General features: G+C 34.6%; 4 protein-coding genes across 5 annotated transcripts; 3 read left to right on the top strand and 1 right to left on the bottom strand.

The window, feature by feature from the left end:
- The first annotated feature begins 32,466 nt into the window (after window positions 1-32,466).
- On the top strand, window positions 32,467-36,770 carry LOC132306965 (G-type lectin S-receptor-like serine/threonine-protein kinase SD1-1). 2 transcript variants are annotated; one of them, XM_059804589.1, is made up of 7 exons: window positions 32,467-32,861; window positions 33,872-34,100; window positions 34,792-34,952; window positions 35,151-35,361; window positions 35,485-35,722; window positions 35,798-35,948; window positions 36,060-36,770. In XM_059804589.1, exons 2-7 carry the CDS (start codon window positions 33,998-34,000, stop codon window positions 36,366-36,368), a joined length of 1,173 nt encoding a protein of 390 aa, XP_059660572.1. In that variant the 5' UTR covers window positions 32,467-32,861; window positions 33,872-33,997; the 3' UTR covers window positions 36,369-36,770. The 2 variants fall into 2 exon arrangements, with proteins under 2 accessions (XP_059660572.1, XP_059660580.1); XM_059804597.1 differs by having other exon boundaries at window positions 32,477-32,861; window positions 34,795-34,952.
- A 1,901-nt stretch (window positions 36,771-38,671) lies between these two features.
- On the top strand, window positions 38,672-44,121 carry LOC132277779 (receptor-like serine/threonine-protein kinase SD1-8). Its single transcript, XM_059779629.1, has 10 exons — window positions 38,672-39,944; window positions 40,051-40,059; window positions 40,153-40,303; window positions 40,455-40,521; window positions 41,074-41,155; window positions 42,642-42,799; window positions 42,917-43,127; window positions 43,250-43,487; window positions 43,554-43,704; window positions 43,816-44,121. The coding sequence occupies exons 1-10, from the start codon at window positions 38,672-38,674 to the stop codon at window positions 44,119-44,121; spliced, it is 2,646 nt and encodes an 881-aa protein (XP_059635612.1).
- Window positions 44,122-52,390: 8,269 nt separating this feature from the next.
- On the top strand, window positions 52,391-56,449 carry LOC132306978 (G-type lectin S-receptor-like serine/threonine-protein kinase At4g27290). Its single transcript, XM_059804610.1, has 7 exons — window positions 52,391-53,724; window positions 54,085-54,204; window positions 54,899-55,071; window positions 55,153-55,363; window positions 55,451-55,688; window positions 55,773-55,923; window positions 56,017-56,449. Exons 1-7 carry the CDS (start codon window positions 52,488-52,490, stop codon window positions 56,329-56,331), a joined length of 2,445 nt encoding a protein of 814 aa, XP_059660593.1. The 5' UTR covers window positions 52,391-52,487; the 3' UTR covers window positions 56,332-56,449.
- A 2,785-nt stretch (window positions 56,450-59,234) lies between these two features.
- Window positions 59,235-59,883, bottom strand: LOC132277789 (receptor-like serine/threonine-protein kinase SD1-8). The gene is made up of 3 exons (XM_059779639.1): window positions 59,795-59,883; window positions 59,627-59,711; window positions 59,235-59,480 (listed from the first exon to the last, which is right to left on the bottom strand). Exons 1-3 carry the CDS (start codon window positions 59,881-59,883, stop codon window positions 59,235-59,237), a joined length of 420 nt encoding a protein of 139 aa, XP_059635622.1.
- Between the last annotated feature and the right edge of the window lie 6,657 nt (window positions 59,884-66,540).

Genomic DNA, 66,540 nt, shown 5'->3' on the forward strand with positions numbered 1-66,540 from the left:
AAAAAAGAAAAGAAAACATAGGCAGGCCCACGCTTGTTAACAGGGTCATCAAAAATAGTGACCCATTCCACGATTGGCCCAATTTTAGCGACCCACAATGGAGCAATTGGGTCACCAAAATGAGCCCAAATCGCCTGGGACGGTCTACGTTGGAGCTGCTCTAAAATGTTGATGTGAATATGAGAAATATTGATGTGGCCGTTGAAAAATGTTGATGTGGCAAATTCGGAGAGCCTAATTCTAGAGAGCCCATTGGAGATCTGATAACAATCAGATTGTGCAAGTATACTAAACATGTAGTTATGTTTCCCACTCAGGTCTAGCTCGAGAGTCTAAATGTAATTGGATGTGTGTTATTTCTGACTTTTTATCATTATTCAAATATTTAGTCAATGATGTGCCATTGACCATTTGAATTTATTTACCAACAATATTTCTATCCTGCCGAGGATGAACTCCATTCTTGCACACGTGGCCACCTATTATTATGACACTAGTTCAAAATTAATAAATGGCTTTAAAATGGGCATTACGGGTTAAACTTGTTTCTCCTTATCAGTTTATTCTCATTCTTTCTATTATATCAAGAAAAAAGTCATTTATGCCCTTAAAATTATACTATTAAAAAATAGAAGTATCTTGAACACTGTCACCCCGACTCTCCCTCCATCTCTCTCCAACCACATTACTTCCCTTCAAACCCTAAATCCAAAGGCCGTCAAAGCCTCAACAGTCGATTTACCGATCCTGTCTTTGAATCGTGTCTTCACGCCTTGCTGCTTGTCTTCAACATTGACTAGAATCTCTGATTTGCTTCGATTATTCTAAAGTGCTAGTTTTACACAATGGCCATGATGGTGATTGTGTATATGTATATGTGTATATATATATATATATATATATATATATATATATATATATATATATATATATACATGAATTGAACAATATTACAATTTTTTTAAAAATAATAATAATAATCCAAAACAAATAAATTGTGAGGTGTAATGATCAGTAAATCGACTGTTGAGGTTTTGACGGCCTTTGGATTTAGGGTTTGAAGGGAAGTAGTGTAATGATCCTGTCATTTCCTTCCTTTCTTTTTCCCATTTTTACGGATTTTCTTTTTCCGTTGATTTTCCTTTTCTAAGTTCGGGTTTTGTTTCCTTCGGGTCGTCTTGAGTGCTCGGGAATAGTTCCCTACACTTTTTCTTTTGGAAGATTGGTATTGTCCTTCTTAGGATCATGCCATCTTCTCTTCTTTTTTTCGTTCTTTTTCCGTTTATCGTTTCTTTTCGTGTAACCTCACAATTTGTGCTTAGATTTGATCCCAACTTTGCATGCATCCATTTCTTTTAATTTCCATGAAATGCATAGTTTTACTTTTTTGAAAAGCATGTTACTTGTTTACTTTTCGCCGTAAAGGTATGGATGTATAGTTTCTTCGGAAACATTTTTATTTTACGTAGTGTTTTATGTAATTAAATTTTCTTTAGATATTTCTTTTAGGGATCTATTTGCAATATTATTTTGAAGATATTTTGGGGAGGGACCTTTTTGTAATTTTTTAAAAGTGTGACAAGTGTTGCACTCCCATTGGTCCACTTGTCATCATTTCATTGTTGACACTTGGAAGCTTTTGGATGATGACATGTGGAGGGTGAGGATTCACCTACTTGGTGGCTTATGATTGTTCCACTTGTTGGCCTAGAATGAAAGCAATTGTACGGCTTAGATTGAGCCTTGAGAGGAGGCTTAAGATGGTGACAAGTGTAGGCTTTTGATGTAATCTTGTGAGGTGGCTTAGTTAGTTGACAAGTGGAGGGTCCAGATTTAGTCTTGCATATGTGTGTGAGAGAGGTAGTGTTGGTGTGTGTGTGTTGGTCCAACTTAGGGTTTAAGTTAGTGGAGGAATTAGAGAAAGTTTCATTTTTCTCTAAACTTCCACCTTGCAGCGAAACAGAACCCTCTTTGCCATTTTCAGATTTTGAACCTATTGCCTTGGGATTTTGATCTTGGGCCTTGAAGATCATATCTTTCTCTCTTCTTGATCTAGAACACCTTTTTGAAGTTTTTCATTTTAACCTTGTTTGCATGGAATTTTAGAGGGGTGAATCTCGAGTAGGCAGTTTGGGGAATCCTGGAACCTGTTTTGCCATTTCTGAAATTTGACCCCTTTACTTGAGGAATTTGGTCTCCAACATTGAAGATCATAGCTTCCTCTCTTCTTGATCTAGAAGACCATTTTTCAGTTTTGCATTTTGAGTTTGTTTGCCTTGGATTCTAGAGATTCAATTCTCTAATGAGGTAGAGGGTGTTTTCTTATTTATAATCTTAGTGTTTTGTGTGTCTTTGAGGTTTATATAAAGTGTATGTATGTTTTTCTTTAATTTTTAAGATTACACATAGTTGTAAACTTGCATGAAATCAACTTAAGACATGTTATTAAATTAGGCTTAGACTTGATCTTTAACATATATTAAACTTGCTTTGTTTAGATATGTTTTGAAATATAGAGATTTTTATTTTATAAGATTATTAATTTTATATATTGTTTCCATTGATTTAATTATGTATTAATGTTGTATTTATACTTAAACCATGGAATTGGAACTTGTAGTATATTAACACACTTGTGTTTCATGCCTTGATAGCATAGTGTAGCTTGTAGGAATACACACTTTGTATTTGACATATTGTATGCCATTGTAGTTGAGGACTTAGAGCATGTATTGTGTGTAATCTAATTTGATTGTGCATGGTAAGTGGCTAAGTGCATTTAGTATATATGTATATGCATTGTTGCATAATTTGATGCTTTTGGATTCTTGGGGCATCGTTGTTATGACATGGCTAGAATAAACCTCTAGTATTGGAGATAAGAGTTATCCGTACTTTATAGTGCGCACTTAGGGAGGTTACCTACGAGCGAGTAATCCAAAAGTAACCAATTTCGTTGGTTCTAATCCGGCGTGATGTTCATGTATATCCACCTTGTTTGATTTCATATTTTTAATTCTAAGTTGATAATACTAAATAGTTGTAACTTGTTCCTTATTGATTTCGTATTTTAATTTCAAGTTGATAACATAATGAAGTTGTAACTTCTTGTTGTATATTCGTTTATCTAGTTTTGTTAAATTATGTTAATATTGTGGTTTATACTAGAAATGTTCTAAGGTAGCTTAAGAAGATTCCATAGTCTCACTTTGGACATAGACGTTAGATGGCATGAACCACATGGATCGATTTATACTAAACTTGCAAAACTATTAAAACTTAGGTTATACGCATGTTCATTTCCTACGAGTAACTTATTTACTCACCCTCGTTGTTTGGGATATTTTTTAGGTAAGGAAACTTTATTTGGGATGCACAATATTCCTAGATTGGCATAGTAGTTGGTTACCCCTTTTGTGTAATTTCACATCTATGCAAGTTTTAGCATGCTTTACTCTCTTGTGAAATTGTAATATAACGCTTGGTTTGACATGTCACTCTTAATTTTAGATATGTAATGTGTGCATAAGCACACTCTTTTGGACACTTTTTATATGTATGACTTAAGGCCAAGGGCCAAACAATTTTAGTTTACATGTACACTCACTTGGTTCTGTGTTTTACTTGAGAACATTTTGCAAACTTGAGGTTTGATGTATGATATTTTGCCAATGACATGTATTAAGGCCGTAGACCATTGTAGCACGCTTAAAAACACATAGTACGTTTGCATACATGTTCAAAATTGCACACAACACCATTCTTGATGTAATGAAACACTTAGAGTAGCATTCATTTTTATGTTTTTACAAAATTTGATCTTAAGGGTAATTTGGGTACTTCATTTGAAAAATAAGATCTTCTCTTGATATGGCCACTTAGAAAATATGATTTTGGGGAGGTTACTTCACAACTCTTTTTTCAAAAAATGTCATTTAAGCCCTCAAAATCCCATTTATACCTCAAAAATCTGGTGTAAGCCTCTTTTTCTTCACTTAGGCTTCTGCTTTTCAGGTGTAATACCCCTAATTTCAAAAGAATGGTCTCGATATTATTTTAATTATTTTAATTGCATTTTATTTATTTATTTGATTTCTTGGTTAATTGTATACTTATTTAATTGATTTAATTATTTATGTGTTAATTGACTTATTTGTTTAAATTAAATTATGTGCAATACTATTTGAATTGGTTGGTTTAATTAATGTGTTGTTTATTTGGAATTTCAAAAGGATAGTCTCGGTATTATTTTAATTGCATTTTATTTATTTATTTGATTTCTTAGCTGATTGTTTACTTGTTTAATTGATTTAATTATTTATGTGTTAATTGACCTATTTGTTTAAATTATGTGCTTAATGTTATTTGAATTAGTTGGTTTAATTAATGTATTGTTTATTTGGAATTAATTAAAGATTAAGTAATTAAATGTTTCTTTTGTTTAATTTTATTTTATTTTTTTAAATGGTTAGTAGTAGTGGGCCAACCAATTTGGGTTCCATGGACTACTTGGATAAGGGGTTTAATGGGTACGGATAATTATCCATGGATAGTTATATAGGTATATATAATAAATATATATATATATATATATATATATATAAGGAAAGTCCTTTAGTAATAATCTGATATATATTATATATTATATATAAAAAGAAATATACATAAATTATACGTAACATATATTTTAGTTACTTTTTTAGTATTTAAATTTTATTATTATTTTTTTATTTTATTAGTTTGACTTGGATTGGGAAAATGAGTAAGATTATTATTTAGCCTATAAATATATAATTATAGGGTTGAAAAAGGGGGTTAGAAATATATCACTTAATATATTTTAGAGAAAGAAAAAAAAGGAAGAAGGAGGCTAGGGTTTTTATCAAATCCCTAAAAGCAAGTTTTAATTCTTTTCTTCTCCTTTGATTCGTACCCTATGCATGCTAGATTAATTCTAGGTTCTTTAAATAAATTAATTGGATCTAATTATGTGAATTGATTTGGGAATTTTAAGCCATGTGTTTTAATAATGAATTTTTATATTTAATAAATCAGTTTGTGCATGTGAAGTCAGAATTGTTCTTTTTTTTTTTTTTTTTTTTTTTTTTTTTTTTTTTTTTCTAAAGGAAGCACGCTGAATGAGGCAAAATAGTATTTGGCGTGAATTAGTTTTTTTTCATTATGAATCCTGTGATCAGAATTTTGGTTTTGTGTTCTAAAGTAAGGCAATGATTGAAGTAATGATTGATATCATGATTTTTTTTTTTTTTTCTAAAGTAAGTAATGATTGCTATAAAGTAAGTAATGATTGATATAATGATTGACATTGATGATTAAATTAAATTAATATTTGTTTTTTTTTATTTTATTGATGGATTTGTATTAAATATTTATTTAATTTAAATAGATTCATTAATAATTGTGTTACATGATTTAAAGTACTCATGCTAAGTATGAAATTTAATTTAAAAGGTTAAATTAATTAAATAGGGTTGGGTTAAATTATTTAAATCGATTATTTGGGTTTAAATAAATTTAATCAGATTGTGGAGGAGTGCAATTAATTGAGAAGCATGTTAATTTCTTATGAGGTAAATCAAATGCTTGATATTTAGAATTGTTATTTTTGCTCAATTAATTGTAAAGGAGGTATGGACGATTTATATCATGTTTAGGTGGATTATTAGATATAAATGTTGCTTGCATCTTTTTATCGATATGGAAACCTTTATGTGGTTATATTGTGAATTAATACACTATTATTGGATGTGGGCATATAAGAGAATGGATTAACTAATCAAGTTAAGTCCTACTTATTTTTCTGTCAGGTTAACGGAACAGTTGGATGACATATTATTAAAATAATATTTGGATAGTTTATTTTGATGGTTGGACAAGACGAATTTTACATATATAATTATACGCCATGATATGAGCTTGAGTCTCAAGATCATTGGTTATGGTGCATATATTGCCAGGGATGCGTAACTAGATATAGTGTAGTTGTGTACCCTGGTAGGTCTAGGTACTCATGCCCATTATATGTGCATTTTGTATATTGTCTACTACTTAGGTTGAGACAATTCTATAGTCTAGTGAGGTTCCTTTAGTGTGTATATATTTATATATGGACTATTTAGTTATAGTTAAATTAATTAGGATGTGTACGTATATCGGGTCTCTATTTGGATTGTAGTAGATTAGAACTTGTTTACGGGCCTGACCCACCATTATTTTTCAGGTGTTCGTTAGTTCTAATCTTAGAGATTGTTCGTGCCAAGCAGAGATAGTCATTCACTCTTCCGACTCTGCGTAGGACTTTTGTTCATGTTTTACTTATTAGTTTTATTTCAATTCAGTTATTTCAGTTAAGATATTATTAGGGGTCCACAGTATGGATTCCCGAGTTGTAGTTTAATTAATTACTGGTATCAGAATATTGGAGGATTTTAGTATGAGATTTTTAATTATTATTTATTTGAGAATTTTTAAATAAGGATTTATTATTTAGTTCCCTTCAGCTTATTATTTATTTATTTCTTTACTATTGTTTTTGTACTCAAATGCTTGTTTAAATATTAATTGCTTGATATCCCTTATATTCTGTACTCGAACTTGATTACCCATGGCTCTAGAATCGAGGGGTATCACATTTAATATTTAAACAAGCATTTGAATACAAAAAGAATAGTAAAGAAATAAATAAATAAAAAGCTGAAGGGAACTAAATAATAAATCCTAATTTAAAAATCCTTAAATAAATAATAATTAAAATCCTATGCTAAAATCCTCCAATCCTTAGCATACCAATTGTACAGGAATTTCTGAATGTTTTTCAAGAGATTTCAGGGTTGCCACCTAGTCAAGAGATAGACTTTATGATTGACTTAGCTTCAGACACTACGCCTTTTGCTAGAGCACCATACAAGATAGCATCAGTGGAGATGCTTGAGCTGAGAGATCAGATTCAACAATTGCTCAGTTAGGGTTTTATTCATAGGAGTACTTTACCTTGGGGAGCACCAGTACTGTTTGTGAAGAAGAAGGATGGTTCACTTCGCCTACGTACAGACTACAGGGAGTTGAATAAGGTTACTATTCGTAACAAGTACCTTTTGCCTAGGATTGATGATCTTTTCGATCAATTGAAGGGAGCTACATATTTCTCTAAAATTGATCTACGATTTAGATATCATCAACTTCGGGTTAGGGAATAAGATGTTCCTAAGACAACGTTTCTCATTAGATATGGTTCTTATGAGTTTCGTGTCATGCCTTTTGGATTGACTAACTGTAATACCCATAATTTCAAAAGGATAGTACTAGTATTTAATTTTATTGTTTAAATTATTTTTTTTATTGTTTATTGGCGTGTTTTTTTGCATTAATTGACAACTTATTTTATTTTAGTGAATTATTTTATTTAATGGTGTTTACATGAATTAATTAATTGTTAAATTGTATTTTATTTTTCTGTAATTACGTTAATTGGATTATTGGTATTTTCTTTATTTGGCGTAATTGTGTGAGTAAGTTAAATGCGTTAATTGAAATTTAGGGTTTTGTTTTATTTTTCTTCACGTTATAGCCGAATTAGTTCTCTGTCTCATATTACACTTAGGCTTAGGTTTAAGGGTGGCCTATAAATATATGTATTAAGTTCTGCCTAAGGTTTTAGAACCCCATTCACGACAGTGGAGGCAGAGAGTAAATAGAGGAGGGTTTACAGTAGTCGGGTTTCGCCAGAGAATTTAGGAAGACGACGGTGCAAGGTTTCAGATTGAGACCTAAAGGCAAGTTCTAATCCTAACTCTCTTCCTTTGGCTCGTGTTCTTTACATGTCTAACACAACTTCAGGAATAAATAAAGATTAAAATTAATCTGGTTTGCATGTCTTAGATGTTTTAAGCTGAACGTATTCACAAATTGTGTACTGCTCGTTTTAAATTCTTTTTGTGTAACTCATAATTTAATTCATGTAAATTGATGTATCAAGAATTTAATTAGTCTGGAACACATTGGGAAACACTAGAAGTAATTTGGATTACAGGGTTCAGTGCTTTAAACTGTAGGTGTTCAGGAGTGGCTAATCGCTCGGCTTAAATTCTTTTTGCATAATTCATGTTTTAACTAATGTCGGTGATTGAATAAAGAATTTAATTGTTTCTAGAACATGCTGGGATCTAATTTAAACATCTAAGGCCCTAGGAATAGAGGACAGACGTCTGGGAAGTCGCCGAACTTGAAGACGAAGAGGGAACATGAGGAGAACAGGCTCTCGTTGGAAGGGAGCAGGCTCCCCTAATCAAAGAGCAGGCTCCAGGGAGCCGGCTCTAGGGCCTTTGGAGTAGGCTCCCTTAAGGAGGGAGCCAGCTCCATCCATTAGGGAGACGGCTCCCTCTTTAAGGGAGCATGCTCACTCAATTTTTTATTTTTTATTTTTCAGCTTTTTGGAGACTGTTTTGGCTACGGTGCTTGGATTTTGGGATTTTTAGATTCTGGTATAAGCTGTATTGGGGTGTTTGGAGATGTTCTAAGCTAGATTAAAATCTCTGAGAGAGGATTTATGCAAAATAAAACAACTTTGTTTTTAATGCGATAGTAGACAACGTTTAAATAAATCAGTTTACTGTTTCTGGATGAAAGGATTTCAAATTGCTTAAATTTTGGGATAGTAGTTCTTAGTAATAAAATTCTCAGCTAATTTTGTCCCAGTGTTATAAAAATACGCGTGTGGATTTATATATTCCAGTATACTTATTTGGAACTAAGTTGGTTTACGGTTTTCTGAGTGGAAAGGACTGCAAGTTGTTTAATTTCAGTATTGAAATTCTCAGTTATGATTTTCAGTTAATCACGTTCCAGTATTATAAAAATAAACCTGTGAACGTTTATATTCTGATTAGGCTTAATTAGAATTAATTGGTTTACATATATAACCTGTAATATCAATTATTGGACATTGCGGAGTAGTATCGATTAAGCCTGTTAATTTACAACATTTTGTCATGCTTAATATGGAATAATTGATCTTTATACTTAATGTTTTATTATCGATTGTGAAATATAAGAATTAGTTGATAGTTACATTTACTATTTATTCTATCAACTGTTGGATGGATTGGATTGTATGCACCGGTATGGGACGGTGGCATACTAGGAATGGTTTAGCTCAAATTACTAAGTCCTACCTATTTTGGAATAAGGGTATGGGTTATAAAAATAAAGTCCTCCTTATATGTAAGTCTGTACAGCTGAACAAGCTAAACAACTAATTGGATTTCTTATGGATGGATAGGATCGGACTTTAAATATATTTTTATGGTACCGCAATATGAGCTTGAGCCTCAGAGTCGACGGTTAGGGAGCGTATATGCAGTAGGATGCGTACCTGGATATGTTAGGTTGAGGTATACCCTATTAGGCTTAGGTACTCATGCTTATTCAAGTGCGTTTTTGCATGTTGCCTTCTATTCAGGTTGAGACCCCCTGCATAGTCCAGTGAGAGTCCTGTAGTGTGGATATATAAATATACACACGGATTATATAGCTATTGTTGAGTTGGTTAGAATGTACATGCGTATCGAGTCTCTGTTTGGATTGTAGTAGGATATAACTTGTTCGTGGGCCTAACCCACTTCTATTTTCACGTATTCGCCAGTTCCAGTCTTAGGCCTGATTGTGCAGAGCAGAGACTATCACTCACTCTTACGACGATGTAGGACTTCTCTCCGTGGTCTAACTTTGGATATTCTTTCAGTTATTTACATTTCAGTTTGGATTTTTATTAGGGGTCCATTTAGAGGGATTCCAGAGTTGTTAAACTATTGGAGGTTTTGGATTTTAAGTATTTAATTTTAAAAGATTATATTTTAGAGATCTTTCAGCTTTTAATTATTTATTTCTTAATTCATTTTGTAATCTGTGTTCACTTAAAATATTAATTGTTTGATATTTCCCTCGGGTTTGGGCTTGGGCTTGGGCCTGATCAACCCATGTCTCGGATTCGAGGGGTATCACACTAACGCACCAGCAGTCTTCATGGATTTAATGAACAAAGTATTTAGGGCTTACTTAGATTAATTTGTCATTTTATTCATTGATGATATTTTGATTTATTTTAAGTCGGAGGACGATCATCCTAGATATTTTTGCACAACGTTGTAGACGCTTCGTGAACACCAGTTATATGTAAAATTCGAGAAGTGTGAATTTGGCAGCGAGAAGTGAAGTTTCTGGGTCATGTAGTGTCAGAGAAGGGGATGGCGTAGATCCAGTCAAGGTCTCAGCAGTGGTAGAATGGGGGCAACCTACTTCACCTACGGAGTTTCCTCGGATTAGCAAGATACTATCGTAGGTTCATTTAGGGATTCTCGAAGATAGCAGGACCACTAACTAATTTAACTAAGAAAGTTGTAAGGTTTGTATGGGATAAACACTGTCAAAAAACTTTTGATGAGCTAAAGAGCAGGTTGACTTCTGCACCGGTTCTATCTACGCCACAGAGTGGGATAGCGTATCTTATTTATACAGATGGTTCTTTGCAAAGTCTTGAGTATGTTTTGATGAAGGAGGAACGACCAATTTCGTATGGATCTCGTAAGCTTAAGCCTCATGAGCTTAATTATCCAACACATGATTTGGAGTTGACAGTTGTGGTCTTTGCCTTACGTATTTGGAGGCATTATCTGTTGGGAGAGTCCTTCAGATTATTTAGTAATCAGAAGAGTCTGTAGTATTTGCTCACTCAGTCGAAGCTGAATATGAGATAGCGCCGATGGTTAGAGTTTGTGAAAATTATCATTTCTCTATACAATACCATCCAGGGAAAGCGAATGTGGTGGCAGATGCGCTCAGTTGTCGACCCTATGCTAGCCTTTTTGCATTATTCGCCACTGAGTGGGATGCTTTGAAGACAGTTGATGAGTTACCCGATACTTTTATAGCTTGTATGGTAGTTACACCTTCCATCATTTACAAGGTATGGAAGACACAACTCATAGATCAGCAGTGCATTGATAAGGTTGCAGAGATAGCTTCTGGCGAGGTTCCATTTTATCATGTGGGGATTGATAGAGGCTTGAGGTACAAAGGGCGTTTAGTAGTACTTTCTGCTGATGATTTGAGGAATGATGTGATGACTGAGATTCACCATTCTGAGTTTTCCATTCATCATGGAGGAGACAAGATGTATCAAGATATGAAATGGCAGTTTTGGTAGGCAAGTATAAAGCAGGACATTGCTATCTATGTCTCTAAGTGTAGTACTTGCCAGATGGTCAAAATTGATCACCAGAGACTGCCAGGTTCTCTACAGCCACTACCTATACTAGAGTGGAAGTAGGAGAGCATTTATATAGATTTTGTGGAGGGATTGCCTAATTCGTTCAAGAATCACAATTCCATTTAGGTCATCGTTGATAGGTTGATCAAATCAGCTCATTTCTTGCCTATTCGCACTGATTACACTTCGGAACAGTTGGCGAGACTTTACATTATAGAGATTATGAAGTTGCATGGCATTCCGTTATCTATTATATCGGATAGGGATTCGAGCTTTGTATCAGGATTTTGGAAGAGTTTTCAACAAGCTTTGGGTACAAAGTTGCATCTTAGCACTGCTTATCATCCTCAGTCTGATGGATAAACTGAGAGGGTTAATCAGATAATAGAGGATATGCTTCGTTCTTGTGTCCTTGACTTTAAGGGCTACTGGGAGGAGTATTTGCCACTTATGGAGTTCGCATATAACAATAGCTTTCAGAATACTATTGGTATGGAACCGTTTGAAGCATTATATGACCGACCATGTCGATCTCCTATTTGTTGGATGGAGGTTGGATAAAGCAAATTTTTGGGTCTCGAGTTCATTAAGGACACTATTGAAAAGATCGTTCTTATTAGGGATCGTATGCGTACTGCCCAGAGTAGGCAGAAGAGTTATGCAAATCGTCGTACTCGTGCATTGGAGTTTCAGGTTGGCGATCAGGTTCTACTCAAAGTGTCTCTTATGAAGGGAGTAATGCGCTTTGGGAAGAAAGGGAAATTGTCCCCTCGTTTTGTTAGTCCTTTCATGATTACGGATCAAATTGGAGCTATAGCTTATCGGTTAACACTTCCGGACCACTTGCATCAAGTCCACAATGTTTTTCATGTTTCCATGTTGCAAAAATTTTTGCGAGATGAGGATCGTTATCAGCATATAGATGTGGGTGAGATTAAGTTGCAACCGGATGCAACATATGTGGAGCCACCATGTCGCATTATAGACCGTAGGGAATATACTCTTCGCAATACGGTCATATCGTTAGTTCGTGTCCAGTGGAGTCACCATAATGAGGCTGAGTCCACTTGGGAACACGAGGATGTCATTCGCTCATAATTTCCAAAAATAATGGATGATGGTAAGGGCGAATTCTGAGGACGGAATTTCTTTTGTTAAGGGGGAAGAATGTAATACCCCTAATTTCAAAAGAATAGTCTCGGTATTATTTTAATTGTATTTTATTTATTTATTTAATTTCTTGGCTAATTGTTTATTTGTTTAATTGATTTAATTATTTATGTGTTAATTGACTTATTTGTTTAAATTAAATTATGTGATTAATGTTATTTGAATTGGTTGGTTTAATTAATGTGTTGTTTATTTGAAATTTAAAAAGGATAGTTTTGGTATTATTTTAATTATTTTAATTACATTTTATTTATTTATTTGATTTCTTGGCTAATTGTTTACTTGTTTAATTGATTTAATTATTTATGTGTTAATTGACTTATTTGTTTAAATTAAATTATGTGTTTAATGTTATTTAAATTGGTTGGTTTAATTAATGTGTTGTTTATTTAGAATTAATTAAAGATTAAGTAATTAAATAATTCTTTTATTTTATTATTATTTTTTAAATGGTTAGCAGTAGTGGGTTAACCAATTTGGGTTCCATGGACTACTTGGATAACGGGTTTAATGGGTACAGATAATTACAAATGGATAGTTGTAGATGTATATATAATAAATAAATAAATATATATATAAAGAAAGTCCTTTAGTAATAATCTGATGTATATTTATATATTATATATAAAAAGAAATATATATAGATTATATGTAACATATATTTTAGTTACCTTTTTAGTATTTAAATTTTATTATTATTTTTATTTTATTAGTTTGACTTGGATTGGTAAAAGGAGTAGGGTTATTATTTAGCCTATAAATATATTATTATACAGTTGGAAAAAGTGGTTAGAAATATATCACGTAGTATATTTTAGAGAGAGAGAAAGAAGGAAGAAAGAGGTTAGGATTTTTATCAAATCCATAAAGGCAAGTTTTAATTCTTCTCTTCTCCTTTGATTCGTACCTTATGCATGTTAGATTAATTCTAGGCTTTTAAAATAAATTAATTAGATCTACTTACATGAGTTGATTTGGGAATTTTAAGCCATGTGTTTTAATAATGAATTGTAATGAATTTTTATATTTAATAAATCAGTTTGTGCATATAAAGTCAGAATTGATTTTTTTTTTTCTAAAGAAAACACGCTGAACGAGGTGAAATAGTATTTGGCGTGAATTAGTTTTTTTTTCATTGTGAATCCTGTGATCAGGATTTTGGTTTTGTATTCTAAAGTAAGGCAATGATTAAAGCAATGAATGATATCATGGTTTTTATTTTTTTCTTCTAAAATAAATAATGATTGTTATAAAGTAAGTAATGATTGATATAATGAATGCTATAAAGTAAGTAATAATTGATATTGATGATTAACTTAAATTAATATTTGTTTTTTTATTTTATTGATGGATTTGTATTAAATATTTATTTAATTTAAATAGATTCATTAAGAATTGTGTTACATGATTTAAAGTACTCATGCTAAGTGTGAAATTTAATTTAAAAGGTTAAATTAATTAAATAGGGTTGGGTTAAATTATTTAAATCAATTATTTGGGTTTAAATGAATTTAATCAGATTGTGGAGGAGTGCAATTAATTGAGAAGCATGTTAATTTCTTATAAGGTAAATTAAATGCTTGATATTTAGAATTGTTATTTTTGCTCAATTAAATGTAAAGGAGGTATGGATGATTTATATCATGTTTATGTGGATTATTAGATGTAGATGTTGTTTGCATCCTTTTATGGATATGGAAACTTTTATGTGGTTATATTCTGAATTGATGCACCATTATGGGATGGGGGCATATAAGGGAATGAATTAACTAATAAAGTTAAGTCTTACTTATTTTTCTGTCAGGTCAACGGAATAGTTGAATGACATATTATTAAAATAATATTTGGATAGTTTATTTTGATGGTTGGACAGGACGAATTTTACATATATAATTATACGCCATGATATGGGCTTGAGTCTCAGGATCAGTGGTTATGGTTCGTATATTGCCAGGGATCTGTATATAGACTATTTAGTCATTGTTGAATTAATTAAGATGTGTAGGTGTATCGGGTCTCTTTTTGGGATATAATAGATTAGAACTTGTTTGTGAGTCTGATCCACTATTATTTTTCAGGTGTTCGTCAGTTCCAGTTTTAGAGAATGTTTGTGCCGAGCAGAGACAGTCATTCACTTTTCCGACTCTACGTAGGACTCTTCTTCATGTTTTACTTATTAGTTTTATTTCAGTTCAGTTATTTCAATTAGGATATTATTAGGGGTCTATAGTATGGATTCCTGAGTTGTAGTTTAATTAATTACTAGTATCAGAAGATTGATAGATTTTAGTGTGGGATTTTTAATTATTATTTATTTGAGGATTTTTAAATAAGGATTTATTATTTAGTTACCTTTAGCTTATTATTTATTTATTTCTTTACTATTCTTTTTGTATTCAAATGCTTGTTTAAATATTAATTGTTTGATATTCCTTATATTCTGTACTCGGACTTGATCACCCGTGACTCTAGAATCGAGGGGTATCACATCAGCGCACGCGCAGCATGCACCCACGGGTGCCAATGTTGTACTTCTTGGCAACTTCTTAACTGGATTTTGAAACTATCATAACTTCTTTGTCCGGACTCCGAATCAGGCGTTTCTTGAGTCTAACTTCGTTAATTTTTTGTTATCTATCCAATGGTGTGATCGGTAGCACCCAATTTTGTTTTGAAAAGACCATTTTACCACTAGGGTAGTACTTATTTGGTTTCAAAACGTCGCTTTCTCACTTTGTTTTCTTTGAATTCCGTGATCTCATGGAAGGTCACTTTGGCATCTTAAGGATGTGTTATATCCCTAGAGACCTTGGTTTTGTTTTTTCGCTTCCGTGTTCGAGATTCATTATTAGATCAACTTTCGGGTAATCATAGGACACATTGGCTTGTAAAATCAGGGCCGTCACAAGTAGTTTAGAGAGAGATGGAGGGAGAGTCAAGGTGGCAGTGGCGGCGGCGATGATTTCAGAACTTTTAATTCATTCTTCTCTATCATTTATAGAACTGAAGTAAATAAATTCAGAATTGATAATAACCTAATGCATTTGGAATTACTAATTCAACAACAAACAATTAGTTACTAAAAAAAAAAAAAAAAAAAATCTAATAAATTAATAAGACCTAAGATACTTAAGAGTGTACCATATAGTTCATAGTTGCTACAAACTTTTAATTGATTTGGATTGTACGATTATATTATATTATATATACTCTATAATTTAACATATATATAAATAAATATATATAACATAATGGTTCAGTCCGGTCTAGTTCGGTCCTAAAGAATCTCAAACCGTGACCAAATCGTATTTTTACGATTTCATAAATTTAGATCCGTGACCGAACCAAACCATTAGCAAACCTAATCAAACTATTCGGTTTGATTTGGTCTGATTTAAATTTTCGATTTGATCGAATTTTTGTGCACCCCTGCGGCTCTACACCTTGAATCGAAGGAAGTTATTGGTTTCATCAATGCAATGGGGACGGTAGGGCTGCTCACGAATCGGTTCGATTCGGTTTTGGGTATAATTCAAACCAATCCGGTACTAACGGATTGGCTAAATTTGAAACTGAACCGATCCGTGGGGACTCTCAATCCGATCCGTGAAGTAACGGATTGGTTCGGTTCGGTTCGGTTCCACGGATTGGGATTTCTCAAACAAAACAACCATGTTAACAAAGAACAAAACACAAAAAACATAGAAATTGTTTATACACACCAATTCAAACATGCAACAAATGTAAATCAGATCTAAGCATTTAACTGCAAAAGCCAAATGACATAGATATATATACAAACATTTTCAAAGATCTTACCACGACTAAATTTCCCAATTTATTCTTCTATATATAGATATAGATATATATAACAAAGATGGGTTTTCTTTAACTCTCTGATTGACCTACTATGAACGGCAATTTCACTTAGATCTGATCCACTGTTATCATAATTTGAATACAAGAAAATAAAGAAAGCATCAATGGATGACTTTGGAACGTTAGCTAGAGACTACGGGTTCAGACCCAAGGCAAATCGGCCCCTATGGCTTCATCCAAAGCTAACACGGCCGTCAGATCGGACGGTGGAGATCACCGAGCTCGGGTATCGTCGTCGTTCAGCATCACCGATCACAATCGAGACGGTTTGTTATTCATTAATGTCTTTGATCATTGGCCCTCCCAAATACAATACTAAGCTGAAATTTTGAAGAGAGAGAAAGTAGAGAGAGATTGAGCCTAGGAAGGGATGAGTAATGGAGAGAGAAAGTAGAGAGAGATTGTGTACCTTATGATGAGTGATGGAGATTTGCAAGATTTCATATCTTATGGTTTCTTCTGGAGATGAGGAACTGAGGAAGAGAGAGTCGAGAAACAGACTGAGAGGCGGCACAATCAGATGTTATGTTAGAAAACTAGGGTAAGATACAGGGCTGAATTTTAAAAACAAATAATGAATAAAAAATAAATAAATAGAAATAATATATTACAGTATACATACATATATATATATATATTATATAATATAATTCACGGATCGGATCGGTTCGGTTAACGGATCGGTTCGGTTTTTTCAGAGTTCAATCTGTTAACCGAACTGTTCATTACGAATTGCTGATTTTTAAAACCATCGCCGAACCATTAGATCAAAAAACCGAACCGAACTGCACAGATCGGATTGGTTTGGAACGGTTTGACGGATTAGCGGATTGTTTGAACACCCTTAGGGGACGGACATCGATTTTAGTGCGGTATGAACGACCAATTTAATTTTCTTTTGACCATAGGGCAGATCATGAGTTCATTAGTGTGATTTACTGTTCGAGCTTCCTATCATCTGTTATCATTGCCAACAAGTTATATTTCAGTTTCTAATTCTTCATTAAGCTGCATTCATTATGCGACTGGAGCAACGAATGAGTGATTTGAATTTAAAATTAAAAGAAATTTTAATGTATATTAAACCTTATATATCAAAATTTGCTTCAATTCACCTATTATTGGAGAGAGAAAAGAAGAATAAAAAATCAGTTCTTGTATACATAATATCTCTTTCAATTAAAAACTTAAGCTCCGTTTATTTGAGCGTAAAATATTTTTCGTAAAAGCGTAAATTATTTTTCGTATTTTCTGGTGTTTCGTTGTTCGTAAAATATTTACGAAGAAAAAATATATTAAAATCTAACAAAAATAACTTATTTATCAATTTTTGACAAGTTATTTTATACGTATCACCTGATGAACTCGAACTCGACCTCAACCTAAACCTTTACCAAATAACAAAAAATAAAAATAAAAGAATATATTTTACACAAAAAAATATATATATTTTTTGAAAAAAATATTTTATATCGAAACAAACAGAGCATATTGTTTCTTCTAAAAAATGGTTGATACCCATAAAAGAATGATTTCAATTAGCATGCTAAACTAGGCAAAAGCTGTGACTTGTTAGACTCCTTTGATGAATGAGATACTTGAAATTAAACTTCAACAAAAGAACATATATGGTCTTGTACACAAATTGAACACTCTTGCAAAGCAAAACTAGCTATAAAATCCAAAAACAAATTATTCACAAATTTTAATATGTAATTGTGTTACAAATTTACAATATCTAGAAATAGTGTGCTCATGTCATCTTTCAAGGTCATTGCATCGATTAGATATCCAGATGAATAAAGGTGCGAAGCAAGTTTGAATTAAGTAACAGAAAAAATAATTTTAATTTGAATAAAGCAACCACTTTGTGTAAAAATAATTTTGTGTTGTCTTTTAATCTAATATTAGATTCTAAGAATTATCATTTCCTTTCTTTTCACGTAGACTTTAATTTTTTAATTAATATGTGGTAGCAAAATATTCAGTGGGAGGACCGTTGCCAGCATAAAGTTGAAATTTCATTGTTTTCTTTCTCAGAAATATCAATAAATATTGACTTGCCTTAAAAATTGACATAAAGACTTGTGGTGACAAAAAATAATCAACTGAAAAAGTTGTGTAACAAATTATAAAAACTGGCCAATAAACATCAGGGTAGACTAGCAAAGTTTGGGGTCTTGTCAAAATTGGAATTGAACACCTTTTTTTTTTTTTTTTTTTTAATTGATTCAACTCCTTAACATAAATACACGAATATATTTCATCATTGTGTATATGTGTGTATGTATATATATATTTATATTTTTTCATTCTTCTGTTCGAATTCACACTAAACATCTAAAAATATTTGGATATAATTCACCTTTACTAGTCTTGAAATTAGAATTGAAATTTGTGAAATTAAAAAAAAAATTAATTCAGTTTTTTTTTTTTTTTTTTAATTCTAAAACTTCAATTTCAAAGCTTTAATTTCATACCTGCCAAACATAGCCTTAGGTTATTTGTAAAAACTTGTAAATTCAGGTAAAAAAAACACTTGTAAATTGAAAGGTGGTTTAGTGTAACGGGTACCCAAAAGCTCGAACTGTTAGGTAAGGCTTTGCGGTTGGGCCACCCTGCCTACCCGGGTGGACTCACCCGGACGCCTTCCGGGCCGCGCTCTTGGCGTGGCACCGGATCAAGGACTGGGTCTGGCTCTGATACCAACTGTAACGGGTGGGCGCTTACCCATTTACCCAAAAGCTCGAACTGTTAGGTAAGGCTGCATACCCACCCATTTATACCCGATCTCTTTCCCATCCGATTCCAATGTGGGACAAATGACCCTTGTTACATTTAGCTTCCCTATATATATATATAGCATGTAATGGAAGCATGTAATGGAATTGAAATTGTATATTTCAAAGATATCTCAATAAATTTTATGAAAAATCAAATTTTTATTGAAAAAGAAATATCATCATTATATAAATTAGTGATGCTGCGGAAAATAATAAAAAAGTTACAAGTTCAAACTATAAAGTTGCCCACTGAACCGATAACCACTTTATACTATCAGATGAATGAATTTCTAAAATATAAGAATTGCTGTGATCATTCTACTATATATATATATTTTTTCTCAAATTATAAGAAAAATATAACCGAGTCTAACACAGTTGGTCAACTGATTTACAATGGTTTTTGAGCCTTTTTATGTGTTCAAATGGTTTTTATTTTTTTACGTTAGAAAATAAAACTCTACATATGGACCAAATTAACCCTACATTTCTATCCTACGACAAACCTTTGCTCTTTAATTCCATTGAATTCAAAAGGGAGAACCCATTAGTCAAGAAGTCTTTGTCTAACCTATGACATTTCCATAATACACAAATACATAAATACATTAATCAACAAGTCTTAGTCTGAAATACATAAATACATTGTATGTGAAGCTTATTCAAGTCACACCAAAACAAAGCTTCAACATCTGCAGAAAATGGTTATCTTTCTCCTCCTGTTATTTTGCACTCAAATCTTTTATACATATCACTAACCTTATATGTACACCACCTCTGCTACATACACCTTAACACCAACCCACAATCTCACACATGGTCAATCCTTGGTTGGCATTTCGAGCCACCGGAACATGTCTGCGCCTATGGTACCACAACTTCCTTCTCACGGTGGTTTTGGTGGCCAACGAAATTTAGAGCCAACCCAGTAACCGAATCATTTGGCAGGCTAAAAATGGAGGTGGTTACAACCTACGTTTGTGTAGATATTATTTGCTTTGCACACTCTTATTCCCCTCTATCATATGTGTTTCTCACCGGTTTATGTCCCGTCGCTTACCATCTATATATCTGTCTCTCCCCTCAACTGATATCTCAACGTCCTCCCTGACCTTCTTGGGCTCGTGCATCATCCAGTCACGCTGTGTGAATACGGTTCGCTTTACACATTCTTGCTCATCATTTTCAAGACGCATTTAGGCAGGTGAGTTCCAACTTTTTTTATTTTTATTTCTTTTTCGTGAAAGAAAAATGAAACTCTACATGTGTACACACTTGTACATATTAGGCTTATTAGCTGCAATGGACCAAACAAACCCTACACTTCTATCGATCTTGCGACAAACAGTTGGACTGGGCATACATAGAACCATCTTTTGCAGTCTTTAATTCCATTGACAGACGCAATGAATTCAAAATGGAGAACCAATTTGTCAACAAGTCTTCGTCTGACCTCTCACATTTCCACAATAAAGAAAATGCATTGCATATGAAGCTCATATAATATAAGTACTCACACCAAGTCAAAGCTTCAACATTCTGCAGAAAATGGCTCTCTCTCTCCTGTTATTTTGCACTCATCTTTCATACATATATTTGTATCAATCACTAATCTAACGTCTACGTCAAGATGAGACTCAGGGAGCATCCTAAGCTACCATAAAGTAAAAGCAACAAGAATCATGATATATCTACATATATAAAGTAAGTCAAGATTGGGATAATCCAAAGAACACGACAAGAGGGATGCTTGAGTACAGATCAACATGAATTGCATTTTTAATACAATTAAACAAGGTTTGGAATAATCCGTACAACACGACAAGAAAGTACTAGAATACAAGTATTACATTATTAATGGAATTGAACAAGATTTGGAACATACCAATTAAAGCGATAGAAGCAATACACGAAATCAAGAGTAAGGCATAATATCTATGCAATTAAACAAGAATGGAACATTCCATGAAACACGAAAAGAGTTATGCATGAATCAAGAACAAGACATAATATCTATGCAAGTAAACAAGATTGGATCATTTTACATACATGACAAGTTTAAATCTTCAAGGAATAGCAACTTGAAATTTAAAGAGTGAAATCAACCAATGTGGAAACTCGGATATCGCCCGGATTAAAACCGTACTCTTGAGATCACTTTAGGGCTACTAACCCATGGGTACCTTTCCCCTAGTGTGCACTGTAGTATAGAAGGACATTCCCCCGTACTAGAACCAAGTCCTAGCTATGTCAATTCTTGATTGATATCCCAAGTCCCAAAATCAACAAGTTGTGCAAGTCAAGATTGTATTAAATACAAGAAATGCATTAACTACGTTTCATGCACAACCAAGATTTTGGAACATACAAGTCATGCCCTAAGTTCTCAACTATAATGGCATGTGAAATGTCAAGAAATCAAAGTATGTATCTATATAGATTAAAACCAAAATGTATACATATCACATGGAATCCATTGAAGGAAAAATGCCACAAGTATAAGATACATGATTCAAGTACTTACTAAGCAACACATGAGTGATCAAATTATTCTAAGACAAAAGTGCAAGTCTATGAAGTACTTTAATGAAACCAAGTTACAAGGTCATGATTAAATAAAAGGGAATTTAATCTACTAAAGGGATTAAATCATCAAGATTACAAGGCAAGTCCAATGTCAAGTTACAAGTTCACTTCCTACGAGATACAACCATGTGAATTAGATTCCATACAAAGGAAATAATTAAATATAAGTTTTAAAACTTATCCGGTTATTCTCAAATTAATACACGTGAGGGAACTTGTCAAGGAAAGCATGATTACCAAGTTAGAAACTTAATCAAGACCAATGAGCTATTGAATGGATTTTAATTATTTCATTTAATTAAAATCTCTAGGTTTTGAAATTCATCTAAATGATCTCAAATTTATATATGTTATACAACATGTTAAGACTTGATTCAAAAACATGATACAAGTAAATTATAAGTAAGACACGGCCATGATCATTAAACTTTAATACTAGAAAAATAATAAATGAGAAATTTCAAAACTTAATCAAACATTCTAGATTTAATATATGTGAAACTATATGATATACATATCAAGAATATCAAGTCGGAATTCAATTGGAGTAAATAGTACGCATGGAATAAATAAATTAATCAATTAATTAAATATTCTCTAGATTTTAAAACACCTCCGATTGCTCTCAAATTCACCTATGTTGAAGAGCATGCTAGGGCCTAATATAATATGCTAATACACATTAATTTCAAGTTAATTAAGGCCACATGATTTAATATTTTATTCAAGATAAATATTAAATAAAATCTTCGTTACTTGTCCAAATGATCTAGATTTAATATATGTCAATCAATATAACAAGGGGTAATATTCTATCATGCCACATGTTTAAACAAAGTTATGAGCAACCGGAAAAATCAAATCTAATACTAGAAAATAAATAATCAAAAGTTCTAGATTTAATATCCTAGCATGTAAACAAGTTGTATATGCATCACAAGCATGCAATATAATAAGAAAGTAAATTATAACACCCCTTACCTCAATTTGAGATGAAAATCTTAAAAGCCCACCGAAATAAAAGTGCTCCGAATCCGACGATACTGAAGGGTTTTGTCGGGGACAACACGATGAACAAGAATCCGAAAGAAGCCCCATGAAAATCACAACTTGACTTCAAACCCAAACTCAAGAAATGGTCATAAATGGATTCTAATAAGGGGGAAAGGTGCGCGACGTCAAGACAAGTACCAAACGCGAAGGCACTATGACTTTTTAACAAAGGGAAGGAGGTTTACTTGAGAGAAGAAGGGTCGCAGCCCCCTTGGGCAGCCATGGATGCTTCTGGTCGTGCTTGAAGAGAGGAGGAGATAGCTTTTTAATTTTATAACCTCCTATTTATAGAAAATCTCAAAAAGTGCCCCGAAAGGGCTCCGCCAGGTCCGGAAAAGTTGAAGTTGAGCAAACGCGCTCAAACGGCAAAACTCCATGAATAAAAAAGATTCAAAATGAGAAAATATGAACAACGGAAGAAATGACGTCGAAAACTGAGTCCCGAGTAGAGAGGTATGCCCCGAACAAGTTCGGCGGCAACAGGTTTAAAAACTCTGAAACTGGAGAAAAACGACTAGAACGGAATTCTAAGAGTACATGACTCGACAAAATGTGAAAATGAATCCCACACGAGGATCCAGGCTCCAGACGAGGTATTTTTGCAATAACTTTCGTTAATTACACAATGGCCCTTACAAAAAGGGTTAACTGCGAAACTGCCCTAGAATGAAGATATTTTCTTAGATGCCCCTGAAATAAAATATCTTCAAAATATATTTATGAAAAACACCCCAAGAAAAGAAAAAGATTCTGAAGAATTGTGCATTCATACCCCTATGGACACCGAGAGCAACCATAGTACTTTCTTGTAAAAGTAAAGATACGTATTTCGAGAAAACCACTGAAGATGAAGACACGTGAAGTCAAAAACTAACCCCGAGCACGAAAAGTGAGGTTGTGCCAAAAACTGACAAATGGGGAAAAGACAGAATAGGGAAAAGGACGAAATAGAGAAAATGACAAAAAGTGAATAGTGTCCGAAAAGTGAAAATGTGGAAATGACTTGGTCCTCAAAGGAAGTTGTCAATCCAAACGAAAGAGTCTTGAAAACCAATTCCAAGCACTTGAGATGACACTAAGCGACGAGAAACAGAGCTCAGAAAGGAAAATTAAACGGAAAAAATTTATCCATAAAATTTCAGAAAAAAAGGAAAGGGAGTCAAATGACCGGGTCATTACACTAACTTCGTTGATTTTTTATTGTCTATCCAATTGTGTGGTCGGTAGCACCCAATTTTGTTTTGAAAAGACCATTTTACCTCTAGGGTAGTACTTATTCGTTTTTAAAACGTCACTTTCGCACTTTGTTTTCTTTGAGTTCCGTGACCTCTTGGAAGTTCCTAGAAGCCTTGGTTTTGTCTTTCGCTTTTATATTCGGGATTCGTAATCAGATCAACCTTCGGGTAATCACAAGACACTGGCTTGTAAAATCAGGGCCGTCACAAGTAGTTTGGAGAGAGATGGAGGGAGAGTCGAGGTGGTAGTGGCGGCGGCGATGATTTCAGAACTTTTAATTCATTCTTCTCTATCATTTCTAGAACTGAGTTAAATAAATTCAGAATTGGTAATAACCTAATATATTTGGAATTATTAATTCAATAACAAACAATCAGTCACTAAAAAAAAAAAAAATCTAATAAATTGATAAGACCTAAGATAATTAAGAGTGTACCATATAGTTCATAGTTGCTACAAACTTTTAATTGATTTGGATTGTATAATTATATTATATTATATATACTCTATAATTTAACATATATATAAATAAATATAAATAACATAACGGTCCAGTCCAATCTAGTTCGGTTCTAAAGAATTTCAAACCGTGACCAAATCGTATCTTTACGATTTCACAAATTTAGATCCGTGACCGAACCAAACCATTAGCAAATCTAATCAAACTATTCGGTTCGATTTGGTCTGATTTAAATTTTCGATTTGATCAAATTTTTGTGCACCCCTGCGACTCTACACCTTGAATCAAAGGAAGTTACTGGTTTCATCAATGCAATGGGGACGAACACCGATTTCAGTGTGGTATGAACAACCAATTTAATTTTCTTTTGACCATAGGGCAGATCATGAGTTCATTAGTGTGATTTACTGTTCTGCTATGTTTGGTGTAAGTGAATGGAATCAAATGAAGGTGGAATGGAATGCATTTGTTTCCATTCTCTTGTTTGATGTGTCACATTAAAAGTGGAATGGCCATTCCTAGGAATGCCCATTCCATCAAAAAGGTGGAATGCCCATTCCTCTTCTTGAGAGGTGGAATGACCTTTCCATTCCCACCAAGAATTAATAAAGTAATAAAGTAAATTAAAGAGATAATTCATGCATACACACACCATATAAAATATATATATATATATATATATATATATATATATATATATATATGCGTTTTGTTCCCTCTCTCCGAATTACACACACAAGGATGAGACACAAATAGTGTAATTGAACTTCTATGAGCTTTTGTGCTTTGTTATGCAACTTTCTCGGTCATTATTTAGCCTTTTGTTTCTTTTTTCTCGTCGGAAAAGATGATCGGAAAATTATCTCTTTCCCTTTTATTTTTACAGTCGTCGGATAGCCCTCTGTCTCTTTTATCTCGTCTATTTTCTCTCTCTCTCTCTCTCTCTTTCTCTCTCATTATCTCTTTCCCTTTTATTTTTGCTGTTTCTGTCTATCTCGTCTATTTTTCTCTCTCTATTATCTCTTTTCCTTTTATTTTTGTAGATTAATTTTTTTAGTTAATTTTTTTTACTAATAATAAAATGTAATTTAAAGAAACAATATAAATTTATTCTATTCTAACTTTCTTACTAAACATAGGAATGAGAATGAGATTCCATTTTTACACATTTCATGTTTGCAACCAAACGGTAGAATGACAATCATTATTTCCATTCTATTCCATTCTCATTCCATTCCCACCTCTATTCTCATTCCATTCCAATTCATTCCACCACACCAATCATGTCCTTCGAGTTTCCTATCATCTGTCATCATTGCCAACAAGTTATATTTATCAGTTTCTATTTCTTCATAAAGCTACATTCATTATGCGACTGGAGCAACGAATGAGTGATTTGAATTTAAAATTAAAAGAAATTTTAATGTATATTAAACCTTATATATCAAAATTTGCTTCAATTCACCTATTATTGGAGAGAGAAAAGAAGAGTAAAAAATCAGTTCTTGTATACATAATGTCTCTTTCAATTAAAAACTTAGGCTCCATTTGTTTGAGCGTAAAATATTTTTTGTAAAAGCGTAAATTATTTTTCGTATTTTCTGGTGTTTCGTTTTTCGTAAAATATTTACGAAGAAAAAATATATTAAAATTTAACAAAAATAACTTATTTAACAATTTTTGACAAGTTATTTTATAAGTCTCACCCGATAAACTCGAACTCGACCTCAACCAAACCTTTACCAAACAATGAAAAATAAAAATAAAAGAATATATTTCACATAAAAAAAATATATATTTTTTGAACAAAATATTTTATATCAAAACAAACGGAGCATATTGTTTCTTCTAGAAAATGGTTGATACCCATAAAAGAATGATTTCAATTAGCATGCTAAACTAGGCAAAAGCTGTGACTTGTTAGACTCCTTTGATGAATGAGATGCTTGAAATTGAACTTCAACAAAAGAACATATATGGTCTTGTACACAAATTGAACACTCTTGCAAAGCAAAACTAGCTATAAAATCCAAAAACAAATTATTCACAAATTTTAATATGTAATTGTGTTACAAATTCACAATATCTAGAAATAGTGTGCTCATGTCATCTTTCAAGAAGGTCATTGCATCGATTAGTTATCCAGACGAATAAAGGTGCGAAGCAAGTTTGAATAAAGTAACCACTTTGTGTAAAAATAATTTTAATTTGAATAAAGCAATCATTTTGTGTAAAAATAATTTTGTGTTGTCTTTTTTTAATCTAACATTAGATTCTAAAAACTATCATTTTCTTTCTTTTCGTGTAGACTTTAATTTTATAATTAATGTGTGGTAGCAAAATATTCCGTGCGAGGACCGTTGCCAGCATAAAGTTGAAATTTCATTGTTTTCTTTTTCACAAATATCAATAAATATTGACTTGCCTTAAAAATTGACATAAAGACTTGCGGTGACCAAAAATAATCAACTGAAAAAGTTGTGTAACAAATTTGAAAAACTGGCCAATAAACATCGGGGTAGACTAGCAAAATTTGGGGTCTTGTCAAAATTGGAATTCAACACCTTTTTTTTCTTTTTTTAATTGATTCAACTCCTTAACATAAATACACGAATATATTTCATCATTGTGCATATGTGTGTATGTATATATATTTTCATTCTTCTGTTCGAATTCACACTAAACATCTAAAAATATTTGGATATAATTCACCTTTACTAGTCTTGAAATTAGAATTGAAATTTGTAAAATTAAAAAAAAAAATAATTCAGTTTTTTTTTTTTAAAAATTTTAAAGCTTCAGTTTCAAAGCTTTAATTCCATACCTGCCAAATATAACCTTAGGTTATTTGTAAAAACTTGTAAATTCAGGTAAAAAAAACACTTGTAAATTGAAAGGTGGTTTAGCTTCCTTGGAATATATATATATATATATATATATATATATATATATATATATATATATTTCAAAGATATCTCAATAAATTTTATGAAAAATCAAATTTTTATTGAAAAAGAAATATCATCATTATACAAATTAGTGATGCTGCGGAAAATAATAAAAAAGTTACAAGTTCAAACTAAAAAATTGCCCACTGAACCGATAACCACTTTATACTATCAGATGAATGAATTTCTAAAATATAAGAATTGCTGTGATCATTCTCCTATATATATATATTTTTCTCAAATTATAAGAAAAATATAACCGAGTCTAACACAGTTGGTCAACTGATTTACAATGGTTTTTGAGCCTTTTTATGTGTTCAAATGGTTTTTATTTTTTTACGTTAGAAAAAAAAACTCTACATATGGACCAAATTAACCCTACATTTCTATCCTACGACAAACTTTTGCTCTTTAATTCCATTGAATTCAAAAGGGAGAACCCATTAGTCAACAAGTCTTTGTCTGACCTATGACATTTCCATAATACACAAGTACATAAATCCATTAATCAACAAGTCTTAGTCTGAAATACATAAATACATTGTATGTGAAGCTTATTCAAGTCACACCAAAACAAAGCTTCAACATCTGCAGAAAATGGTTATCTTTCTCCTCCTGTTATTTTGCACTCAAATCTTTTATACATATCACTAACCTTATATGTACACCACCTCTGCTACATACACCTTAACACCAACCCACAATCTCACACATGGTCAATCCTTGGTTGGCATTTCGAGCCACCGGTGGTTTTGGTGGCCAACGAAATTTAGAGCCAACCTAGTCACCGAATCGTTTGGCCGGCTAAAAATGGAGGTCGTTATAATCTACGTTTGTGTAGATATTATTTGCTTTGCACACTCTTATTCCCCTCTACCATATGTGTTTCTTACCAGTTTATGTCCCGTCGCTTACCATCTATATATTTGTCTCTCCCCTCAACTGTTATCTCAACGTCCTCCCTGACCTTCTTGGGCTCGTGCACCATCCGGTCACGCTGTGTGAATACGGTTCGCTTTACACATTGTTGCTCATCATTTTCAAAACGCATTTAGGCAGGTGAGTTCAAACTTTTTTTATTTTTATTTCTTTTTCGTGAAAGAAAAATGAAACTCTACATGTGTACACACTTTACATATTAGCTGCAATGGACCAAATAAACCCTACACTTCTATCGATCTTGCGACAAACAGTTGGACTGGGCATACATAGAACCATCTTTTGCGGTCTTTAATTCCATTGACAGACGCAATGAATTCAAAATGGAGAACCAATTTGTCAACAAGTCTTCGTCTGACCTCTCACATTTCCACAATAAAGAAAATGCATTGCATATGAAGCTTATATAATATAAGTACTCACACCAAGTCAAAGCTCCAACATTCTGCAGAAAATGGCTCTGTCTCCTGTTATTTTGCACTCATCTTTTATACATATATTCGTATCGATCACTAACCTTATATGCACACCTCCTCCGCAACATACACCTTTTGACAAACCCACAACCTCACAGACGGTCAATCCCTGGTTGGCAATTCGAGCCACCGGGCCCCATATGGTACCACAACCTCCCCCTCTCACGGTGGTTTTGGTGGCCAACAATATTTAGAGCCAATCCGATCACTGAATTGCTTGGCCTGCTAAAGCTTACAAGAAACAGAGGTCGTATTCTTTGCAATCTAATCAATACTGTTCACTTTGTACACTCTCATCGACCTCTACCATCTGATTGTCCCTCTCGGTGGATGTCCCGGCGTCCTTGTTGGCCTTCATGGGTTTGTGCAGGCTTCCTCCATATCTGTCCGGGTTTGACTCTAATACCATGTGGTCACTGGTGCAGATACTTTTTGCTTTATATATTTATGTTCAACATTTTTAAAATGCATCTACTCTAATATTCCTTTTTCTTTTTCTTTTTTTTCTTCAACTTCCGAAAAAAAAAAAAAAAAAACTTTATTTTTTTCCAAGTAATGGAAATCTTGTGGTTAGAAATGAAGAAATTTGATGGCAATACGAGAGAGATTTGATAGTACGTTGTTGGTAAGTATGTATGGGTGGAAATTGGAATTTGAAAACCGGTTTTGTTTTTTTGACGAAATGGAAGAGCAATGAGGCCCCATGAGATGGTTAGAATCAAATCCCAATGAGTCCATCTCTGAGTAAACCCACAGTTGGTCCTATAATGGATTAGAGAGGCAATACAGGCGGGCAATTAGTCCAACTCTCAGTAAGCCCCTTAGGCCCATGTGGCCCATATATCTATAGAAATTTACATAATGCTTCTCCTAGTTTTTTTTTTTTTTTTACCTTTCCTTCTTTCTCTTCTTCTTCAATTTCTTTTTAATTATATTTAAATAAATTTATAATTTCTTTATTCAATCAGATCTTATATTATTTTTTTTAATTTTTTCTTGTTACATTGTTAGATCGGAATTTTTTTTACAAGGTTTAATATGCCCCTGAACCAAATTCCAGGTACTATCCCTGAAGGTGAAGGTTTGGGTCTTGGGATGGTTTTAGAATTAATGAGCAAAAGCAGTGTCCAAATCCAAGTTCAATTCAAATTGGGACGAGGTTTTTGTTCTTTGTTTTTTGTTTTTTGTTTTTGTTTTTATTTTTGTATGTATATATACACGTGATATTATATAGAAATAATTCCAAAAAAATGGTATCACAGTTTGGTCTGATTATTTGTCATGGACTAATGGTCCACTAATGTGATGATGAGTGAGTTGAAAATTTATCAACGGAGAAGGGGTTTGTGAAGTTTGACAGGAATGAAATATGAAAATATTGGCAGATAATTCAACCGCGTGTGTGGAGCTACATGGAAATTATGGCGGTGCATGCGTGGTATGGAATGATTACTTCATTGATTCCAACAATTTCTTGATGGGCTTTGCATAAGAATGCCATTTCCCAGAACTAAGGTATGTACCGACACACACATTTCACACATTTTCACTCGCATAATGTTTTTTCTTTGCTAGTTTCTTCAATTAGTCCGTTGGATTCACGTGCAACACAATACAACAAATTGGAGGACCTTCTGGCTAGGAAAAAATATCAATGTTTTAGGGTTGATTAGAAGTATATATACTCCACTGGGCATTTCGAAAGAGTAAAAAGGCAAAACGAGCAGTACAATACTAATTTATGTCAAAATTTTGATTTAGGGGTATTTTTGCAAATGTAAAAAGGTTAGGGGTGTTTTTTTGCACACTTTTTAAAATAGGGGTAAAAGTGTTACGCGAAGTATACTTTGATATTATCTGCACTTGTTCCTTGATTAATTAGTCTACTGGCTTTTAGGTTTAAAAATCATTTTTCTAAACTCCCAATAAGAGAGCTAAAAAATTAAGGGTAATTACCTCCCCTTTAATTAGGATTTTTTTTCCCTGAATTCTTTAATTAGGGTTTATTAAACTTATTTTTCTTTTGTTTTAGATTATTATTATTATTATTATATATATTTTTTCACAAACAACCATCTACGTTGTTAGAGACGGTCAATACTAATGTGATAAATGTTTTTTTTAAAGCACTTTTCTCCAACTCCTATTGTGCAAAAAGACAATTATACCTCAATTTGAAGTGCTTATTTGTTATATGAAGTTAAAAAACTTATTGCATCAACGGTATGGGTTGTTTTATTACACACATGTAACTAGAAGGAAGATAAATGTAATAGTTTAAAGCGTATAATAAATCCTAATTAGAGAGGATGTGAGTGTAATTTATTCAAAAATTAATATATTCTAGTAAATGGCAATAAATCAATAATAATACAAAAATGCAAATAACTTAATTAGTCTTAATTTGAACGGGGCATTGGATTTGGGCACACACGAGGAGGCGTGCGCGTTGATATTATATCAACTTTACACAATTAAACCTTGTTAACAAGGTTAGGATTGGACATTAGGTCTTCCGATCAATTTTAAGTTTATGTCTATCAAGTGGGAGTGGATTATATAAAAACAGAGATACCAACTGTCATATCTTAACGAAAAAAACAAAGAAAATATATAAATATAAGAAAGTAGATGTATCGTGTGGTCCATTCTTTAGACTTTTATGTATGAACACTCACAAACTTGTAGTGAAAATCAATATAATAATCACAATAGTTGAAAACTCGTCGCAAAAAGTTGAGGGAAACTTCGTCTTCACTCACTGTATCATTAGGAGGATTACATCTGTGAACCATGTTAGAGGCTATGAATATCTTCACTGAGCTTTGAGAGATCCTCCTTGGGATCTGCTAATTAATATATATATATAACAGATTTGAACTTTAATGGCGGATATATCAAATGTGACTTTCCTTGACGTTAGCCTAAAGAAACTTTTCTAAATTAATTAAGGATTTTTTTTTTTTTTTTTTTTTTTTTTTTTTTTTTTTTGGGTAATTGTCTGAGATGTGTCCTATTTTTAAATGCCAATTAGTCTCACTTGAAAGGTTAGGCTATCCTACCCTCATATAAAAAAAAGAGTTGTTCATCCAATTTCAATTTGATTATTTATAAATATGAATGGTAATTTTCAAAGTTCAAATGGCCGGTAGGTAAGAGTTGATAGCTAATAGTTAATGACATTTTTTTTTTCCTTAAATTCTTGATCATTCACATGAAATTTTATTGGAAATTTCTTCCACGCAATTCGTGATAGAGGATAAGCTACTTCATACAAAATTTCATGTGCCCCATGCTAGTATGCGTGAAACATAAGGTGAGGTTGCTTTTTATTAATTTGTCAACGTAATAAAATTGATCATTTTATATATTTTAAATAGTTGTAAATTTCTTTTATGCTTGAATTTATATGGATTTGAACCGACCATGAATTCAACTTGATTGGGAAAGGTGTGAATGAAAAAGTGGATGTTAAATTAGACTTGTAAAAGTTTAAAATTTAAGCTGATTTTTCAATGGGTCCAAATTCCAATTAATTTGTGGATAAAAGTGCAAAAGGAGAAGATAAGGAGAGGACTTAAAAGCAAAGTCTAGACCACTAATTTATCTTTTAATCGTCCAATTATCGTCCTTAAGGACCTTTACAATAAAGCAATCTTTTTCCTGATATAACAATACCGTCTGTTTCTATCTTACCTCACTTGTGTCCGAAACTTCTCGCTGTTGTCAACATTGTCACTCTCCTTTTTCCACAAAGCTCAACTACTCTTCCTTGCTTTTCCAGCCACCACTCCACCAATCTCTGCCTTCGCCCGGGCAATATCGCCTCCTCTCACTACCACTCCACAACCCTTTTGCTCTCTCTCTCTCTCTCTGCATCAATATAGCTTTTTTCAACAAGGGTTGTGATCAATATTCAAACCCCATAATTGCGTCCTCTCTTTTAAAACCCATTTCAAGAAGGAAGTTTTCAGCGAAGAAGAAAGTGGGTGTTGAGAGTTTAGTCCCCCGAGGGATGTAAATTGCGAAGCTTTCGAATATATACAGGTATCAAAGTGATTCATGGTTGATTCTGCGTTTTATTTGTTGAATTGCTTGATCTGGTCTTCCTAGTGTTCTACTATTTGTCTATGTGAGCTGAATTTGTAATTCAATTACATATATGTTTGACTTAATTTTTAGTTTAGAACTGGTTAAGAGTAGATCACAGATGCTTGTCTTAGTCAGATCCTTGCCTCTGCAATCTGTATTGAGGTACTTGTTGTCTGCTGGGTAATTTCCAACATTTTGGACCATTTGGGATATGGTAGATCACAGATCTTGTATACCCATGTTGTTTTGGCATATGGGTATGAAATGATAAGAAGGATTAATCTTCCTACTGGATTTGATGTGGAGATTGTAGATTCAGAATCTTGTTTACTCATGTTGATTTGGATGCTATATAAAAGATTTCATCTTCAATTTTTAATCTTTTTGGCAAATATTAAGAATCTAATCGTACAGTACCACCCACACCTTCTTCCCAGTTTATTTTGTTCCCTATATTGCTTTATAGTTGTGTAGCACAGTCTTGATACATAAAAATACAAAATATAATAAGAGGTTTCTTATATGCAAAATAAATTAAATTTGAGTTATATCGTTTTTATTAGGTTTTGCTTCAAATTAAGCGAAGTGCCTATGTTGAACATATAAATTTACCAATTTAACTCATAAAATCAGCTATAATTATGAAAAAGAGTACTTAGTCTTGTACATGTGTCCTTAGGCTTGAGAATTACCTATAATGATATTCATACCTAAGTCCGAGTAACATAGCTAACAGCTAGTTTTTTATGACATCTCTCTCTTTATGTGTGTGTGTAATAAGATTTGAAGAGCAGGAGAATATCTTAAAGTTTGAGTTAATTTTGAGAAAACCACGTTACCTGATAATTAACATATTAGAGTTTTTGTACAGTCGTAGTGTCTTTTTCTATTCTTTTATTATTAGTCCTTGAGTAGATTCTTATTTTCCTTGCAATTGGATTGTAATGTTTTCATGACAAATCCAGGGCAAGAGTTATCATCTCTGTGCCAGCATCAAGCCCCAATATGGAAAGATGTGCGACATAATAATTATTTTTCCCAGCCTTGTGGGGTGGCCAGAATCAATTGCTGATGCTAATAGGTAAAAGCAAATGTCGATTGTTGTCATTGTCGCGATATCAACAGTTTTGGGGATGCTTTTCTCTGGTGTCATTGGTTGGTATATTTGTCGATTAAAGAACGCTACAAAGAAAGGTAAAACACCTTTACAATTCTATTATCTGTTCTTTCAAATGTATAATCTTAAAGCCCATGTTTTTTAAATCCCAGCTGATTTATTGGTGTGGAATTCTTAACTGAAGAGTCAGTCATTGGTTCCTTTCTATGTCTCTCCATGTATTTTCTATTCTGGACAATATAATAGAAATCACTGGACAGAAAATTAATGGAGACAATGCCATTCCACATTGATACAATCAATCACATAAATTTTGGAACTTAATCTAAATTCATTTTTTTCCCGTTCTGATTTGGGAAATTACTAGATGAAAAAAAATCATTCTTATTTATGTAATTCATTAAATTCTCCATGCTCCTAACTATCCTGTAATGCTAGAAAGGACAAAACTTTTCCTCACAGCATTTGCTTTGATAATAAAAACTGTCTAGAAACACTATTTACCAAAGTATTGGGGTTCTATCATCCCATTACTTCAGTTCAGACAAAGTACCATTGGTAATATGTATTTCCACGCTTATATATCATAAAAGTATGATAAAGGTCACAGTAGTATTTCCACGCTTATATATCATAAAAGTATGATAAAGGTCACAGTAACTAGAAGTGTGTACTCCCTATATCAATGAGAGCACTCTCTATATATTAGTACATCGGCTAGAACCCATTTTTATATTATCTTGTTTGCCTTGTGAATTTCCTATGTAGCAGTGCAACAGGAAAACAATCCCTACAAAGATTGTAAAGAAGAAAGTCAGGAGGGCGACTTTGAATTACCTCTTTTGGATATGAGTACCGTTTATGCTGCTACTAACAAATTCTCTTCAGAAAATAAGATTGGACAAGGTGGTTTTGGCCCTGTCTATAAGGTAGGTCTCCACTTTATTGCATACACAAGTTAAGATGAAGCGGAAAGGAAGCAAGATTTTTCCTTTTTGTATTATAATATTTCTTTTTCTTTTTCTTTATATTTTTCCTTTTAGCCCAGATGTAAACTTAAGACCTATCTCAACTCCATCCTCCCCTTTATAATTATATTTTATTTTTTCTTATTTTTTTTTCTTTAGGGTGAATTGCCTAATGGACAAGAAATAGCAGTGAAAAGGCTCTCACAGAGTTCTGGGCAAGGTCCCAAAGAATTTAAGAATGAGGTTATCTTGATTGCAAATCTTCAACACCGCAACCTCGTTAGGCTCCTGGGATGCTGCATTCAGGGAGAAGAAAGGATGTTAATCTATGAGTACATGTCCAATAAAAGCTTGAACAATTTCATATTTGGTTAGTCTCTTTGTCATTGGCGTTATATACTTAAATGATTGTCTCTATCTTATTCGTAAATAAGATCTATAAAGTTTATAGAGACATTTGAAGAATAGAAGTTTCAATTGGACTTTCTGTCAGATGAAACCAGAAGGAAACTATTATCTTGGAAGAAGCGCTTCAACATTATTATGGGAATTGCACGAGGTCTTCTTTATCTTCATCAAGACTCGAGGTTGAGAATCATCCACAGGGATTTGAAAACTAGTAACATCTTACTAGACGGAGAGATGGAACCCAAAATTTCTGACTTTGGCATCGCAAGAATTTTTGGAGGGGAGCAGACAGAGGAAAAAACCAAGAGAGTAATCGGAACATAGTAAGTGGTCTTTTAATATATCAAAAATAATATTTTAGTGGGTGCAAATGTTTAAAATCTTGTTTTGGCTTGCAGTGGTTATATGTCGCCAGAATATGCAATGAGGGGTCACTTCTCAGTGAAATCAGATGTATTCAGCTTTGGTGTTTTAGTGCTAGAGATAATAAGTGGCCAGAAAAATTGGGGATTTTGTCACCCTGAGCATGATTTCAACCTTATAGGACATGTAAGTGTAGAAACAAGAATATTTCTACTCTCTTCTATGGTAAGCTTAAGTAAATATTTTACGTCATTTTCTGCTATTACTAATAGAGAAACTGAATTGGGATTGCTCCAGGCATGGAAACTATGGAGTGAAGAAAAACCCATGGAACTAATGGATAAAGTATTGGAAGAGTCATTTTCCGTAAATGAAGTTCTTAGATGTGTTCAGGTAGGCCTTCTGTGTGTGCAGCAACGACCAGAAGACAGACCATCAATGTCTGATGTGGCTTTTATGTTGAGTAACGAAAGCACATTGCTACCTCAACCGAAAGAACCTGGTTTTTGTATGGAAAGTTCTTCCATAAAGATTGATTCATCGTCAATTGGGCAAGACTCTAGTACTCACAATGAGGTTACTCTTACAATCTTGGACGGACGATAATAATTTATTGTATAAATATCGAAAGTTAGGCGTGTACCCAGTTCCTTTTTCCCAGCACCCTTGATTAGTAGACCAACACTGGCCTTTTTGTCTTATAGTTGCTGTCCTGTTTTCTTTTATATGAAAATTGTTTAGTGTGTCGCCGTTATTGAGCAAATTATGAACATTCAAAATTTACCTACACAACCAAGTATAGAGGTTTCATGTCGAGGGGCAAAATCCGGCATATCTATAGCTTGGCCACTACTTTAAAGTCCTCAGGAAGTATATTTTTGAATACTGGTAGGAAATTTGGTTTAGACAGAAACAAATTTGTGGATTTTTTTCTTGAATTTGCTGAACTTCCTTTGGGATGATTTAAGTAAAATAATAGTTCCAAGGATAGTTTTTATGGTACTGCAACTTATGGGAGCCTGTTTCTTCTGATTCTGTAATTGATTCTTTGCTCCGAGACAGCTAATGCTAATGCTTGTTTAAGTAGTCAACTAAAGTCTGTCTATGTGTATCTGTTGTATAAATATTAATTGATCTGCCAAAAGAGAAAAAATGTAGGAAATAATTGCTTATTTGATTCTGTTTTTATAACATTTTCTATTTTAGTTCAACATGTAGTTTGGTTGAGTGTTTTTCGAAAACTAATTATATGAAACAGAGTTGAGAGTTACATTATTTTTCTATTGGAACATTTTTTTCTGTTTTATTATTCTGAAAAACTAGTTTCTGATCTTTGCAAAAGGAGGTCAAAAAGATGGTATATAATTTGTTTTTGGAACAGGAAAGTTTGGTATCTCAATTCATCTCAAGCAAACAAAAATTATGATCATTTCACTTACGAGGGCATATGACCAGGTTGGGTAGTTTTCTCGTGTTACACTTTGCAACGGTTTTTGCTATGAATTTTAGTTTAGTAAAAAAAAATTAAAATTAAAATTAAAAAATTAACAAAACCATATTTGGCTATTTTGCCTGTTAAGTTTTAATGTAAATACAAAATATTGATATGTGATGGTGACTGAAACAGAAGGTCTCCTGGCAAAATATGCTGCTTTTTACCTATTTGGGAAAACAAATTACCCACTGCACTGTCATATATATATATATATATATATATATATATATATATATTTTCCTGACCAGAACACTACACTGTCATATACTGTCCTTTAAAAAGCACAATTTTGAGAACAGTCAGTGGTCAATCAATTCAATACCTGAAGTACATCTAAAAAAAATAAAAAAATAAAAAATAAAAAAAAATCTGCAAAAGGCATATTAGGCTTCCTCGAACTCCATAAAAGATTGAGCCGTACGTATGGTGTTAAAGCGATCGTGACTCTTATATATTGTCAAGATTTTTTAAATATTGACATTTTTTTTTTTTTTCGACATAGAGGTAGTATTTATTTTCAACACAAATACATAAACTTTTTTTAAAAAGATATATATATATATATATATATATATATATATGAAAAGTAGAGAGAGGAAGGAATTATAACACAGAGGATCGGCGGATCTTCTATCCTTAAAATAACATTAGTTTTAAAGTACAATCTGAGAGCAATCTCATCAATAATACTATGCGACCACTCTCACCTGATCACTACCCTTCTTGAGAATCCTTTGAGTGGGGTTTGTCCCAAGTTAGACCAATACAGACATCATCTGATCTATTCCAATCTAAGAAGCTCTATAATTGGATGAGAGACATGGGTCGGACAAGTTACAATTGTAATAGATCAGACTCACTTATGCAACTAATGGCTCAAGTGGGCCCTATATTTGCCACGTGGCATCAAAAAGGTAAACAATTTAACATAAATGGCATTTCCCTTAAGAAAAACTTTAATTCTCCAAAATTTACATAAAATCACTCATCAATTAAATATCAACACATAGTGATACATTTTATTGAAATAGGGAAAAAAAAAAAATTAACACCCACTAATTATATATATTTATATATATATAACCCAAGTGAAACTATGTATTTTTTTTTTTATGGAACAAAATATAATTAAATCATAATAATAATAACACTGTTTGGATATAAGAAAAATTTTCTCATAAAATAAATGTATTTATACTTATACGTGTGACAAGATATAAATGATTAATAACATTCACACTAACCAAAATTGGAGAAGTGAATTATACCATAAATTAGTTTCTCTCTCTAGTCAGTTAGATTGTACTTTCCTGATTAGCAAACACCAAAACTCAAGAAACGTTTCACACAGAAATCAACAAGAAGAGAAATCTGCATTGGTAACGCCCACAAGCCTTAACTTCTACCAGCCAACATGGATGCTCTCTCTCTGTTACTTACAGTCTTTCATATCTGTATATCTGTAATCTCACACACCACCATTGCTGCAACACACACACTAACTCCATGTCAAACCCTCACTCATGGCACAACACTAGTCTCTTCCAACCAAAGATTTGTACTGGGCTTTTTCAGTCCTTCAGGGCACGCACATATCAGTTACTTGGGCATATGGTACAAAGACATACCACTCACAGTGGTATGGGTTGCCAATGGACACAAACCATTGAAAAGTTCAGATGCAAAGCTAGAGTTAGATTTTCATGGCCATCTTGCACTTAAAGATGGTTCAAAGGGCACTGTCTGGAGCTCTTTGCCTGCAAAGAAAGCCGAAAAACCTATCTTGGAACTTCTAGATTCTGGTAATCTTGTTGTTAAAGAGGGTAAATTTAAGTCTGAAGGAAGGTTTAAATGGGAAAGCTTTGACTTTCCATGTGACACATTGTTGCCTGGAATGAAGCTAGGTTGGGACACGAAAAGTGGTCGAAAATGGTTTATGAGCTCTTGGAAGACAAGGGATGATCCATCACCTGGTGGGTTCAAATTGAGCTTGGAACAACCTCAATCACCACCTCAATTGGTGCTGAAAAGGAATTTGACTAAGCAATCTAGGTGGGGTCCTTGGGATGGCAAACATTTCAGTGGCACCAATGCTTTCAAGACTAACCCTGTGTTTAAGATCATCTTCAAATTCGATTCTGATCAGGTTTGGTTTACATTTGAGGTCTTAGATGAGTCAATTTTGTTGAGGTTTGTGGTGTCCCCATGTGGTAATGTTCAGTTCCTAACCTGGAAGAATCATACTAGGAAGTGGATTACAATGTTGACACTCAATAAGGATGGTTGTGACCGGTATGGCTTGTGTGGGCTTTATGGAATTTGTTATGTGGATGATCCAAGCTGCCGGTGTTTAGAAGGGTTCAGGCCAAGTTCACCCTGGGATTGGAGTAGGATGGATACCTCGGGTGGGTGTAGGCGGGAATATAGGTTGAATTGTAGTGATGGGGATGGATTTTTGAAATATGGGGGATTGAAGTTGCCTGATAATTCAACTTCATGGGGGAATTTGAGCCTGAAGGACTGTGGAGAGAAGTGTTTGAAGGATTGTGCTTGCATGGCTTATACTAACATGAATATAAACAGAAATGGCAGTGACTGTGTGGTCTGGTTGGGTCACTTGATTGACATTCGGAACTATCCTCAAGGCAGGGATGAGCTTTATATACGTGTGGCACGTGGCGAACTAGGTATGCATGCTTAAATAGTTCAATTATGGCTTTTATTTCTTTATGTTTGTGTTGTTAGGTCTATAGTTGTGTTATGGCTTTTATTTCTTCCTGTTTGTGGTGTTAGGTGTTGCTAGTATGCTAATTTAGTAAGTAGTCCACTGAGCAGACACACGCCATAAATAACGTCTCCTATAGCACACTGTTTAGTTCCTAACACTAGCTGCAGAACACAAGCGTTCACGAGCACACACTGTGAACCTCCCTGTTGGGACAGAGGTCAACCTGAAACGCCATTTGATCGGCTCTGATGAACTGGCTCTGCAGTATATGGAATGGTTGGTTGCTTTCATTACAGAACCAAGCAGCTCCTTGGACAAGTAGCACCAGGAAAGTTGTGGAAGCAACCAATAATCCAGTTAACATGAAACATTACACCACAATGTTGAGAGCATATGCATTCACAAGCACACACTGTGAAGTTTATCTGTTGACTTGCAGTTGATTTAACTAAATGAGATATTGATACAGAAAAACAGTAACAACATTTGTACAGCTTTTGCTTGCTACTATGGCAATCCAAGTGCACCATGTTCAAGTAGTGCATGAGAAGTGTAATACCTAACATAAAAACTAATCATAAGTAACTTAACTCCCATAGAATGGAAACCACCTCACATGAACTTGAGTACAACAACCTAGTACGGCTCCTGTTGATTGAGGTGTAAGATCTGTTTGGACTCCAAATGTCAGAACAGCAGGATTCTGCTTAAATCCCGGAGTTGTCCTTATTCTTCTTTGGCATATTGAAGTAATGCAGCATTTACGTAGCATAACGGTGTACAAGGAAACATCACTTTAATGTTATTTATGTGACGCAAGAATAAATTTAAGTATCCCTGCAGGGTTATAACTAATTAGGAACATTTCATCTATTTCTTTTTGTCGTATACTAATTGTCGCAATTGTGCATGACAAAAGCAGCAATTGTACACGAAAAATGTGGTGTCTACCATGTAGGTGTCTTATAGAATCCGAACCCTTATCTGCACCAGTATCTCATACTTCATACATATGAAAGAACCAATGTGTTACGAAATGGACACAAATTCAAGTAAAAGCTGCTTTTTGGTTTTTTGACCTTAACTAGAGTATGTTGCCTCAAATTAGTATCAATCAGGTTGCTGCATTTTCCTTGCTGGAAGGGATATGGTTATCTGCTTTCATTCAATGTTTGTTTCCTTTAGCAGACCTTGTTGATGAGCTTGACTGTTAAATAATATGGTAAAATAGGATAGTAGGATGTGCATTCAATCTGAATAATTGTGTTTATATCCTGCTTTATCGTTCTTCTTTTTCCTTTATTTTTATTTTATTTTTTTTTTTCCGGAACTCAGTGCATGTCACGTACTGGGACATAAATAACATTTTGTTTCTGCGATTGATATGATCTTATTCACAGTCATCTGAGGTTATAGCTGAAACATTTGGCCTTAGGCAGGATAACTGACATAGTTGGATCAGATCTTTATATGCCGTGGTCTGATTAGGTGATTCTTTAGTGAGACTAATTTAACACACGTATTAAGATCTTTTTGGAAAAGTGATCAAAAGAAAATGTTGCAATAACTTCAAGTCAGATTTGGTTTTGTGATAATTAGGAGCAGTAGATATTCAATCCTTAAAAAGGTTCCGCAGGTATGCTAGAGAATGCAATGGTTTATCCTTTTGAGGTTGCTTTTGAACCTTGGCAACCTATATGTATACTTAAAACTTATGAAGCAAAATGATTGATATTGTCAACCTGTTGTCTGACCAGAGTTGATTGCTTTTGCTGAGAAGGAGAGACAAAGGATTATGATCGCCTTTATCCTTTTATTAGTGACTTCTGGGACAGTTATCTTGGTTAATGTTTGCAGATTAATTTGTCAGATAAATAGGGCAACGAGACCAGGTAAAAAACTTCATTTGCATCCTTACTATATTCAGTTTTTTGTACTGTTTGATCCAATCACAAAAGTTACTGAAACACAGTTGATTTTAGGAGTGGTGTCCCTGCCTGAAATTTCACTCTTTAGTTCTCTTCATGCTCTATCTATCCTCCTTTTATGCATTTCAATTTGTAGAGTATAGCATAATAGAGAACATCTTTCCATCTATATTATAATTTTTGGAAATTTCATTTGAGTGCCCTTACAAAATAGAGCACAGTGAGCACTCTCACTTAACAAAATAAAAAATAAAAAAAAGTAAAAAAAATAGTATTCATTGAGGGGATTCGTTGAATATTCCATGTTTAGTTGGTTAACAGTTTAAAGGAAAAAAAAAAAAAAAAAAAAAAAAAAAAAAAAAAAAAAAAAACCCTTCTTGTCCATACTGCATTTGCATTGATGGCAAAATCATTCCTGGTTTCAACTACAACTTTTTCTTCTGCGTGCAACTCAGCTCAAAAAAGCCCTATCCGAAGCATTTGGTGTTATGGGGAAAAAATTACTTACTATTATACAATAAGACTCTGTTATGGTCACTGATCTATAAATATTCGGGCTTATTAATCTTAAAACATTTCATTGAACTTCATTTAGGCTCATCAGAAATGTCAAAATTTTTATACACTGACTAGAGCAACAGTTTTGCACGAGCAGATGCTAACCACTCCCTATATGCTACAACATAAAGGTAGTACAATTTTTTCTCTTACAAATTCTTTACATACAGCTCAACAGGAAAACAATCCATACAGCGATTTGAACATGGAAAATGCGGTGGGGGACCTTGAATTCCATCTTTTCGATCTAAGCGCCATTACTGCTGCTACTGACAACTTCTCTCTCGAAAATAAGATTGGGGAAGGTGGTTTTGGTATTGTTTATAAGGTAATTATCAATTGGGCAACAAAATACCATTTTAAGGTAAAGAGCCAAGGACAGAAGAGGAAGAACGAAATAGCTTTTGGTTTGTATTACTAACATTTACTATGATACTCTCTGTAGGGGGAATTCCCTTCTGGACAACTAATAGCAGTAAAAAGGATGTCACAGAGATCTTCTCAGGGCCTCCAAGAGTTTAAAAATGAGGCAAGTTTGATTGCCAAACTTCAACACCGAAACCTTGTTAGGCTTTTGGGGTGCTGCATTCAAGGAGAAGAAAGAATGCTCATCTATGAGTACCTGCCTAATAGAAGCTTGGACCAATTCATATTTGGTATGATAGTCTAACCTTTAATATCTTTTTCATCAATTAAATTTTATTTGGTTACAGCATAAAAAATAAATCGTTCATTGGAAAATAGAAGTTTGATTGGACTTCAACACTATCATATGCAGATCAAGCTAGGAAGAAACTATTGTCTTGGGGGAGGCGGTTAGACATCATTGTGGGGATTGCGAAGGGACTGATTTACATTCATGATGATTCAAGGTTGAAAATAATCCACCGAGATCTTAAAACAAGTAACATATTACTGGACAGCCAAATGATGCCCAAAATTTCAGACTTTGGCGTAGCAAAAATTTTTGGTGGAAATGAGACAGAGGAAAGGACCACTAGAGTAATCGGAACACAGTAAGTACTCACAGACCTTAAAAAAATCCATGATTCTAAAGTTAATTTTCTTTTACTGGCATGCAGTGGTTATATGTCTCCGGAGTATGTGATTAACGGTCACTTTTCAACGAAGTCAGATGTGTACAGCTTTGGTGTTTTAGCATTAGAGATTGTAAGTGGCCAAAAAAATTGGGGATTTCAGCACCCTGATCATGACTTCAACCTTTTGGGACATGTAAGTATACAAATACATAAATCTACTTTGTCCTCTAAGTTAGTCTCAAATTCTATATTCTAGTTTCCATATTGTGTTATGACATAAAAGTGACTAAAATAATTGCTTCAGGCATGGAAACTGTGGAATGAAGGGAGGCCTCTGGAAATAATAGATACATTGTTGGAGTCATTTTCTAAGACTGAAGTGCTTAGGTGCATTCAAGTGGGGCTGTTGTGCGTGCAGCAACGCTCTGAAGACAGACCGGCAATGACAAACGTGATATGTATGCTGCGAAATGAGAGCACAAGTTTACCGGAACCCCAAGAACCTGGTTTTTTTACCGGAGGTTCTTCCATGAGATATGGTTCGTCATCAAGGGGACAATTGCCCGAGACTGACAATTCCTTAACCATGACAACTTTAACTGGCCGGTAGAAGGATGTGACGAATAGACTTGAAAATATAGTAATATAGTTATATAGTCGCATAGCTCCGCAGCCTATTTTATATAGGAAGCAGATTGAAAGCAATATGTATTACAGTTAAATGTGTGACATTTGGATACTCTACAAGGCATTGACTGAATAGAAGTTCCATTTAGGAAAACACAGTATTCCATATCCATACTCAGTCACTTCATTTCATATTATCACAATAATAAATTCAGAGTTGAACTGGAAAAACTTTTATCTATTCAGAAAAGTAGTTGGAATGTCTTTGAGTGTAGCATACTAAATTACTTTGCTAGGTGTTCAAGAATAAAAATATATGCATTCAATTTCATAATATGCCATGTAGTATTTATTTATGCAAATGCATAGCATGTTTCTTCCACTCACTCACCCACTCTTTGAGCACTTCTAAAGTTTAATTTTTGTTGTTTCAGTTTCATTGAGAGTTTCTATTCTTTATCACAGTAAAGAAGTTTCATCTCTGTAATTTCAATTCCGTATGTTATTATAAGAAATTAAGAATACAGATTTTTTTTTTTTTTGGTTGAAGGGTGATTTGTCTCTGAATATAAAACTATTCAGAGGTGCTAAAGGAGTTGCTATTTTGATGCTTACAAGTAATCTTGTTCTAGTGTCTTCCTTCTTCTAGAGAGTCAATGCCCATCTCTCTCAGTTTATCCAACAAATACCAGGTTTTAATACTATCATGTGTTCAAGGGGACAATATGACTGCTGGTACACACCACTTCTGCATCATGATACTGACTTTTTAAATATCTATTGATTTTTGCATTTGATCATATCAAATATTTGGTTTTGATAATAACATTACTTCCCTTGAGACAGAGCTGTGGCGCAACGGTAAGATTTCACGAGCTCGAAATAGAAAACAGCATCTCGGTCTCCCAGTGCAGAGGTAAGGCTTCTACATTCAACCCTCCCCAAATTCCGTAGTGACGGGAGTCTCGTGCACTGAGTTAAATTACTTCCTTTGTGACAAAGTTTTTTCTTTCCAGAAAAGGGTGTATGTGTTCAAAAGATAATAATTGGACAATAATGTGAGTCTCGTGCACTGAATTAAATTATTTATTTATGACGAAGTTTATTCCTTCAGAAAAGGGTGTATATGTTCAAAGGATAATAATTGGACAACGACATTCATGAGATATAATCACTTGTATTCATACTTTCAAACCTCTGAATCTATTATATAGCAAGTTTAGCAACCTACACGTATGCTAATATTAAATGTCTATCTTATTCTTTATAACATCATGCTTATGCAAGCATATATCATGAATTAGCATATGTGTAGGTTCCTAATACTAAAATTTCAACCACACACTCAAAATTAAGAAACAAAATTCACATATTCAACTTTCTGTTGGAAACGGGGGCATTAAAAACATAAACTTTGGATAAGATTTGAAATAGATTCCGTTAATAATTTTTTACGGATCTCTAGACAAGCGCGTTTCTCTCCGTAAGGAGATGAATGTGGTATATTTACTTTCTGAAATCCGTTTCCGGATGAATGAGAAATTAGCTCCAAAGTGTGGTGTTTTGATAAGCCTAAATGGGTATGCAAAATGTGGGAAGTGTTTGTCCCACATGGAAAAAATGTTGAAACAAATTGAAATTTAAATAAGCTGAGTTTAGGATTTGGGCTTGGGCTTGGGCCTAATTGTAAAGTCCAGATTATTCTTTTTTTGGAATTTTGGATTGGGCCTAATTTTGGGCTGGGCTTATTTAAATGGGTTTCACAAATGAGTAGGGTTTTTGGGTGGTTGGTTTTTTGAATTAAAAAAACTACTTTTTAGTTTTTCTAAAAGGTTACACCTTTTAAATTAAAAAAACCATATTTTAGTTTTTCTAAAGGGTTACACCTTTTTAATTAAAAAACCACTTTTTAGTTTTTTCAAAAGGTTACACCTTTTTCCAAACCATCATGACCCATGGTTGCACCCACTCGAAAAGGCACATTGTAACCTATTGGAATGGATGTGTCTATTGGTGAACAGACACCATGTGAACCATTGCAACCTATTGGAATGGATGTGTCTATTGGTGAACAGACACCATGTGAACCATTGCAACCTATTGGAATGGATGTGTCTAATGGTGAATAGACACCATGTGAACCATTGCAACCTATTGCAATGGTTGTGTCCAATGATGAAAAGACGCACCCCATCCGAAAAGGCATTTCTATTTCTATAAATACCCCCCTTTAGATCATTTGCAAGTCGTTCATTTTCATTTTCTTCTATCTCCCTCTCTAGACTTGAACCCAACCCAAGTGGGTTCAAAGTGGTCCGAACCACTTAGACCCTAATCCAATTTCATTGAGCCATATTAAGATTGGTCCGAACCATTTGATTCGAATTGCACCCTATTCAGCATTTATATAGCATAGATACATTTTTGAGTTAGAGAGAGTATTACACGGAGAAGGTTCGCCGTATCCACGAGTTTGTAGTGCTGCTACTGGTGGATGTAGACCGTTGTATCCTGGGAGATAGACGCCACTGAGTCCGTTAGCACCATAGCGGGGCGAATCTGTCTTAAGGACATAGTATTCAATACTAGCCTCGGTCCAGGTTCTTTATTGATTATTATGATTTTATTAATTTATTTTGCATATTTAATTAAATATAGAGTTGCATATTTAATTAATGATTTCTTAACATATTGTTAATTATCTAATGACATATTAGTATAAGATTTGTTATATCTTAAATATCACATGAAGCATATATTTTTCCAACAATCTTAAGACAGATTCCTTCCTTGCGTAGATTTTATTATATGTTTCTATTTAAGATATAAACAAGTAGATATTATACTAATAGTTGAGATATGATAAAATAATGTTATATACATTATTATATGATAATATGTTAAATATTAATGCATTCAATATTATGTGAAATTGAAGCATGTTATATAAGTGGATTATTGAATTATTCAATTTTGATTGAATTATTTACTTTTGTAATATGATATTATGAAGTATATGACATTACCTTAAACATGTATCAACTAGAGGTGAAAAAAGATACTTCATTACTTTTATCATTGGTTGCACAAGATAACGTTATGTGTATTTGCCACAAAGCAAAGATGAAACCTTAGAAATGTGACACCATATGAATTATAAAAAATTCGAAAACCTTCTTATAAATTCTTAAAAATGTGGGGGTGTCTAACTAAGGTTGTACTTTCTCCTAAGAAAGTTAAAGTGAGACCTATAATGTGGCAACCTTGTGGGGGGTGTGCCGTGGGCGGGTGCAAGAGGCACTGACATGTTATCACATTGAGCAAGTTATAGGTGCACAGTCCCACACCACCTACGTAAGGGAAAGGTAAAGTGATTTTATGTAGTGGTGTTATCTCCAATTGGTACGAGGCTTTTTGAGATAAAATCCAATAATAAAATCGTGCGGGCTGGATCCCAAAGTGGATAATATCATACTATGTGATGGAGTGGATCGTTACATAAAACCTTTGATAGGTTATAACATCAGTGCATATCATTTTCTTGTAGGCTAGAACGTCTACATCTTTTGGTCCTAATTTTCTAGCATGTTTATTGGAGAATGAGCCATAAATCTTTTTTCTTAGATTAGTTATGTGATATAATTAATCATATGGTATAATATTATTTATCTGAGTTCAATATTATTTATATAAGTGCTTACTTTTAATTGAGATTATAATATTAAACTATGTAGTAGAATTACTTAATGTGCATAGTAATTTAATTTTATAATATAGTTGATTTAATGTTTGATATTATTAATTTTGTATGAGTTCATGACTGGTTTGTGTATTTAATACAACAGACAAAAATTGACTAGTCTAGCTATGTCAATTCTCTTGATAGTCAAGGGAAAAAGATCTATACTAGTGTTTAAAGACACGTATAGCTGTGAATGGGCTGAATAAGATAAGATTTTTCAACAACTTTAAAGTGTTTAATGGAAAATGTTATGGATACAGTAAGCAAGTACACTGAGATAAGATTTTTCAACAACTTTAAAGTGTTTAATGGAAAATGTTATGGATACAGTAAGTAAGTACACTGAGACAAGCTAAATCAAGCTAGTTAGCTATAATGTACAATTTAGCTGAAAGCTAAAATGTTACTAAGTTGCAAACTAGTTAGATTAGCTATAAGTTAAAATGATTAATGAGGTGCATAGAACCTAAGAGGAAGATGGAAAATCTGTTAGTTGGTTCTAGCTCTCAACTTGGTAGTGGAAAAAAAAAAAAAAAAAAAAAAGAACACGAGGGTGACGAGTAGCTATTTTAGCCATAAGCTATTTGAGCTATTCATCATAGTTGCTCATGTAGGAGAAAATAATATTACTTGTAAAGTAATAGTTTTTGAAGAATATTCTTCAAAACAAATTACTCTACTACCAAGATAGACCACTTAGATAAGTGTGTACTAAAGGTATGAGCTACTAGAATTGCTAGCTAAACAAACTTAACTTCAAGCTAGCGTTAATAACTGAAAAGTAGGTGCTCATCATAATTTAGTAATGAGATATGAGAAGAGTGTGTAATAATACTTGAGAAGTGAGTGCTCACTCTGTAGTGATTGTATCCAAAGCTTAAATAATAAGATAATTATTTGCTTAAATGATTGAGTTATATGATGTGTGACACATGAAAGGTTATAACATGTTAATATGACTGACTTAACATGAACCTAAATATGAATAACTCAATTTATAAATATAAAAGAAGTAAAATCAAATATATTAATTCGAGCCCATTGTAATTAATATCTTTAGCATTAATTCACGGTATTGTCGGTGAATTATTATAAGAATATGCTAAAGATAAAGTGAGTACATATGCACTAGAGACTATTATATATGTTTGTTGAGAAGCGAATATGGAACCTTGAAAAGGTAGATGAGGTGAAGTATTTAATATATGGTACTTTCAAAGTTGAAAAATCATAATAAATACATTAGAGATAAAATTTCAGGATTATCCCAAAGTTGTGGGGAGATATTATCCATAGATGAAATTTGTTACGAGTCACTCATCTTAACAGAAATACTTATAAATGTGGGGGGTTCCAAGTCCTAAGAGCTTTAGGATAGAACCAAAAATCATTTATATTATTATAACAATAGTACGTGCATATTATTTTCTACGAGGAAAATATTATGGAACAAATAGAAGAGTTCTTTTTTCAGTTGAAGTGCTGAGTTATTTGTTCCAGTTGAAAAGTCAAGTGTGCAAGCTTATAAGTCCTTGAATGGATTAAAGCTACTACCGAGACAATGACATAAATGTGATGCGTAAGTCATTGTATGCCTTAAAATATAAATGATATACTGATTGGTATATTTGATATAAAAGATTTAACATCTGATAATATAGTATATTCTCAATAGAGTGATATTGAGATAATACTAGTTATGATAACAAAAGCCTAGCTAACTTTTGTAGATGTAAATCTCAAATATATATACTAACCAAAGTATATCATTGGTTGAGATTGTAAGGCAACTTAATAACTGTGTTTAATTGCACATTTTCAATCCAGGATCGGATCACTAAAAAATAATAAATTGGGTAGTTGAGATGTAATACCCCGATAATTACACCCTAAATCCAATATTGCTTAGATCGAGATATCTAACTAAATTGGAGGTGTAACAGTGATGCAATCTGGATATGGGATATTAAAGACTTCAAATCCAATAGTGGATATGTCTTTTATATTAAAGGTGTAGTTCTATATTCTTAATATAACTCAAAGTTAGAAACTTTGAATAAATCAAATAGGGAAGTCAATAGACTTCACTTAGAGGAAAATTCAAGTAAGTCTACACCTGTGCCACTAAAGAAAATGATATTGCTAATAATAAGCAATTTTAGGGCACAAAGTATACAGTTGCTCTCACCTGGAGAAATCTCTGCAGAGTGTAATATTTCTAAACACAACCTTGTGGCCACATATAAAATTGAAGGTTGTACTAGAGAGCAATTGTACAGTTCATCGAGGGGAATGGGGTTTAAAGCCGAAAGCTAACGAGTCACCTTAATGGAAACCCAACCTAGCTGATTGGAGATCCCAAGATCTAGGTTCAAAGGGACAACAGAAATTCTGAGTGACTCACCAGAAGCACTGGGAAGATATAAATCTTCTACCCATTTCTATGATGAGACAGTGCTGCCTATAGCGATGATCAGGATAAGCTACGCTTTTAATGACTCTTATACCTTGAAAATTCAAGTGGGGTTTGGTAGGATACTCTTAATAAGAAGTCACCTATATGAGTGTGAAGTAAGGCCGCTTCTATGAGAACTATAAAGGCTAAGTTTTCTAGAGCACTCATTGAATACCAGGACTTGTTCAGGGCCAAAATGAACACAACAATGAGAACCAACTTTGTGAGGAAAGCTACTGTGTGTTTGTTATTGTCTTGGTTTACACAAACGGCTGAACAGTTCAAGACATCGCGTTCACTGGTTAGCCAGTAAATTCGATAGCAATACACTAGGGAAGGTTCAAAGCCAAAAGCCACCTATCCTGATGCAGTAACTTTTCGATTATACTCTCTCTAGTGTCTGCATGATCATCTTTTGCATTTTACGCAAATTTCCATTCATGTGGGGGATTGTTGGAAACGGGGGCATTAAAAACATAAACTTTGGATAAGATTTGAAATAGATTCCGTTAATAATTTTTTACGGATCTCTAGACAAGCGCGTTTCTCTCCGTAAGGAGATGAATGTGGTATATTTACTTTCTGAAATCCGTTTCCGGATGAATGAGAAATTAGCTCCAAAGTGTGGTGTTTTGATAAGCCTAAATGGGTATGCAAAATGTGGGAAGTGTTTGTCCCACATGGAAAAAATGTTGAAACAAATTGAAATTTAAATAAGCTGAGTTTAGGATTTGGGCTTGGGCTTGGGCCTAATTGTAAAGTCCAGATTATTCTTTTTTTGGAATTTTGGATTGGGCCTAATTTTGGGCTGGGCTTATTTAAATGGGTTTCACAAATGAGTAGGGTTTTTGGGTGGTTGGTTTTTTGAATTAAAAAAACTACTTTTTAGTTTTTCTAAAAGGTTACACCTTTTAAATTAAAAAAACCATATTTTAGTTTTTCTAAAGGGTTACACCTTTTTAATTAAAAAACCACTTTTTAGTTTTTTCAAAAGGTTACACCTTTTTCCAAACCATCATGACCCATGGTTGCACCCACTCGAAAAGGCACATTGTAACCTATTGGAATGGATGTGTCTATTGGTGAACAGACACCATGTGAACCATTGCAACCTATTGGAATGGATGTGTCTATTGGTGAACAGACACCATGTGAACCATTGCAACCTATTGGAATGGATGTGTCTAATGGTGAATAGACACCATGTGAACCATTGCAACCTATTGCAATGGTTGTGTCCAATGATGAAAAGACGCACCCCATCCGAAAAGGCATTTCTATTTCTATAAATACCCCCCTTTAGATCATTTGCAAGTCGTTCATTTTCATTTTCTTCTATCTCCCTCTCTAGACTTGAACCCAACCCAAGTGGGTTCAAAGTGGTCCGAACCACTTAGACCCTAATCCAATTTCATTGAGCCATATTAAGATTGGTCCGAACCATTTGATTCGAATTGCACCCTATTCAGCATTTATATAGCATAGATACATTTTTGAGTTAGAGAGAGTATTACACGGAGAAGGTTCGCCGTATCCACGAGTTTGTAGTGCTGCTACTGGTGGATGTAGACCGTTGTATCCTGGGAGATAGACGCCACTGAGTCCGTTAGCACCATAGCGGGGCGAATCTGTCTTAAGGACATAGTATTCAATACTAGCCTCGGTCCAGGTTCTTTATTGATTATTATGATTTTATTAATTTATTTTGCATATTTAATTAAATATAGAGTTGCATATTTAATTAATGATTTCTTAACATATTGTTAATTATCTAATGACATATTAGTATAAGATTTGTTATATCTTAAATATCACATGAAGCATATATTTTTCCAACACTTTCCAGATACAATAATTGATACCTGTTTACGTCCCTCTCAAACCAACCTACCGCTGACCACAGACCTTCTCAGGATAGCCATAGCATTTGAAAAATCTAAGGTCTGTATAGGCGGCTATTTTTGTTGTTTGAACTACTTCTGACGTTGGTTTCCTTCAAATACCTGACTTTCTAGAAGGTGTTATCATCAACTCTTTTACAGGTCAAATGTATACCTTTTCAAAAGTCTCGAGTCATGATCTGATAATGTTTTGTTTTACACATTCAAATAAGCAAATGTGATGGTAGTGTTTCTTGTAACTGAGATCATCCATGATGGTCCTTCCCCTCATTTTCCTCTGTTTCTTCCTGGAATCCTCCATTGCTATCGACACCATATCTCCGAACCAAACACTCTCAGACAACGGCCAAACTCTTGTTTCATCAGGCGAAAAGTTCGAGCTAGGCTTCTTCAGTCCATGGAACTCCAACAGCCGTTACATAGGAATATGGTTCTACAAAGTCCCACAACAAACACCTGTGTGGGTGGCCAACAAGGACACCCCAATCCCAGATTCCTCCGGTGTCCTCACCATCTCTGCAACCGGCAACATCATTATTTTCGACAACCAGACTCGTGTCATCATATGGACATCAAATTCTTCATCCCCGACAATGACTAATCCAGTCCTGCAGCTCCTTGACACTGGCAACCTCGTCGTGGTGGCAAACGGTGGCAACAACTATCTGTGGCAAAGCTTTGATCATCCATGTGATACGTTGATACCGGGAATGAAACTGGGATGGGACCTTAGAACCAATCAAGAGTGGTACTTGAGGTCATGGAATAGTCTGCAGGATCCATCTCCAGGTGTGTATACATATAGACTAGACTATAGTGGGCTTCCTCAGCTTATTCTTCGCCAAAATTCAGTAATAGTATATCGAAGCGGTCCATGGGATGGTACTCGGTTTGGTGGTGGTCCTCCACTAGGACAAAATCCAGTGTTCACACCCATCTTCGTGGTTAATTCGAGCTACGTTTACTATTCCTTCGAAAACAATGTAGACACTATGTTTTCGAGGTTTGTGGCGAACCAGTCAGGCACGCTTGAACACCTCTACTTTAGGCGGAGCGAATGGGTTGATGCAGTTAAGCTGATAGTTGACACCTGTGATGACTATGCACATTGTGGTCCTTATGGTATATGCAATATCAATGATTCACCTATTTGTCATTGCGCGGATGGGTTCACACCCAAATTCCCAAATGACTGGAATAGGCTTGATTATACTGGTGGGTGTGTTCCGAGGACACCATTGAATTGCAGCGTGCCGGTGGGGTTTAGGAAGTTTCCGGGGCTGAAGTTGCCGGATTCGTCCTCTTTTAATGAGAAAGCTTCAAGTCCTGAGGAATGCCAGGCGGCTTGTTCGAGTAATTGTTCATGTGTTGCTTATGCCATAACTGAGTTTAGTGGTTGTGTGGTATGGCTTGGTGGTTTGCTCGATATTAGACAGTATAGTGAGGGTGGACAAGAGCTCTATATTCGGATGGCTGCTTCTGATCTCGGTAAGTTTGTCCATCAATTATTCTCATGTTTGTCTCTCCAGTAACCATATGGTGACTTTTACTAGGTGAAATTTCACTATTATAGTAGCAAATTTATCATTTATAGTGATGAAATTCACCAACTGCACAAAAAAAAAAATTCCTTACTGAAAAGGATTTTGATTCCAATCTTTGACCCAGCTACCTGTGGATGAAATATTTACTCATTTAAATCCTACCAATTCTAATATTTTGTCATCTAACCCATGTTATCAAATGAGTGCAAAAGCTGTCTAAAAGCATATTATGAACATTTTACTAAAAAAAAAATTACTCTTCTTGCTTCTTAATCTCTTTTGATTTTATGGTTGGTGTTTAAAGGATCCCATAACAAAGACAAACGGACGGCGGTGATTGCATCGGTTTCAGTGATTTCAGGGGTTCTTCTCTTGTGTTTAATCACTTGGTATGTTATTCAGAAGAGAGCTCGGAGGAGAAGAGGTATGTGTATGAACTTTGAACACAAAGCCGGCCATTTGGAAATAATTTAGTTGTTTAGCGCCGTCCAAAGTGTTTGAAAAAATGTCTAGTCCACATAATTGATGCACATACGCTACCAATATCTCTACTATATATGCATTATTGGAGACCGCTAGCTGCATTTTTTAAAAAGTCAATTCCAAGATTTCAACCTTTTTGGGCCCCAAGATCATTATAATTTGTTGTTGAGTGACTTAGTCTTTGTTTTCTGTAGAGAAACAGTATACTTTCTAGGATATTATCTGTGGATTACTAACATCAAAACTCTACCAACCAAAGCAGGAAAAAAAAAATGTCATTGATTAAACTTCAGCTGCAAGATTAATTATTTTCCTAGCTAACATATTTTTCTGTGTGTCCATTGCATGAATGCATGTGCTATTCTGATTATCGGCATTTAGAGTGTGTATTAAATTCTTAAAATACATTGCAAAAACTTCAATTATTCTACATCAATAAATGCAGATTTCTATTTCTTTGGTAATATATTAAAAGATGTATTTTTTTTTTCCACCAATATTAGGACATGTTAATTGTTGCAGAATAAACGATAAGCCATATGAACTAAATAGGTCATTGATAACTTGTAGAATTCAGAGGATTCTTGCATCCATAGTTTTATTATTGGAATGTTTCTAATTCAATCATTTCTCAGTTTTAACAGCTCTGAGTCTGAGAGTAGATGAAGCAAGCCCACATAATAATCAAAGCATTGGGGATGAAGACCTAGAGTTACCATTATTTGATTTGGTCACTGTTTCAACTGCCACTAACAGCTTCTCGTTCACGCATAAGATTGGAGAAGGTGGTTTTGGTCCTGTTTACCGGGTAATTTTCTCTCACATTTACAAACTTAACAACCAAAATGGTCACTGTGTTTGAATTTAGTCACGGTTAAACAAAATGCAGGGTAAGCTCTTAACCGGACAAGAAATAGCAGTGAAGAGGCTCTCCAAGGATTCGAGGCAAGGCCTCAAAGAGTTCAAGAATGAGGTTATCTTGATCGCGAAACTGCAGCACCGGAATCTTGTTAGGCTCTTGGGATGTTGCATTCATGAAGAAGAGAGGATGTTAATCTACGAGTACATGCCCAACAGGAGTTTGGACTTGTTCATTTTCAGTTAACCTCTTATCCTCTATCAATGTTGTAAATCATTCACATTGTTCATCTTTAGTTTAGTTTCTGACTTGATTTATATTGGCGCAGGTCAAACAAGAGGTACATCACTTGATTGCCAAAAGCGCTATGAAATAATAGTGGGAATTGCTCGAGGACTTCTTTATCTTCACCGGGATTCAAGATTGAGAATAATTCATAGGGATTTGAAAGCAAGCAACATTCTGTTAGACAGCGAAATGAATCCTAAAATTTCGGACTTTGGTATGGCAAGAACATTTGGAGGTGATCAATCAGAAGAAAATACAAGTAGGATCATGGGAACTTAGTAAGTAAATTCCTTCTGTCACTCCCTTCTCATGTTATGAACAGTTCTTGTCATTTGATAATTTTTTTTGATAATTTCTTATAGCGGCTATATGTCTCCTGAGTACCAAATAGACGGGCTATTTTCAGTGAAATCCGATGTCTTTAGTTTTGGGGTTTTGGTTTTAGAAATAGTCAGTGGCAAGAAGAACAGAGGATTTTTTCATGCTGATCATGATCTTAACCTCTTGGGACATGTGAGTATAAAAATCTTTATTATTATTATTATTTTTTCTAAATTTGTAAACCACACTGCTTATTGATGCTAATAATGTTTTGAATTGCATTAGGCATGGAAATTATGGAATGAAGAAAATCCTATGAAACTAATGGATGCTTTCATGGAGGGTCCAATTATCAAATCAGAGGTGGTGAAATGTATCCATGTAGGTCTCCTGTGTGTGCAACAACGTCCCGAAGACAGGCCAACAATGTCAACTGTTGTGTTGACGTTGGATAGTGAGAATCCAATCCTACCCCAACCTAAACAACCTGGTTTCTACTCGGAAAGATTTCCCGTCGATACAGAATCTTCATCGACCGGGAAAAAGCCTTATTATCATACTTCAAATGAAGTAACAATGTCCATTTTACATGGTAGGTAGAAAAGGAGGTCCTCATCTTTGAAAATTTTGTTTTGGAAAGCTTGTAGCATTGTAATTTCAAAATTTTAAGTACTAAATGTATATATGTTAAAAAGGTTAATTTCATTATTTGTATAAATTGTCCCCACACTGCATTTCTATACTTCTGTCAAGCAATGGTTCATTTTAGTGACCCTTGTTAGGAATTATATTTTGTCCATGGCAATTGCAACATTGTTGGTTTCAAAATTGAATTGGAGTGCAATGCTTAAATTCTTTTAATGTTGTAAAGTTTTGATTAAATTGGGCTTAAATAAGTGGTGGCATGCTTCAATTGGGCATAAACTGAGAATCAAGAGTTTGGTTGGTCCTGTTGAAATATAAAGAGAGAGTATAGAATTTTGATATGTATGAAATGTATACAATAGGAGTTTATATAGGAAGGGTTATGTATGATAAATAAGTAAATCTTATATGTATATCGTAACTACGTATATAGTAATCCTATACAAGGTTAGAATCTTATATATGGTAATTTTATATAAGATAAACTTATATATGGTTAGAATATATTTTAAAATATGTTAATAATATATTCTAAAATATTTGCAAACAGTCTCGGATTGAATAAAACCATCCTAAGTGAGATCTTGAAAGGGTGAAGATGGAGACATGATTAACAACTGGCATGGCACTACGGTGGACGCCGCTATTGATGTGGTAGTGATGATGTGGCAAAATGACGCGGCGGTGCTAACGTGGCCTGGCACGTGGCACGATGTGGATATGACAATGTAGCAATGCTGACGTGGCAGAATGTGGCGGCGCGTGGGCAACGCGGTGAAGGAGCTAATGACCACTGATGACGCGTGGTGGCACGGTGACAGAGCTGATCCGACACGTTGAGGTGTGGGATTACTGTTGGTGCGGGTGAAGGCTCATGGAAGAGTGGGATTACCAATTGAGGCGCATGGTGGCGTGGTGACGGAGTTGATCAGACACGTTAAGCATCTCTAAACGAGGCATCTATTTAAAGAATGAGGCTTCCCTATACGAGGCATCCCTAGGTGAGGCTTCTCTAAACGAGACATCTCGTTAAGTTTCCTTGAAGAAGACTTAGACAACGAGGCTTTCCTAAACTGGGCATATGTAGATCTTTATGAAGATCTTGGAGAGCGGAAGCGTGAATTTATTGGTTAACCATCGCCGCCAAGGATGGGGTTAATGGTGCCATCCCTGGTGGTGACTACGATAATGTTTACTAAAAATCAAAAGGTTCTGATACTATGTTAAATACAATAGAGAGTTCTCTCTTTTATATTTAACAGGTCCATTGGGCTGACCTTCACTTTTAAATTATCCGAAAAGTTTGGCATACTTTGTTCAGTTTTATGTTTCTAGAAAGTTGAAGGTCATCAAATTGGAAAAAAAACTATGTTTAGGGAATTATTGTTTGATTTTCGAGTTTGGATAGAGAGAGATTAAGGAAGGATTATGTATGGTAATATGAAAAGCAATTAAGGAGAGTTTAGGAAGGAAGGATTATGGTAATATGGAAAGCAATTAAGGAGAGTTCGGTAATGAAGCATTATGGTAATCTGAAAAGCAATTAAGGAGAGTTTAGGAAGGTGAAGAAGGATTATGGAAATTTGGAAAACAATCAGTGTAGAAAGTTAACACGTTTCCGATATTATTTATTTATTTGTGTTAGGTAAATACTTCCACGCAATACGTGCCAATTACTAAACAGGTAATTCAATTCAATCACTCAAGGAACACCTTTTAGAGATAAAATATTTATATTTTTCAAAAACAAGAAAAAAATAAAGAAACGGCGTCGTTTGACCGAATTACATTTCTTCCCACCTTTCCCGAAGATGGTATATTCTGTGTATTCACCTTTCACTCCGTTAACGTCACCGACGAACCCTAACTCTAAGGAGGCGATTCAAAGGTGGTTTGGGGATTGAATTTGAAGCAACTTCAAGCTCAAGCAACTTCCATGGAGTGAACTGAGTCTTCATTACAAGGTCGGTATCCAGATTTTTCCTTAATTTTTGGAATTTCTGCTTAAATATGAATGTAGTGCGAGAATTAAGAATTACTCTCTTTAGTTTATTTAATTAGTTGTTGGATTGAATTATATATGCGCTAAATTGAACGAATTTTTTTTTTTTTTTTTTTTTTTCTTGATTGTGTTTCTTTCCTCTTCTCTTTTTGCATCTTCTTTGAATGATTGTATATGATTATCCATTCAATATAAATTAAATGAGAAAATATATATATACATTGACCAGTGTGTATGTAAAAATAGGTAACATTTGAATTAACACATTTACGTGGGACTAATAGCAAACCTTCTAATTCTCACTCCCTGAAAACTAGCTGTTCAACTGGCCAAAGTTAGGAATAATTAAGCACTTTTGGGCAGAACTCAACTCTGGCATGACCGCATTGAATTGAAACCTTTCGGCATGTCTACCGACATAACCAAAATTGTGCTAGCACATACCCACTTTTGGCCCTATGGAAAGTGAACTCTTCGACATTCTACTTTGGAAGGTGAAAGAATACCACTAAGTTACAGCCTTCTGTTATTTCAATTCTTTGTTGTGTCATTAGAATCTTGCAGGTGAAAGAAGCTACAAAAAAATTCCAAAAATAAACATCTTACCCGAGCCTACCATCCTATCACACTAAACTATATTTATATGTGAGCCTACTTAACTACCATATCATATTAAAGACAAAGATAATGCTTTACAAAAAGGTGGTGGAAGAAATAATTTGTATAACTTTGGATTCCTCCTAACAAACACATACATAAGGTTACTTCTACTGACCCTCTGGTATAGAAATGTTCAACTTATTTTTGGTACTAGTTCTTTCCTCTTGCTGAGAGACTCTGTCGTTCTTTCCTCTTGCTAAGACTCTGTCTCACACAGGCTTCTATCCGGGTAGAAACCAGGTTGCTTAGGCTGGGGCAACACTGTGCCCTCACTATTAAACATTAAGAGCACAGAGCACATCATTGGCCTGTCTTCGGGGCATTGCTGCACACACAAGAGGCCAATCTGTATGCACCTTAATACTTCAGACATTGGAAATGAATCCTCCATCTGTGGATATATTAGCTCAAAGGCCTTCCCTTCAATCAGTAATTTCCATGCCTGACACGTCATATATCAAATAAAAATTAACCTTACAGAAAAAGTGCAAATTGGAAGAAAACCAATTTTAACAATTAACTTACATGTCCAAGAAGGTTGTGGTCATGGTCTGGATGTTAGAACTGTCCGTTCCTTTTGCCACTCACTATTTCCAAAACTAGCACTCCGAAGCTAAAGACATCTGATTTCATGGAAAAGAGGCCATCGATGACATACTCTAGGGACATGTAACTACTGTGCCATAATAAGAAAAATAAAGATATTAATGAATCTTATCTTATGCTGGTACCTTAAACAAATCGTTAGGCACTTACTAAGTTCCAATCACCCTTTTTGTTTTTGCTAGTAATTGATCTCCTCCAAAAGCTCTAGCAATCCCAAAATCTGAGATTTTTGGATTCATGTTATTGTCTAGTAGCACATTACTGGCTTTTAGATCCCTATGAATAATCCTCAATCTGGAATCCTGATGAAGATAAAGAAGCCCTCGAGCAATCCCCACTATAATATCAAAAGTAACTTGGTAAAATTGGCGCACTCAATTTGAGAGCTTGACTATCATTATATACAAGAGGAAAATTACAAATATGGAAAGAGAATATAATCAAATCAGAATAAAGATAATAAAATCAAATCAGAATAAAAATAAAATCCCTAAATATTAGCCTATATTGAAGACCCAATAAATCTACCACAATCATTGAGTCAACTTATGGATATTATTTCCAGCACTCCCCCTCAAGCTGGAGCAAATATGTTGAGCAAGCCCAGCTTGACTATAGAAGACTGGAGAAGAGAAGGCCCAACAGACTTTGTGAACACATCTGCAGTCTGTTCTGAAGAGGGAACAAAAATAGGATTAATGATACCTGATCGAACCTTCTCTTGAATAAAGTGAATGTCTACCTCAATATGTTTCGACCTTTTATGTAAAACAGAATCGGAAGCAAGCATAATGGCTGATTTATTGTCACAAAACAGCCTTGAAGAACCTTTCTCTACAAGACCCAACTCTCCCAAAATTGATTGAAGCCAAAAGAGCTCATAAGTACCTTGAGCCATAGCTCGGTATTCAGCTTCAGCAGAGGATCTAGAGACAACAGCTTGCTTCTTACTCTTCCATGATATGAGATGATTACCATAGAAAGTACAGAAGTCAGAGGTAGAACGTCTATCTGTTTTACATCCAGCATAGTCTGCATCAGTAAAGCATGAGAGTCCAGATTGATTTCCTGAGGCATAGAATAGACCAAGACCAGGGCATGACTTACCTCAAAATATGGTAGACTGCATCCATATGAGTTGAGCGAGGGGCATGCATGAATTGACTAACCACACTAACAGCAAATGTCAAATCGGGCCTTGTGTTAGTCAAGTAGATAAGACGACCTACTAAACGTTGATACACGGATGGATCTGAAAGTAATTCCCCTGACTCAACAAAGAGTTTGAGATTGGGGTCTATAGGAATGGAAGCGGGTCGACACCCAAGCATGCCAATATCTTGAAGAAGATCCAAAACATATTTCCTTTAAGATAAAGAAATTCCACGACGGGATCTAGCAACCTCAATTCCAAGAAAATATCGAAGAGGACCTAAGTCCTTCACATCAAAGGACTTTTGAAGATGAAGTTTTGCCTGAGCAATCCCTGAAGCATCATCACCTGTGATAATGATATCATCCACATATACCAATAACATAATGCAACGACCATCAGAGCGATGTCGAATAAAGCAAGTATGGTCTGAGTGGCAGCGCACAAAGCCCATGGATAGAACAACATCGCTGAAACGACTAAACCAAGCTCTAGGAGATTGCTTCAAACCATAAAGAGACTTCCGCAGCCTACAAACTTTCCCAGCATACTCCCCCTTAGCCCGAAATCCAGCGGGTGGATCCATATATATAGTCTCAAGTAAGTCTCCATTAAGAAATGCATTCTTGACATTTAACTGATGCAGAGGCCAAGAATGGGCAGCAGACAAGGAGATAAGCAGTCGCATAGACATCAACTTTGCCACAGGAGCAAAGGTAGCACTAAAGTCTTTGCTTGGAATCTGAGTAAAGCCTTTCGCCACCAACCGAGCCTTATACCAATCAATAGAACCATCGGCTAAGTACTTCACATTAAAGACCCATTTGCTGCTAACCATTTTCTCCCCAGCAGGTAAAGTAACAAGTTCCTATGTATTATTATGTTGTAAAGCATCAATTTCTGTTGTCATGGCAGACACCCAATTGGGATCCCGGAGGGCCTTTGACACGGATCGAGGAATAGAAACGGTCCCAATCTTGCCCAGGAAGGATTTATATGCACCTGAAAGACCATCATAGGAGACATACTGGGAAATAGGGTAGTTAGTGCTACTAGAAAAACCATACCAATTAGGAGGGTGAAGATCACGGGTAGGATAACGGGAGGTATGCTCATGAATGGTAGGAGCCATAGGAGAAGGAGAGTTACCTGGACCTGGTTCTGAAGATGATTCTGGCAGGGGAAGTTGAGTGCGATGGCGACGAGAGTAGACCTGCAAAGGTGGAGGGGAACCCTGCATGGATGGAGAAGGAGATTCTAGGATAGTGTGATTTTCAAAGAGAGGAACAGGACAGGCAATAGGAGAAATCTCCTTCTCCAAATCAAAAGAGAGAGAATCCTGTACCACAGAATTGGTACTATAAAAAGAAACAGTTTCATGAAATGTCACATCAAGAGAATGATACATATGTTTGGTCACAGGATCATAACAACGATCGCCCTTTGACATAGCAGAATACCCCAAGAAAATACACTTAATAGATTTATCATCAAGTTTATGACGAGAAGGACTGCGGTTATGAACAAAACAAGTACAGCCAAAAACACGAGGCAGAAGGTGAAACAATGTATAATCAGGCTGGAGAATCTAAAGTGGGGCCTTACCACCCAAAACTCGACTGGGAGTATGATTAATCAGAAAAGCAGCTGTAAGAACAGCCATGTGCCAATAGAATTTAGGCACATGCATACCACTCAGAAGACATCGGACCATAGACATAAGATGACGGTTTTTGCGTTCAGCCACGCCATTTTGCTCAGGAGTGTAGGGGCAAGTGAGTTGATGTAAAATCCCCTTTTTATTAAGTTCAGTCCGGAACTCATTCGAAACATATTCTCGTCCATTATCAGAACGAATATTACGAACAACAGTGTTATACTGGGTTTTGATCATTTGAAGAAACTGGGTAAATAAAAAAAACACATTAGATTTCTTTTTCAATAAATAAACCCAAGTACAACGAGAATAATCATCAATAAATGTCACATAATATCAATGTCTAGAGAAAGCAGTAACTGGGGAAGGGCCCCAGACATCAGAATGAATAAGATCAAACATACTAGGAGCACGACTTATATGAGAAATATAGCTAGTTCTAGTATGTTTAGAAAGCTCACAAGCTTTACATTGAAACTTATGGTCCTTACATGCTTTATTTAACGAAGGAAACAATAGACATAGATACTGAAAGTTTACATGCCCCAAACGTGCATGCCACAGACTAAAGGTGCGAAAAGAAATATCATAAACACTAGAAGTAGGTAGGACAGAAGCTTGAAGACTCGTTCCTGGTGGTTCCCCAAAGTAGTAAAGCCCATTACGCTCATAACCCCTGCCAAAAATCCTCTTCGAACAAAGGTCCTGTAACAAACAGTGATCTGGTAAGAATATAACTACACATAGGAGATTTTTTGCAAGCCGGCTAACAGATAAAAGGTTAAAGGCAAGTTTAGGTACATGAAGGACATATGAAAGAGTAATATCAGGAGATAAACAAACATCACCCTTACTGTGAATGTAAGATGTAGAGCCATCCGCAAGATACACAGATTGGGTAACAGGTATGATATTAGAAAAAAAAACTGATAACTCACCAGTCATGTGATCATTGGCCCTAGAATCCAGAACCCAAGTGGGCTGCTTGGCCTTAACATGAAATGCAATTGGAGTACCTGTAGCAATAGTGGTAGTGGGAGCAGCTGAAGGAGCTCCAACTCTAGAAGCAAGGGAGCCAAGTTGGTCCTGTATCTGCCCAATCTGAGACTAAAGCTGGCTCAGTCCAGGAAATACAGTAGATCTACCAGTAGTAACAGGAGTTTCTGCAACAGCCGCAGTACGAGAAGAACCAGTTCCAGATAAACGGTTCCTAGAAAATTTTTGCTTCAGTTCAGGATAAAGTTTGAAGCAACGAGCCTTAACATGTCCAACCCCTCCATAATGGTGACAAATAATCTGACCTCCAGAAGCTCGTGATCCAAAGTTGGCTGCAAAAGCTATACTATCCCCAACAGGCTCAGACACTGGTGGAGGAACAAGTGAGGGCTGAATTAAACGGTGCCTGCGTGCTTCACCATCAACAGTAGCAAAGGCTTCCAACAGGGATGGCATTGGTGATGCATTCAAGATCTGAGACTTTAGTGGTTCAAATTCTGGACGTAATCCCATAAAAAACTGATAGGTATGCTGACGATCAAGACGTTTGACAAGAAGAGAGGCTGCCTCAGAAGGAAATTCACTAAGAGGCTCATATTGAGCTAGTTCCTCCCAGCGAGATCTCAAATACCCAAAATAATCAGCTACAGACAAATTCAGGCCTTCCTGCGAGGCCTTAGCAATATCTTGGTATAATTTAAAAATACGAGCATCATTCCTAGAATGAGCATACATTTTATTCAAAGCAGTCCACATGTCATTAACAGAGTCATAAAACATGAATATATTATAAATGCGTTCCTCCACAGAATTAAACATCCATCCTAAAATGGTGCAATTGTCCATATCCCATTGAGCATATTTAGGATCTTTAATATTTGGCATCTTTTCAGTACCCAAAATCCACCCTGATTTGCCTTTTCCACCAACATAGAGGCGGAGGGAACCAACCCAAGTTGCAAAATTACGGCCATTCAACAGCACACTAGTAACTTGTTGAGCCGGTGCGTGTTGCACCGAAAAGAGAGTTTCTTTATTATTACTTGATTCAGCCATAATATTAAATAGAATAATTCAACAGATTACCAATAATTTCAAATAAAGGAGGAATAAACCTGATTTTGATCAAACCAAAAAGCCGGAGATACGGCGGTCTGATCCGAAAATGCTGCCGAATATCCCGGCAGCCCCAAAAAATTACAAACACGTCTTCTGACCCTTAATGTATGAAAAAGACTAAGGGAATACCCCTACAGGGGTCGAACCTAGAGGAGATTGGCTCTCCCTAGGACTGTCGCAACAGCGGCCTGAAAAAGAGAGAGGGTTTGTGAAGAAAAGGAAAAAAAGAAATAAGGAAGGGGCTGTGAGAGAGAGAGAGAGAAGGAGGGGGGGGGGGGGGGGGGGGTTGGGCGTAGTTGAGGCTCTGATACCAAAAAGTAACTTGGTAAAATTGGCGTACTCAATTTGAGAGCCTGACTATCATTATATACAAGAGGAAAATTACAAATATGGAAAGAGAATAAAATCAAATCAGAATAAAAATAAAATCCCTAAATATTACAAACACGTCTTCTGACCCTTAATGTATGAAAAAGACTAAGGGAATACCCCTACAGGAGGAATAAACCTGATTTTGATCAAACCAAAAAGCCGGAGATACGGCGGTCTGATCCGAAAATGCTGCCGAATATCCCGGCAGCCCCAAAAAATTACAAACACGTCTTCTGACCCTTAATGTATGAAAAAGACTAAGGGAATACCCCTACAGGGGTCGAACCTAGAGGAGATTGGCTCTCCGTAGGACTGTCGCAACAGCGGCCTGAAAAAGAGAGAGGGTTTGTGAAGAAAAGGAAAAAAAGAAATAAGGAAGGGGCTGTGAGAGAGAGAGAGAGAAGGAGGGGGGGGGGGGGGGGGGGGTGTGGTTGAGGCTCTGATACCAAAAAGTACGTACTCAATTTGAGAGCCTGACTATCATTATATACAAGAGGAAAATTACAAATATGGAAAGAGAATAAAATCAAATCAGAATAAAAATAAAATCCCTAAATATTAGCCTATATTTTGAAGACCCAATAAATCTGCCACAATCATTGAGTCAACTTATGGATATGATTTCCAACAATATCAAAGCGCCTCTTCCATGCAAGAGAATTACTTGCGTCATTTTGGCCAACTTAAAATAATAATAACAATAACAAGAAAAGTGTTTTTAACATAGAAAACAACTTTATTTAATAGTGATATTTGTCAAAATAATTTTTTTTAGGCATTATTATAAAATTAAATTTTAAGCAAGGTTGAGACTTCAGAGCCAAAACAAAAATAAAGGAGTTCAAGCTTCCATTGGGCATATACTCATAAATTAACATTTTCTCTTCTCCTTGAATGCAGCATCCCAAAAGCCTTTCAAGATTTCGATGTTGTAGCTTTGCAATCAATATAACCTCATTTTTAAATTCATGGAGTCCTTGTTTTGAATTCTCTGAAAGCCTCTTGACTGCTATCTCTTGTCCAGTTGCTAGCCGACCCTGTAACATTTAACATTTTGAAGTTAACACTATACTTTTTCAGCTATTTGCCAAAGATTGGAGTTTTGCTTCATAGGTGGGCAAACACAAACACGCAAGAACACCCTCTCTAATCTCTCTCTACACACACACACACACACACACACACACATGTTAATCATAATTACATACTTCAACTGAGATTACCTTGTAGACGGGTCCAAATCCACCCTCTCCAATCTTATTTGAATCAGAAAAATTGTCTGTTGCTTCTGCAATGGTGATCATAGTGAAAATGGATAATTCCATGTTTTCTTCATCTCTGACTTGGGAGTCGGATAGCACTAACATTATTTTGGATCGTAAGAACTAACATTATTCAGGAATATAGAACTAACATTATTTTGGATCATAAGAACATTCCAAATTTCCAATTAAAAACTCAACGTTTTGGACCGTTTGGTGAAGTTTTTATCTGAAGAATATGTACAATTTTAACCACTAAAATAAAATTACTTTGCTGTAGTCCATACACTTATAATCTGAATGTAATGGTCCTGGAGGTTTGCAAAAAACTCATTTT

This window comes from Cornus florida, unplaced genomic scaffold (genome assembly GCF_030987335.1).
Source record: "Cornus florida cultivar Cherokee Brave unplaced genomic scaffold, ASM3098733v1 CherokeeBrave_3.0.0_Hap2_Chr01, whole genome shotgun sequence".
NCBI classification, from domain to species: domain Eukaryota; kingdom Viridiplantae; phylum Streptophyta; class Magnoliopsida; order Cornales; family Cornaceae; genus Cornus; species Cornus florida.

What these genes read in the sequence shown, in the direction of transcription:
- LOC132306978 (XM_059804610.1), top strand. Translation starts at nt 52,488, where the DNA reads ATGATGGTCCTTCCCCTCATTTTCCTCTGTTTCTTCCTGGAATCCTCC. An exon ending in GATGGCTGCTTCTGATCTCG is followed by an intron (nt 53,725 to 54,084) that starts GTAAGTTTGTCC and finishes TGGTGTTTAAAG; the next exon opens with GATCCCATAACAAAGACAAA. An exon ending in GTTTTGGTCCTGTTTACCGG is followed by an intron (nt 55,072 to 55,152) that starts GTAATTTTCTCT and finishes AACAAAATGCAG; the next exon opens with GGTAAGCTCTTAACCGGACA.
- LOC132306965 (XM_059804589.1), top strand. Translation starts at nt 33,998, where the DNA reads ATGTCGATTGTTGTCATTGTCGCGATATCAACAGTTTTGGGGATGCTT. An exon ending in GTTTTGGCCCTGTCTATAAG is followed by an intron (nt 34,953 to 35,150) that starts GTAGGTCTCCAC and finishes TTTTTTCTTTAG; the next exon opens with GGTGAATTGCCTAATGGACA. An exon ending in AAGAGAGTAATCGGAACATA is followed by an intron (nt 35,723 to 35,797) that starts GTAAGTGGTCTT and finishes TTTGGCTTGCAG; the next exon opens with TGGTTATATGTCGCCAGAAT.
- LOC132277789 (XM_059779639.1), bottom strand. Translation starts at nt 59,883, where the DNA reads ATGAATCCAAAAATCTCAGATTTTGGGATTGCTAGAGCTTTTGGAGGA. An exon ending in AAAAGGGTGATTGGAACTTA is followed by an intron (nt 59,712 to 59,794) that starts GTAAGTGCCTAA and finishes ATGGCACAGTAG; the next exon opens with TTACATGTCCCTAGAGTATG. An exon ending in GAGTGCTAGTTTTGGAAATA is followed by an intron (nt 59,481 to 59,626) that starts GTGAGTGGCAAA and finishes ATGACGTGTCAG; the next exon opens with GCATGGAAATTACTGATTGA.
- LOC132277779 (XM_059779629.1), top strand. Translation starts at nt 38,672, where the DNA reads ATGGATGCTCTCTCTCTGTTACTTACAGTCTTTCATATCTGTATATCT. An exon ending in TCCAAGTGCACCATGTTCAA is followed by an intron (nt 40,522 to 41,073) that starts GTAGTGCATGAG and finishes GACCTTAACTAG; the next exon opens with AGTATGTTGCCTCAAATTAG. An exon ending in GTTATCTGCTTTCATTCAAT is followed by an intron (nt 41,156 to 42,641) that starts GTTTGTTTCCTT and finishes CTTTACATACAG; the next exon opens with CTCAACAGGAAAACAATCCA.